The sequence below is a fragment of the Mus caroli genome, unplaced genomic scaffold (assembly GCF_978045245.1).
Source record: "Mus caroli unplaced genomic scaffold, Mus_caroli_1 scaffold_1, whole genome shotgun sequence".
In the NCBI taxonomy this organism is placed as follows: Eukaryota; Metazoa; Chordata; class Mammalia; order Rodentia; family Muridae; genus Mus; species Mus caroli.
The window spans coordinates 45538442-45610530 of record NW_028227256.1 but is presented as its reverse complement, the minus strand read 5'-3'; the positions used below and the strand labels follow the sequence as shown (position 1 = coordinate 45610530).

Genomic DNA, 72089 nt, shown 5'->3' with positions numbered 1-72089 from the left:
GAGAGAGATTGAGAGAGAGAGAGAGAGAGAGAGAGAGAGAGAGAGAGAGAGAGAGAGAGAGAAAGGAACCCTGAACAAGTCATGAGACGCAACCCAGTAAGCAGAATTCTTCCATTGCCTTTGCATCAGTTCGTGCTTCCTGGTCCGTGCCTGATTGAGTTCTTGTCCTGATTTTCTCAGTGATGAATGAAAACAAATGTGATATATTAATATAAACACATTCAACACATATGATTATGAATTAAGTTTTGCTACATCTCCTAAGAGAATTAAAAGTCCCAAAGCAAAGCAATTTTGGAAATTAATTTAAAATGTCTTAGTACTCAAAGGGAAGTGTTAATTACACTTACTGTGTTGGAAATTGGTGTGCTTTCTTCTGACATTGACTGTCAAAGATACCCATAAGGCAAACAGCAGTTAATAACTCTCTTATATTGTAGAGCAATTTTCAAGATTAAATTGTTTTCAACTATGAAATGATGCTCATTAAGAAGGCAGTCCAATATTGTAAAAGTATAGATACGCAAATATGTGGACATATCTAAGAGATGACTGAAAGTAATTCCATCCTAGGCAGGATAATTATTTTAGTAAGTTCAAAAATTTGTTTGGGGGAGGGGTTGCAAATCTTGTGCTGTTCCTCTGAGTTAAATTTCCATTAGAGATCCTATTTTGAAATATTCTTGTAACTTTCACTTAAGGGATTCTCATAGATCATTTGGAGTTCTCTTGAGTAAGTAAGCAATGTGTGTGATGGCATTTAGGAACCTAGTGAATAAGCTCTGTTGCTTTAATTTTTCTTCAAATTAACACTAATAATCTTTTAATATTGGCTCCCATGATAAATTTTAGTTCCTGATTTGGCCACATCTAATTTGTCAGATTTTTGCTCTACAAGTCAGAGTTGAAGAGCAAAGCTTATAACAAATGCATTTACATATCTCTGTTCTCTCATTTGCACAGCATTTCATGCTTGATATTCAAAACACCCAGTATTATACCTTGTAATTACATCACTGAGTACAGCAAAGGTCTAGTCATGAGCTAAATGTCACAATACATGACTATGAGGGCAGCCCATTGTGACTATAGCTGTGCTGCAATTGTACTGTAGGAAACTTCACCTTTCTAATGTTCAACTGTGCTGATTACATATCAGCAGTCATGCATTTAGTGTTATTTTCACCCAGATCCATTTGTTATTCTCCTAATCACCTTGGTGCTGATCTGGATCATCTATAGTCATGACCCCAGTGCTCTCTGGAGTTTTCCCCCAGGTACAATATAATTATTTTTACAGCAGTTATAGTATCTGAGCAATTTTCATGACAGTATATAATTCAATAAACAAATACTGAAAATCATACAAATCTTACCACAGATATTTAAATAACAAAGGATTATAGTGACTTTTATTTTTTAAATTAAATTATTTAAACCAAATACTGCTCCCATTCCTGGTCTCCCTATTAAAGAAACCCTTCCCCATTCTCCCTCCCTCTGTCTTCTGAGAGGGTGTCCCGCCCCCCCGGGGTATCCACCCACTCTGGCACATCAAGTCTCTGCCAGATTAGGTGAATGCTCACCAACTTAAGACAGACAAAGCAGCCCTGTTGGAGAATGGATAGCATAGTCAGTCTGTATCTCTAGGGAGAGCCTCTGCTACAGTTGATGGGAGCCCACATGGAGACTGAACTGAGTGTCTGCTTCATATGTTCAGAAGACTTTCTTCAAGTCTGTGTGTGTTCTCTGTTTGGTGGCTCAGTCTATGAGAGCTTCCAGAGGTCCAGGTTAGTTGATTCTGTTGATTGTCCTGTGGGGTTGCAAGCCCCTTAAGAGCCTTCAATCATTTCCCCCAACTCTTGCAAAAGCATCTCTAACCTCCAGGTTTGGCTGTGGGTATCTGTGTTCATTTCAGACACCTGGGTAGAGCCTATCATAAAACAATTAGGCTAGGCTCCTCTCTGAAAGCATAACAGAGTATCAATAATAGTGTCAGAGATTGATGCCCATTGGATGGGTTTCAAATTGGGCTCGCTATTTACTGGCTATTCCTTTAGTGTCTTTTCCATTCTAACACTGCATTTCTTTTTAGACAGGACAAATTTGAGGTCAAAAGTTTTGTGGGTGCATTGGTGTCCTTATCCCTCCTCCAGGTGTCCTGTCTGAGTATAGAAGTTGATCTCTTCTGGTTCCATGTCCCACTGTTAGGCATCTAAGCTAAGGTCAGCCACATTGATTCCTGGGAGCCTCCCCCATCTCAGGTCTCTGGGGCTTCCTAGAGATTTCCCCTTCCCCCTATGTCCAGCAGTTACAGATTTCCATCCACTCTGCTGTCCCTCTCACCTTCTCTCCTATCTCTCTCCACACCTGATACTGACACAGCACCCTATTTCTCTCCACATCTTGCTCTTACCTAGCTTCCTCCTCTCTCTATGTCTCCTATGACTATTTTATCCCCCCTTCTAAGTGTGATTCATGCATCCTCTCTTGGGCCTTTATTCTAGTTTAAATTCTTTGTGTGTGGGGGATATTGCAAGGGTATTCTATATTTTATGGCTTTTATACCCTTATCAGTCAGTATTTAACATGCATGTCCTTTTGGGTCTGGGTTACCTCACTCAGGATGATATTTTCTAGTTCCATCCACTTACTGGCAAAATTTGTGATGTCCTTGTTTTAAATAACTGAATAGTAATCCATTGTGTGAATGGGCCACATTTCTATATCTGTTGTTTGGCTGAAGGACATCTCGATTGTGTCCAGTTTCTAGCTGTGACAAATAACTATGAACATGTCCTTGTGGTATAGTAGAGCATCCTTTGGGTATATGGCGAGGAGCAGGAGAATATTTGGATCTTCAGGTAGAGCTATTTCCAATTTTCTGAGAAACTACCAGAATGATTTTCAATGTAGCTATACAAATTTGCATTCCTACCAACGATGAAGGAGTGTCCTCTTTTCTCCACAGCCTCATCAGCATGTGCTGTTATTTGGGTTTTTTATCTTAGTCATTCTGATTGGTGTAAAGTGAAATCTTAGTGTGGTTTTGATTTGTTTTTCCCTCATGACTAAAGATGGTGAACATTCCTTCAAGTGCTTCTCGTCAATTCAAGATGCCTCTGTTGAGAATTTTGTTTCATGATGTACCCCATATTTTGATTGGGTTATTTGTTTGCTTATTTTTGAGTCTATCTTGAGTTCTCCATATATTTTGGATATTATCCCTCTGTTGTAGGGTTAGTGAAGATCTTTTCCCAATCTGTAGGCTGCTGTTTTGGTCACATGACAGTTTCCGTTGCCTTACAGAAGCTTTTCAGTTTCAAGTAGTCTCATTTATCAATTGTAGATCATAGACCCTGAGCCATGGTGTTCATTTCAGGAAACTTTCTCCTGTGCCAATGTGTTCAAGGTTATTTACCATTTCCTCACCCATTAGATTCAGTGTATTTGATTTTATGTTGAGATTCTTTGTCCATTTTGACATGAGCTTTGTACAGAGTGATAAATATGGATCAATTTGCATTCTTCCATAGGCAGACTGGCAGTTAGACCAGCATCTTTTTTGAAGATGCTTTCTTTTTCCATTGTATGGTTTGAGCTTCTAGGTCAAAAAGCAAGTGTCCATAGGTGTGTTGGTTTAATTCTTGGGTTTTGACCCTATTCTATTAATTCAAATGTCTGTTTCTATGCCAATACATTGTGGGTTTTATCACTATTGCTTTTCAGTACAGCTTGAAATCAATAGGTGTCCATAGGTGTGTGGGTTTATTTCTGTGTTTTTAACCCTGTTGTATTGATTCACTTGTCTGTTTCTATACCAATACCTTGTGGTTTTTTAACACTATTGCTTTTTAGTATCACTTGATGTCAGGGATCGTGGTTCCTTCATCCTGTCATTGTTCTGAATTGTTTTGTCCTGGGGTTTTTTCTTTGTTTTTTCCATATGAAGCTTAAATTTGTTCTTTTAAGGTCTGTAAAAATTATTTTGGACTTTTTTTGATGGGAACTGCATTGAGTCTGTAGATTCCTTTTGTTAAGATGGCCATTTTTACTCCCTTAATAATACAAGTCCATGAGCATAGTAGATCTTTCCATCATCTGAGATCTTCTTCAATTTCTTTTTTCAGTGACTTGATGTTCTTCTCAAACAGATCTTTCACTTGCTTGGTTAGAATTGCACCAAGATATACTGCTTGTGGCTGTTGTGAAGAATGCTTTTTTCCTTAATTTATTTCTCTGTATATAGGAAAAAATATTTATTTGAGTTAATTTTATATCCAGCTATTTTGCTGAAGTTGTTTACCAGCTATAGGAGTTCTCTAGTAGAATTTTGCAGATTGTTCATGTATACTATTATATCATCCTTGAATAGTGATACATTCACTTATTCTTTTCCAATTTGTATCTCTTTGATATAATTTTGCTGTCTTATTGTTCGACCTAGAACTTCAAGTAATATATTGCATAGATAGGGAGAGAGTGGGCAGCTTTGTCTTATCCATAATTTTCATAGGATTGCTGCAAGTTTCTCTCCATTTAATTTGATGGTGGCTATTGGCTTACTCAATATTGCTTTTATTGTGTTTAGGTATGGGTCTTGAATCCCTCATCTCTCCAAGACTTTTCAATATGATGGCTTGGTAGGTTTTATCAAAGGATTTTTCAGGAACTAATGAGAAAATAATGAGATTTTTTTGTTACAATTTCTTTACTTAATGGATTATGTTAATGGATATTTTGAAACATCTCTGGACCCCTGGAATGAGGTCTACTTGATCATGGTGAATGATGTTTTTGATGTGTTCTAGAATTCAGTTTGTAGGAATTTTAAGACTACTTTTGTGTTAATGTTCCTAAGTGAAATTGGTCTAAAGTTCTCTTTCTTTGTTGAGTCTTTGTGTGGCTTATGTAACAGCATGATTGTGTTCCTATAGAATGAATTAGGTTGTGTTCTTTCAGTTTCTATTTTGTGGACTAGTTGAGGAGTATGGGTATTAGCACTTTTAGAAAGTCTTGTAGAGTTCTGCATAAAGCCATCTTGCCTAGGGCTTTGATTGTTTTGGAGACTTTTAATGACTGCTTCTATTCCCTTAAGGTTCATAAGACTGTTTATAGATAATGTACCTGATCTTAAGTTAACTTTGGTATATGGTATTTGTAATTTGGTATGTGGTATGTGTCTAATTTATTATGTGAATTTTCTCAGTTTCTTCTGTTATGACTCCCTCTTCATTTTATTCTGGTTTTTTTTCTGTTTTTTTTTTTATTCTGGTTTGTTTTTTTGTTTGTTTGTTTTTTGTTTTTTGGTTGTTTTTTATTTTGTTTTTTTGTGGGGTTTTTTTTGCTTTTTTAAGTTTTGCTAAGGGTTTGTCTTTTTTGTGGATTTTCTAAAAACAAAACAAAACAAAACAGTTTATAAATTTGTTGATTCTTTGTATGGTTCTCTTTGGTTTATTTCAGCCCTTCAGCTCTGAGTTTGATTATTTCCTGTAGTCTGATCCTCTTGGGTGTGTTTTCTTCTTTTTGTTCTATATCTTTAAGGTATGCCAATAATTTACTAGTATAAAATCTGTCAGATGTCTGCATGTAGGCACTTAATAGTGTGAATTTTCCTCCTAATACTGCTTTCATTGTGTTCTATAAGTTCTATAAGTATGTTGTGCTTTCATTTTCATTGAATTATAGAAAGTCTTTAATTTCTTTTTTACTTCTTTCTGACCAAGTGATATTTCAGTAGAGAGCTGTACCATTTTCATGATTATGTTTGCATGGTTCAGTGTGTGATTTGAGATTTAGTGACATCTATTTTAAGAATGTTGTTGCCCTTCATTTGGAGTGTAGAAGTTTGGAATTGAGGCAGCATCTTCAAAGGATATATACATAAGATATAAGATGATGACTCATCAATCAACTCTGTAATGGAGGGAGGGGGGACACTACACAGTATCCAGTATCCAGATAGTTCTAAAATGATTGTGTGTGTTCTTATGGAGAGAGAGAGAGAAAGAGAGAGAGAGGAAGAAGAAGAAGAAGAAGAAGAAGAAGAAGAAGAAGAAGAAGAAGAAGAAGAAGAAGAAGAAGAAGAAGAAGAAGAAGAAGAAGAAGAAGAAGAAGAAGAAGAAGAAGGACGAGGACGAGGACGAGGATGAGGACGAGGACGAGGACGAGGAGGAGGGGAGGAGGGGAGGAGGGGAGAGAAGAGGAGAGGAGAGACAGACACACAGAGGGAGACATGGAGGGTTCTTAAGTGTAGAAAGGTCTTCACCATTCACTGTTTGTCCCTTGCATCTCCATCTGTTTCATCATAATCTTACTTTCTTCAAGGTATAATCCTCATGCATGCCTCTCACTCTAAGGCATTATGTTCTTCTTATCAATGAGATAACTAAAAGTGTTACTAGAAATGCTCATTGTTCACCCCCAAGATTTTATTACATTCTTGAAATGAACAGGAATATAATATTTTGTCTTTAACTTGGAGCATTGCATGTAGAAAATTTATCTATGGACTGGGTTCTCATTATGCTTTTCTTTTCTATTAACATATCACAGGAAAACTTGTGGATTAATAAATGAGAGTCAAATAAAGCTTTGGTGCAACAGGGCTAGATGCAAGAATTGCCTGTTAATATTATTTACTTATATATTCTGCACATGGCCTAGAGATGGTCTGGATAATCCATTGCCAGAATTTAATAGACTATTTCAGAACTTTTTATTTGGCTGATTTAAAACCATCAAGCTCATTATGGTTAACATCTGCTATATGAATAGCTGGTATCTTATAGCAAGCTCTTCCTGTTTATACAAAATAGCCTTCTAAGAAACATTTCTCAATGTCTCATGCTGTCTCTGGAACTTATCATTAGTTGTCAACTGGTGTCTTTGTTTAGAACCAAAGAGCTGGCATGGCTTGAATGACAAAATCAATTTATGGGAGAGTCCTGAGCTTCAGAAGCCTGGCCTCCTCTAGCATTGCTAAAAACTGTGATTTACCTATGGAACCAAAGAAATGTCTCAAAATTAATTTGTACTAAACACATTTTACATGTTACTTCTAAAATAGTAACATCAAATAGTTCTATCAGAATATCTGCCATTTCTTTACATTAGAAGGGGCAGACTGATGTTATAATTTATTTCAGAATTTTATGAAGTTAAGACCCCCTATATCTCTCTTAAATTTATGTAACAGTTTTTTTGCAACTCATTCCTTTTACAAGGACATCCAAACCTAAATGCATTTATCTTCACAATAGTTTGCCTTAGAACAATGTCATCAATTCACTGACTCAGAGTAATGTTTGCAAATGTTTGGAGAATGTCAAGTCAATCAAGGTCCCTTTGGACCACATGCTAATAGAGCAAAATTAACATAGCCCTAGAGTAAACTGAGGATGAACTGTCTCTTCCCCATATGAATGCAAACTGTTTTGGTCACCCTTCCTCATGAGGATTGACACAATATATTCCACATTTCCAGAGCCACGTACCAAGTTCCAAGGTTCGCAATCCATGGTTCAGAACACACAATACTTTTACAATTGCAAATATCATGTTCTTACATTTTCAGAACCCATCTGTCATTCTCCATTCTTTTGTTTGTTTGTTTTCTGTTTGTTTGTTTTGTTTTAGGAAACAGGATTTTAGATCAGGCTGGTCTTAAACTCACAGCAATACACCTGTCTCTACCTCTCAAGTGCTAGGTTAAATGTGTTGTCATCTACAACCCAGCTTCATTCTCCCTTATTTGCTTTGCTGTATTCCTACTAGTGAACTGAAGAAATTCTGGTTGAGGCCCACTGTTCTTATGAGTTATCATTATTATTGAAACCTCAGTCATATAACAGTGCCCAGTCCTATTTCTAATATAAACTGATTGATGATGAAAGGAAGAAGATAATTAAGAGGGGGTACTTTAAATACTGTATCTTTACCACACTACGAAAGTGGCTTTCTATCTATAGTAGAAATTTTGGTAAATGCCTGTAAGTACATCTGAATTTTTTGTTTAGTTTGAAATCAGTATGGACATAGCTGGTCCTTCTGTCTATAACTATCAGTGAATATTTGTTGAAGATTTCTATTTAATATAACATTTTAGTTTAAATGAACTTAAGTTTTTATATATGTGTTGCTTGTATGATTACTTTTTGTTTTGTTTTGTTTTAGATTCTCTACACAACAGTGCTGGAAGTCATGGGCATTCCTCTTTCTTGTGTTTTCAATGGCTATTCACATGTGTTATCTGTTTGAGAAATCAGTGAAAAACATTTATGTACTTTTCTACAGCATTTCATAATACTTTCTCAATAGAAGACCCTGTCTTTTTCACTCATTTAATCATGGGTCTTGAAAATAGCTCAGAACTGGGCAGTAGTGATGCACGCCTTTAATCTCAGCATTTGGAAGGCAGAGGCAAGTGGAATTCTGAGTTCGAGGCCAGCCTAGTCTATAGAGTGAGTTCCAGGATAGCCGGAGCTACACAGAGAAACCTTGTCTTGACCTCCTCTCCCTCAAAAAAAAATAGCTGAGGTATAAATATTGGGTAGGTGACTCCCTAATTCTTGATTAATATCTGCCCTATGTTCACCACTTTGTATTTTGTTTTGTCAGTGAAATTTGTCCCCACAGGTAAAGCACTGGATTTTCATGAGTATTCATTAAATACTTTTAAATATATTGAAATTTTTTATGTTATAGTCTAAGGTATCTAAGATTTACTAAATCAAAATGATTATTGTGAGGCAATAGCAACACAAACTGCAGGAACTTTCCTTTGTATATTCTGACCTGAGTTTGGTACTCTGATAGTGAAGCTTTCCAGAAGAATTTTCAAATGTGATAGGACAGGTCCCAAGAAAGTCAGATGGTCAAAAAAAGTGTACCAAAAATGAGACAAGATGTTCTTCCTTGGAGGACATGGGGATTTTGTTAAATGTCATCTATCTTTATTACTAATAATAGAACCTTTTTTTAGTTAAATAATATTAACATCAAAATTAAGTACAGAAATGAATTAAAAGCCTTCTACGTAAAATGATTTCAATTTCTCATAATAACTAGTGAATAATTTAACACCATGGGAAAATTTGGGAAGAATAATAGGGGTAAACAATAGCACTTATTACTGACTTAAAAGCAGTCAATATGATTCAGCATGATCAACAACAAATATCTCAAATCTTATTTAATGTTATATTTGTTCCTTTGAAGATGATAGAGTGTCCGTTTATCTAGTAATAAAATTGTGACAAATATGGTTACATAAAATAGATTTGGTTGTAAACATGCAAATATGGAGGTCTTCAGAAAATGTGCATAAAAGAACTGTAGTATTTCTCCTGAGATAAAGGGGTATAGATGGATAGTAATGTATTGTTAGCTTAATTTATGAACATGGAGAAAATGGAAATGTAGGTAATAAATGTAATATAGATAAATAAGGCAAAGGCAAAATTCAAACTTTTAATCAAAAATAAAGAAGACAGGAATTAAGAAAATAATGAAAATAAAGCTTTTAGTTTTTACAATTAGTATTGTGTAGGTTAACTTCCTATTCTCAGATTAGGGAGCTGTAACCTGCAAGAGCTCTTCCATAGTCAGCTATGAAAAATCACCCTAAATTCATTCTTTGAAACAGCTTGTATTCAGAGATTGCTTGTGTTTGTTGTTCATATAGATTCTATTTATGAATGTATCTGATAGGTAGTCTGAGCCTTGTTAACTGAGAGCATATAAGATATAGTTTTCCCTATAAACATTCAAAACCAGGAAGTTAAAGAATTCCATTCCTTTTTTTTCAATGGCAACCCAAAGTGTGGCTTGTAGACTCATAACCATGCCACACATCTTATTTCAATTTAAGAAAATTTTTAGTAGAAGTTTGAAATCTCTTCTCCTGGCTTTATCTGGATCCACACATGCAACAAAGTGACAAATGCAACTATATTCCTGTTAAAAGATACTTTTTATTCATTCTATTCATTCAAATAACTGTCCCTGAAATGCAGTTAGCAATATCCTATTAATTTAAAGATTTCTTATCTCTTTAATGACCTGTGGTAGTCTTTTCCAAAATGTAAATGATTTTAAAGAACAATCACTTCTAGTCTTCTGGATTGCAATCTGGCTATCTTAAACAAGCTCAGTTAGAGACAAATGGTAGAAGAAATGGCAACATAATTAAGTAGCTAATTGAGCAGTGATAAGGCCAAAATATTTTGTGATATTTTCTTTTACCCTAAACAATCAGATACATTATTGCTTGTGCAAATAACCCTAAAAAGATAGATAAGGAACATAATTCTGTGGTATTCCTATGTAACCCTGAGGTCACAGACATGGAGACATTCCTCTACAACATCCATAACAATCTGCCTTTTCATTTGGCAATAGTTTTCACTCAGAGTACATAATTTTCTCTTTTAAAAAACCTAATAATGTCTCTTACTTTTTGAGGTGATAATTTTATTAAATACGTAGAATTGAGTTAATTTAAAAGACTTTTGGATGTAAACGAAGAACTAGAGTTTAAATTAAACAGGTTTTGAGAATGGCTTAGACAACAAAATGAATTGAATACTAGACTGCTTTGTTGAACTTTATTTTGTTCATAAAGATACTATAGTTTGAACAGCTTCTTCAGTATTACTCTTGCTTGGCCACTTTCCATCTTGATGTGTTTCTTATAGATATTCTGAACAATGAATTGCACATTTAATTCCTTCTTTGCAATTTTATTTACGTTCTTTGACATTATCAAAACAAACTTCAAATTTTGCAAACCCAACCTGTATTAAATGATAGTGATTCATTGGGGTATTCATTCTCTTCTCAAGAGTATTGCTCCTTTTCCTGTAACCTTCTGACTTCCAGAAATGTTTGTGTTGATGGTTGCATCTGCTCCTCATTATGTATGAATTTAGTCATATATCAAGCATATCTGAACTGAGCCTTTTTAGGAGCTACTACAATTGCAGCTTTTGGTGTCTTTTCTTCTTTTTGATAAAACCTCCTTATTATATGTAGTATGTTATCACACACTGGACCCAGAATGAAAAAAATAATGGAGAAAAATAAAGGAAATTACATAGTTTTCACAGCCATACATTATGCTTAGGAGATCAAACATTTGTAGTGCAGAAGTTTGGATTTCCAGAAGTCACCTAAAAGTTTGGCAGCTTTGAGACCCCACTGTATTCAATAATGTCAGTGCTTAACAAGATACATGGTCGTAGCAACAAGAGTGAGGGCAAGCAGGCACAAAACCAAAAAACATTTTTTCATGTTCTTTTATAATAGACCATGCCACCAGAAATAATGGTCTAAATTTAGGGTGTTTCTTCCTATCTAAAATATAATTGAGAAAAATCTCTCCTACCAGTGCCCAGTTGCCTAAGGTTTAGTTGACTCTACTGTAGTAAAGATACTTATGTATTTTATTTAAAATTTAGGCATCATTTATGGGCATGATGTACAGTACTATGCCTATTGTTTTCCTCTATCTCCGTGTGTGATTTTAATTTGAATCTGAAGTGATATTTTTTTTAAAAGACAGAAAATGTAATTATAAATAGAGACTTGATATCATAGATCCATTGTTAATATATATTCTGTGGCATTTTTTGAATGACTACAAAGATACTGACCATATGTAAGTTTTTGGTGAATCTGGTAAAGAATAGTCTTCTAGGTGCTGGGAAGATGGCTAATTGTTTAAGAGTATTCACTGCTATTGCAAAGAATCAGAGTGTGATCATAGCACCTGTATCACATTTCTCATAAACACGTGTATATCTCTAGTGCCAGGGGATCTAACAGTTGCTGGATTCACAATGTGTGTGTGTGTGTGTGTGTGTGTGTGTGTGTGTGTGTGTGTGTGTGTACAATTTAAAATATCAAAATAAATCAATTTTTAAAGGGATGAAAAAAATGTTCCCTTATGATGTACACATGTACATATCTATTCAAGAGGAGAATATATCACCTTTAGTGTGATGTGTTCAGCATCAGAATTCTTGGTAAGAGTTAAAATCCAGCATCAATAAACACATAATCTTTTACAGAAAAGCAGGTTGTTTTCTAAATTATAAGGATATTAGACCTTTTAATTTCTTTGCTGCAGTAGCAATTATTTTAGAAAATTATTTTAGAAATCAGAATATGGACTCTGCATTCATATGATAAATGTTCTGAATTCTTTTGATCCTTGAGAATCCTTAACTTCATAATAGCTACACAGTACTTACAGTATTCCTGCTTCCCAAAATTAATGTTTATGAAATGCATGTAAACTAAATATGTTATTTTCATTTAATAACATTTACTGTTTTTTTCTTGAAATAAAACTTAATCAAAGTATTTGTATTACAGTTTCCTCTCACACAAATTCTTGAAAATCCTACCACTTCCTCACCCACCAAATACCATGCTTTTTATTACTATCTTTCTTTAGAAAGAAAGCAAACAAACAAAAAGCAAATTTTAAGAAGGAAAAATATAATGCAAGCACACACACAAATAAAATGAATACAAACACCAAATTGTAGACAAAAAATGAATGCCTACATAAAGCAAGAAGCAAGAAACAAGATTCTATATAATACCATTGAAACTGTTTTGTGGTATCCCTGTACTGCTGGGGGGGGGGGGCACCAAGTCTTAAGTTCAGTTAATATACCTAGTGAGACTCTGTTGGAAAAAAAACTCTATTTTTTTCTTTGCAGGTTGGAATAAAATGAAGGTGGATTTTTGGTTAGGGTTGGGAGTCAGTGTCCACTTCTCTCTCTTGGTGCTGGCATCTTACTATATCATTTGCTGACATAGATAATATTTTATTTAAAATGGTCAAAATTAATTAACTTTTATCATCTGAACTAAAAAAAAAAACGGTTTAGTGAAACAGAGCTCTTTAATATGATATGTACTAGAGAATAGATTTGACTATAAAACCAGATAACTCTAAAATGTTGTAATTACAGAACAGAGAGTTTTAAAATATAATTGTGAAAGTTTATTACTGGAAATATTTATGGCATAATTACATTCAATAATTTTGTAGATCCACATGTATGAAAAAAGTTTAGCGAAATGGTTTCTTACAGTTAGCAACCCCTATCTCAATCAGAAATCTTTCTCTTATAAGCAGCCTAACTTATAATTCAATCCTATTGGTAAGCCTCCTTTAAGCAGCATTTATGTGTATAAATACACATATATAAGCAAAAGTAAAATTTGGAAGGTTTTGTGTGTGTGGATGTGTGTGTGTCTTAATATATACATATTTTTATGCATATTTTCTTTATATATTTATTAGCATATATATGTATATATGTAGTGATATATGTGTGCACAGGTATATGTATGTGTGTGTGTGTGTGTGTGTGTGTGTGTGTGTGTGTGTATAAACAGTAATACACAATAAGGAACTGGAATTTAAACAGGTTTGGGTTAGGGTGGAAAGGAATAGAGGGCAGGAGTATAATGACAAAACTATTCTTTGATTAGTGAACAAAATAAATTTTAATGATTAATTTTGAAAAGGTGTACCTTATACACTGAGTTAAAATGTGACAATATAGGAATAAATGGGGAAATAAATTAATAAACATTAATAAACAGGGATCATGAAACAATTTTGTGGCTCACAGTGAATCTATTTTCAGACAGTAAAGGAGATTATCAATGTAAGAGACACAACAGATTAATAAATCCATTAAATTTGTGTGGGTGAAAACGTTAATAAAATTGTTAAATGATTGGAAAATAGCAAAGAAAGAAATATGTTGTTATTACAAATGTAATAGTATAAAGAAGAATGTTTTAAAAGTACTGAAAAACTATTAGTGATATTTGGTCAAGATATTAGGTATTGGTAGATATTGAATATCAAGGTACCAGTGAAGGTGGCACATGCCTTTGCTCCCAGTACTCATGAGGCAGAGGCATGCATATCCCTCTGAGTTTAAGGCCAGTATGGTATACAAAGTGAGTTTACAGAAAGTCACAGCGACACAGAAAAGTACTGTCTTGAAAAAAAAATTGGTCAAGGTAAAACAACATATTGAGAGTTTTTGTCATTTTCTCAAGTATTTTATTGATATTGTTCCTGCTAAATATTAAGTTAATATGGTTCTCCTCACATTAGTATTTAAGTAACTCAAGAAAGTATTGGCTATATCTCTGAAGAATTTTAATGTTTCTAAACTCTGTTGAATATATTTCCCAGTGGACTATACATTTTTAAACCTTGTGCTGGCTAATATTATGTCAACTAGAAACAATCCAAAGTTATCTGAAAGAAGGGATAATTGATTGATAGGAGAGGGCCCACCCATTTTGGGTTGTCCCACTCAGGGCTAATGGTCCTGGGTTTTATAGAAAAGAAGGTTGATCAATCCATTATGAGCAGGCCAGTCAGCAGCACCCTTCCATAGCCTCTGCATCATCTTCTACATCTGCAATTAAGTTTCTGCCCAGAATGAGTTACTGTCCTGTCTTCTTTCAATGGTGGACCAAAATGTGGAATCATAAACCAAGTAATCCTTTTTCTCCCTACTTGTTTCCACTCATGATATTTTATCACAACAATAGAAACACTAACTAGAGCAAGCTTTTTGTGAAATATTTATGAATATTTTTTTTCAAACATCAATTTATGTGTTTTGAGGGTTAAATCAAATATATACAATTTATTTTCTGTTTCTAAGATGATGTAAAATGCACTTATGCTTACATGTATTGTTTTTAGTTTTGTCATGTGAAGAGAATACAAAACATTGAATATTACATTATGTATAATTCACATCATCTTTATCAGAATGGCAAAATACGAGTGACAAATATTAAGGTAAGTTGAAGTTGAGGTTTTTCCACTTTGCATTATTGCTGTTGGTTATATATACACATACAGAAAAACATGGGTAAACACATAAATTTAATTGCAATTAGTAAAATTATTTATGAAATAAAATATATTATACCATATGCTGGCATATGCTATTCTCAAACATAATTTCTAGTATAAATTTCCAGTCAATTATTATTTATATTTTGTAATACTGAAACACTTAAATTCAAGCTTTTAAAATATCTACGTTTGAAAAAAATAAATCAAGAGGTAGTTTAAACATTTTAAGGTAACCTTAAAGTTTCAAGAAAATAAGACTATCCTCTTTCACACACGTTTCTATTGGACTTAACCTTTATACATTTATTAAATAAAATATCTGGGGAACCAAGAAATTACACCTTTATTTTGTATTTTTGTCCATAGAACATTCCTTTAAAAATTCAGAGGAAAACACTACCAACTCTATGTACATCTCCTGTGGGACCCCGAAAGGTAGCTTGGTTCCCGGTTGAGCTAAGGCTTGAAACCCTGGAGATCCTGACGGGACAATAGGGGTTTGTCTGTTCCCAGGGACCAGGCCCCTGTCACTAGCCTCAGCCCTCCATATATATTTGGTCATCAATCATGTAACAACAATGTTCCAAGCCCGTCTACTTGTAAAGGACATGACCTATGATCATGTAGGCACAAGACAGATCTCCACTTTAATGAGGTACCTAAAGGCCTGAAGGGCTTAGCCAATAAGCTTTCCTTCCCCAGATATTTCTCCCTGCAAAAGGTATTTAATCTCAGACCTAAACTAAGAAGTGGGGTATGGTTTTACACATCTACTTTCCACCATGACATAAATGCCTTAAAACCATGGACTGCCTCTTTTCATCGTAATCTGCTCTGGGAGCCATGGAGAAGGCCTTTGCTTATAAAGCTGCTGTCTGATCTCCCTTTGTGTGCTCCCAGCCATGGCTGCCAAGCCAAGCTCAAGCCCACCACCACCTTCAAGCCAAGGCTCTCCCTATAGGATCAGCCAGATCTCCCCGCTCCTGCCCACCCCTGGCCCTGGGCTAAGCATAGTCAAAATTCCTGTGTCCTTCCTCCCAGAGGCGACAAGCCCTGTGGTGAAGCAGATTCAGGACCCATAACCCTACAATCTCCAAACACTCCTGCCATGTCTATATCCAGTCCTACTTCTGTCTTGCTGTGTTCTAGACTGAAAGTATTTTCTCAGCACTATAGCATCATTATTATCACAAGCTTCTATTCAATAATATTCTCCTAATGATCTGTAATGGAGTATGTCTAAATTCAAGTACACATAAATACTACTTTTAAAAATTAGTGATGAGTTCAAATAGAAAAGTATACACACAACCTCTTTAATCTTTTACCAACCTTACAGAAAATTACTCAATAAATGCAGTTTAGTCTTCTAAATGAGTCGACTAAATCACTGCTTTATTGCAACCCTCACTAGTTAATTAAAACAGGTTACTCACTAAGTCCTTATTGCTACAGAATGAGTTATTTCTATGTGAATGAATATGAGCAAGTATAAATGGTTAATCGAGCCTAAGGGCTTGGAATTTGCTTGTTTCGGTTTAGGAAACCCTAAAACGTGAGCAGTACAGATTATTTATACATGTTAAACCTCAAGAAGCTTCATTTTTCATAATGGCTAAAATAATTTTTCCTCCAAGACTTTTGATATTTGATATAGTCAAAAGGTAAAATCGAGTAGCAGGGATCTTTAATTGGTTCCAATTCATAAAAATATGAAAATTATAAAATCCCATGCTAAATTATTAACACTATTAAACAAAAATATCTTTCAGTATCCTCTAAGGCTTTTATCCGAAGAGGAGATTACAGTGATTTCTATCCAAAGCGAATGAGACTACAGGAATATGTTAGTTCCTAAATAAAATCATCTTTAAAAATATATTGTGATTCTTATTCTTATCAGTTCGACACCTTGCAAGTTAATGTGCAGCTTTTCTGTCTTACAGGTGACACTCTGAGATGAATTCCATCATCATCTTTTCATCTCATTATTTTCAACATGGGACTTTGAAACAATTATGTATTATTAATAATCCACTGTTGGAACACTATCCATGGATGGAGTCATGTGAGAATATTTCTGTGTGCCCATGAGAAAACGCCAAGAAACTTAGACAAGAGAATCATGAACTCAGTTATAAAAAACATGGAATTGCTCTTGGAATTTCTTGGAATGTCCTTTTGCTGCCCTACTAGGGGTAGCTGGTAGGGTAAGTTTACTTCAGTTTATTCATTAACTGGTGATTACTGTTTGTTCATATGCCTATACTGTAAAACATGTTTTTGCCACATGCAACTCATCTGCCATGTGTGGCTTGGTCTTGTAATTGTAGTTTATACTTGTGATGCTCCTTAACTCTCAGATTGTCTGATTCTCTGAATAAAGTTGGTTATTGAATGAGAATATAGTCCACCTCATTTATGGTCTTCATTCCCCACATCCTCCTACCAATTAGAATGGTAAACAATACACCCTTTGAGGAGGAGTTGTTATAATATATGGTAGGTAGGTTCAATATAAGCTGAAAAAACTGTTGTTTACATTTACACTTTACTGTTAATAACTCAATTTCATATTCCATATTAGTTGTCCTTCCTTTTTTTTTTTTTTTTTTTTTTGATTTTTTGAGACAGGGTTTCTCTGTATAGCCCTGGCTGTCCTGGAACTCACTCTGTAGACCAGGCTGGCCTCGAACTCAGAAATCTGCCTGTCTCTGCCTCACAAGTGCTGGGATTAAAGGTGTGTGCCACCATGCCCAGCTAGTTGTCCTTTCTGTTATCTACAAAGGAGGCTGTAAGATGGAGTTGTGCACCAGGAAGAGTAAGAAATGGATTTGCTTGATAGATATTTACTATGCAACGAGAATGTGCTCTGTATTACTCTAAATCCTCACAAAATAAAATTAAAAATAAAAATAAGATTAATACTTGGTGAATTAAAGTAATACATTTTTAATAAATTAATATATTTTGTCTTCATTTGTTACTATCTGATTATAATTATTTTTAGTATTTAAATTTTGAGTTGAATTGTATTATCTACATCTCTATCTAAATATGATCTTATTTTATTTTAAATGAAAATGCCATTAGTTTGTGTGCATATGTGCATTCATGTATGTTTGTGTGTTTGTGTGGGAGTGTGACTATATGTGTACATGTGTGCATGTGTGTGTTAGTTTGGGATGTGCATGAGTGTATGATGCACATGTGTGTGAATGTGTAATGTGTAACTTTGTGTATCAGTGTGTATATTAGTGTATGATGTACACGTTTTGAGTGTATGTGTGTGTGTGAATGTAGTTAAAATGTTGTAACCTCGTGTTTTTCAATTCATCCAGATTGTTCTCAGAATAACTCCTCTGACACTTCTTTTATAAGTATAAGTGCTTAAGTCAATAGATTTGGCTTTTTTCTGATTAGAAAATATCTCAGTAAATCCATATATTTATCACATGGTTGGTTACCTCCTCATTTTTCTGAGCCTATCTCCTCCTCAATGGGGCAAATCTAGTCCTACCTGAGTCAATCCCAGAATCTTCTCTCTCTCTCTCTCTCTCTCTCTCTCTCTCTCTCTCTCTCTCTCTCTCTCTCTCTCTCTCTCTCTCTCTCTCTCTCTCTCAAGTTCTACCCTATTTTTCCTGCCTAAACTAATAGGACAACAGCATTTTATTGACAGGTGATATTTTCATACAGTACAAAAAATTGTGTGTGTGTGAGAGAGAGAGAGACAGACAGAAATTGAGAGAGAGAATCTTGTGCATATGTGTGTGGCTGAATATTTGTTTATGTGTATATATGTGAGAGAGTATGTGTTAGTGTGTGTGTGTGTGAATCATCTGTATATGTGTGTGAATGTGCTTGTGACATACATGTGTGTGATGTGCATGTGTGTTTGAGTTTGTGTGCATGTGTGTGTGTGTGATATGCATGTATTTGTGTGTGGTTGAGTGTGAATGTGAGTGTGTGCTATGTGCATATTGTGTAAATGTGTGTGTGATGTGCATGTGTGTATGAATTTGTGTGTATGAGTATGTGTGTGTGTTTATCTATGATATGCATATGTGTGTGAGTGTGTGTCTATGATATGCATATGTGTGTGAATATGTGTGTGTGTGTCTATGATGTGCATATCTCTGTGTGTGTGTGTGTGTGTGTGTGTGTGTGTGTGTGTGTGTATACAATGTGCATGTGACTATGCAGATACAGATGTTGAGGTCAGAAGAAAACATTTGTGGAATCAGTTCTTTCACCCTGACTTGGATGCTGAGGATTGGACTTCAGCAAGCATTTATTATGCTTGCCCAGCAAGCACTTTTACCCAATGACCCATTTTATCTGCTGACCTAGGATCAATTTCTATTATGTGAGAAAACATGAATGGATAAGCCCTTCCAGATTGGATGCTATGTTCTGAACATTCCTGTAAGTGCTTCACAGGGCTTAGATTTAACTTTTGTAACAATCTGATATTTAGAGTACAATTGCCCTTTAAATACAGATGGGGATAAAGCCAAGAGAAAGCTTAAACAACACTATCAAATGGAAAATATTAGATAATGAGTAAAGAATGTTTTTCTCCAGTCTCTAGTTTTAAACTTCTTCCTATAAATTCTAGAAATGAACATATATATTTTCTTTTGTTATTCTTCCCAAAGCTAAGAATTACTCATAAGATGTTAATAGCCATTGTGCCTGTTAAAATGGTAGATGTTGTAGAGAGTACATGCATTTTAACCACTAGTAATTGTTAAATACATCACTAGTGAATATGTTTAATTTGATTTCTAGCGTTTCTTATTTACTTAAGTAACTAAATGCAAACTTTATTGCAAGACAGTTCTATAACCTCATTCAGTTGCATTTTTTCATGTCTTTGTCTACAGTACATTATCACCATGGCTGAGTTATCCTGAGTGTGAGCATAAGAAATATTAAGAGGCTGTGTCAATAATTGCTGTACAATAAACATGTGGAAGCCTCCATCCCTGAGAGCCCATACTTAACTGTAATCAGGGCCCTGTTTCTTTTGCTAAGGTTTCCATATTATGTCTAGAAACATACTTATTCTTTTCTTTTCCTTTTTTCTTCTCTCTCTCTCTCTCTCTCTCTCTCTCTCTCTCTCTCTCTCTCTCTCTCTCTCTCTCTCTCGTTTCTCTTATCTCATCCTCCCACCTTTTTTAAAAAAATAATCATTCCATTTGTTTACCTCTCAAATGATATCCCACTTCCCAGTTACCCCTTCACAAGGCCCCATTCCCACATCCTCTCTCTCTTCCCTTCTCTTTGTCTCTATGAAGGTGCTATCCCAGCCACCCTTTCCTGCCCCACCCTTCCAGCATTCCAATACACTGGTGCATCAAACCTCCACAGGACCAAGGGTCTCCCCTCCCATTGATGTCAGATAAGGCCATTCTCTGCTACCTATATATATGGAGCCATTGATCCCTCTCTGTACACTCCTTGATTGGTGGTCTAGTCCCTGGGAGCACTGGGTGGTCCAGTCAACTGATGTTGTTCTTCCTATGGGGTTATAATCCCCCCAGATCATCCCATCTTTCTGCCAGCTCCCACTACCAGAGTTCCTGAGCTCAGTCTGTTGGTTGGCTCCAAACATCCACATCTGTATCAGTTAGCTTCTGACTGAACATCCCAAGAAGCAACCATACCAGGTTCTTGTCAGCAAGTGTCTCTTGGCAAAGGCAACAGTGTCTGTGTCAGGTTTGGTGTCTGCAGACAGGATGGATCTCCAGGTGGGGCAGTCCTTGGGTGCCCCTTCCTTTAGTCTCTGCTTCCTGTTCTTTCTTTGGACAGGGAAATTTCTGGGTTAAAAACCAGGAAACATACCTATCTACTGGAGGTGGTCTCTACAGGTTCTATTCCCCTCTTCTCTGCTTAAATCATTCCCATTGGGTCCTGGGAGCCTCTCATTTCCCTAGGAATATGGGACCAACCAGTGGTCCTCCCCAGCTCCTCATCCCCCACTACATATTTGTATTCTATTTGCTGACTCTCTGTACCTCTCTCTTATCCCCTATAGTACCTGATACTGCCCCTCTTATTGCCTGCCCCTCCTCTCTCCCTCCAAGGTTCCCCCTCCATGTCCTGTGATCATGCTGCTCCCCTCTCAATGCAAGACTGAAACATCCACACACCCTGGTCTTCCTTCCTCCTAATTTCCATATGATCTGTGGGTTGTATCATGGGCATTGTGTGTTTGGGGGCTAATATTCAATTATCAGTGAGTACATACTATGTGTGTTCTTTTACAGACAGATTACACAGTAGCCTGGGGACTGGTAATCACAGATTCACACAGTGGTAAGGGTTGGATTCTCAGGATCAGTATCTTAGATTTCCTCAAAGGCATTGCCTGCAGGTCAATATTAGCAATACCAAACATAGTTCTGATTTTAGACAAGGATATTTGTTTCTTTTCATACATTATGGCTTTAAGGAACGCCTCAGTTGATTAGTTCCGTCCTCATCAGGAATTCTTTGGAATTCTTTTATTGCTTGCATTTTTTAATTTTAAAATATTATATTGTATAGACTCAAGAGATAGAGTGCTTGCTTTTTTATTTGATAATCACCAATAGTTTAAAATTAATAATATTTAACAAACAATTCTAATAAAAGTTATAATGACAATCATGGTAATAATTTCTGACTGCTTAATTGAGGTCATTCAATGTGTTAAGATTTGTGTAGTTCCATTAAAGTTTTGAAGTGATGGGCATAGTTCTAAGAGACTGGACGAAAATAAATAAAATTTTCACATATAAGAAAACCTAGAAAGACATATTATAACACAGAAAATAAGGAATAAGTATCATAAAATATTCTTTAATCTTTTAACTAAGAACCATGTTAAAACATACCTATCATCTCAAAGTAAAAAAAAAAAAATCATTGTTGAATCAGAAACATCTACTGGAAAATACCTTTACAAAGATTTTTCCTTTAAAAATAAAATCAATGTAATTTCTATTGTACTCTTGTGAATGACATTCAATCTGGACATTATTTAATTGGTTTATTTTATTTATGTATATATGTTCCATCTCTGTGTGAGTGCATAGAATTGTTTGTGTCAGTAGATGTATGCACAGAGTTCACTAGAGGGTGTCAGATTCTTTAAAGTAAGAGTAAAATAATAAAGAGCAGTCACAGAAATTATATTGACATTTCGTCTTTTGCTATGTACTGTAATGCTAAATTCTTTACCCAAAAGGCTAGGCATAGGAATGATTCTCTAATGGTTAGCAACTTTTGTTGTGTAAACTTTGTTTTTTAATTTAAAACTATTAGACAAGTTAAAATGGCAGCAGCCAGCATTAAAGAAAAGGGAAGAATGAGGAGGAGAGAGGAGAAGGCACCATGAGAGGATATATGCCATGACCACGTGGCCAGAAGAAACAGTGTTTGAGGGACCCCATGGGGAGGTTGCCAGGTCAGCAGTTAGAGAAGTAGATTAGGGGTTACCCTTAGTAATTGTCAAAGACATTTAAAATAGCCGGAGTCTGAGTCTAATTTATTTGTAAACTAGTGGGGATAAACTTAAATAGGTTGTATCACACATTGACAACTTGAGGCAAGAACTTACTTGTGGGGCAGTGAGGCATGTACAGACAGGTCTGAAACCAGTTACCTGGTGGGTGATGACTTCCACACCTCCTGGGCCCCTGGCTCCTGTCACAGCTACAGCCTTCCATAGCCCCTTGCAGAGAGGTGTGTGGCCATCAGTCACTTAGGCAATGTCAAAAGCTCTTGGTATTCTGTCTGAACTCCACCCCCAGAGTTACCTGGCAGCCCACTATAAAAGGAGCTGCTTGGCCCCTCCTCTCTCTTACTCTTAACTCTTACCCTCTTGCTCTATTGCTCCTCATCTCTCTGCCTTCCCTTCACCCCTCTGTCCACATGGCCATGACCACCCTCTGCTTCTCTACTCTCTCCCTCTCTCTGCCTTTCTACAATAAATGCCTTAAATTATGGACTGCCTCTCCTCAGGATCTGCAGTGCTGGAGCAATGGAAGTAGTCTTCCCCTAATTAGCCACGTGTGTAACCTCCTGCAGGAGGCTTCCCTGCACTCCAGGCACTGCAGCCAGCCACAGTTCCAGTCAAATGAATCAGTCCACCTAGCTAACAGCCTGAGCTAGCCAGAGTCTCTCCTCCCGGGGGTAACCTTACAGAACTCTCCTCCTACCCTTTTAACTTCTGCCCCCAGGCCAGAGTCTGCCTGAGGGTCCCCACACATTCTCAGCTCTTCTGTGACATGCAGCTGCTGTATCTGGGATGTTCGAGAGTGAGAACCTGGCCTCCATCTGGCCCAGGGACCACAGAGCCAGCTCTTCCGCAGTGCCCAGCAGTGTCTGTGGTGCTTGAGAGTCAGAGCCTAACTCCAGCAGTTCCAGGGACACCCAAGTCTGTGCCCTTTCCTCACATCTGGAGTTTGATTCCAAGGCTTCTCGAAGTCCAATGCCTGCCCAGCAGTTCCTGTGACATGCTTAGCCCAGAAATGTTGTGGGACACCATTTTTGCCCCATAGGGATGTTGTGATGTGTGTGCATATTTGTCTATGTGTATAGCAGTGTGGAGAAAACTATCACCCAAATTTGAGCCCTCTGAGTCCTCAGCACCATGTTTAGAGAGTTGCCATGCCAATTTAGCATGACAGGCACATGGTACAGATTCTACTAGCAGATGCCTGTTGATAAGGCCTAAAGCTGTACATTATCAGGCAAGCTGGAGAGGCCTGGTCAGAGCTGGCAAAAGCTAAGCCAGGTGCCCTGAGCTAGTTGAACAGCTGTGGTGGGGATAACCACAACACAAGATTAAAAAAAAAAAAAAATCCCTAGTAAGATAAGTAGATAAGATTTTGAGTTTGAAGAACAACAATAAAAGAGAATGAAAACTAATTTTAAAAAAATCATAGGAAAATTTTCATTTAACATTTAAAAATTTAATTTAAACATTTAATTTAAAAATAATAATAATAAAAAAAAACTTAGGGAGAAATGGGTTTGAAATTAAAAAGGAAATACTTAAGATGGATGGCAACACAATGAGACTGCATCTGGTAAATAGGTAGAAGCCCTTAAAGAGGAAACACAAAAATCCCTTAAAGTATTAAAGACCTGAGGGTATTCAATGCCCCTGAGTAGGGGAATGCCAGGGCAGGAAGATGGGAGTGGGTAGGTGGGCAAGCACCCTAATAGAGCCGGGGGAGGTGATAGGGTGTTTCAAAAGGGGAGTACTGGAAATGGGAAAACATTTGAAATGTAAATAAAGAAAATATCCAATCAAAAGAAAAAAGAAAAAAAATTCAGGAAAACAAAGCAACACAACAATGGTGATAGAAAACCTAGGAATGAGATCAGGAGTCATAGATACAAACATCAACAACAGAAAACAAGAAATAGAAGAGAGAATATCAGATGTAGAAGATTCCAAATAAAACATTGACACAACAGTCAAAGAAAATACAAAATGCAAAAACCTCCAAACCTAAAACATCCAGGAAATCCAGAACACAATGAGAAGGCTAAAGCTAAGAATAATAGGTATAGAAGACAGCAAAGGTTCCCAACATAAATGGCCAGTAAATATCTTCAAAAAATTATAGAAGAAAACTTCCCTAACCTAAAGAAAGAGAGATGCCCATCAATATACAAGAAGCCTACAGAACTTCAAATAGATAGGACCAGAAAAGAAATTCCTCCCATCATATAATAGTTAAAACACAAAATTCACAAAACAAAGAAATGATATAAAAAGCAGTAAGGGAAAAATGTCAAGTAACATTTAAAATAACCTATCAGCATTAAAACAGACTTCTCATCAGAAACAATGAAAGCTAAAAAATCCTCAACAGATGTCATAGAGACTCTAAGAGAACACATATGCCAGCCCAGGCTACTATAAATAACAAAACTCTAAATTACTGTAGATGGAGAAACCAAGATATTCCATGACAATACCAAATGTATACAATATCATCTCACAAATCCAGCCCTAGAAAGGATAATAGATGGAAAACTACAACACAAGGAGGGAAATGACACCCTAGACAAGCAAGAAATTAATATTCTTTCAACAAACCCAAAAGAAGATCGCCACACAAACATAATTCCACATCTAACAATACAAATATTAGGAAGCAACGATAACTTGTCCTTAATATCTCTTAACATCAGCAGACTCAATTCCCTAATAAAAAGACATAGACTGAGATTCTGGGAATGTAAACAGGACCCAGCATTTTGCTGCATACAGGAAACACATCTTACTGACAAAGAGTAAAAAGCTGGAAAAAAATTCCAAACAAATGGTCCTAAGAAACAAGCTGGATTAGCTATTCTAATATCAAATATAATTGACTTTCAACCAAAAATTATCAAAAAAGATAAGAAAGGGCACTTCATACTCATCAAAGGAAAAAATCTACCAAGAAAAATTCTCAATTCTGAACATCTATGCTACAAATGCAAGACACACACATTCATAAAAGAAACTTTACTAAAGATCAGAGCACACATTGCTCTACACACAATTAGGGAAATGATACTCTTCATAACAGTCACAAACAATATAAAATATCTTGGTGTTACTCTAACCAAACAAGTGAAAGATCTGTATGACAAGGTCTTCTAGTCTCTGAAGAAAGAAATCAAAGATCTTAGAAGATGGAACAATCTCCCATTCTCATGGTTTGGCAGGAATAAATAGTAATACTGGCAATCTTGCTGAAAGCAGTCTACAGATTCAGTGCAATCCCCATCAAATTCCAACTCAATTCATCATAGAATTAGAAAGAACAATTTGTAAATTCATTTGGAATAACAAAAATCCCAGGATAGTGAAAAATATTCCCAACAAAAATAATTTCTGGAGTAATCACCATCTCTGACCACAAGGTATGCTACAGAGAAATAATGAAAAAAAAATACAAAAAACTGCATGTTATTGGTACAGTAACAGGCAGGTATATCAATGGAATAGAATTGAAGTCCCAAAAAACCCACACACCTATGGCTACTTAATCTTTGACCAAGGAGCTAAAACTATCTAGTGGAAAAAAGACAGCATTTTCAAGAAATGGTGCTGGTTCAATGGGTAGTCAAAATGTAGAATAATGCATATTGATCTATTCTTATCTCCCTGTACAAAGCTCAAGTCCAAATGGATCAAGGATCTCCACATAAAACCAAATACACTGAATCTAATAGAAGAGAAAGTGGGGAAAAGCCTTGAGCACGTGGACACAGAAAATTTCATGAACAGAATGCCAATAGCTTATGTGCTAAGATCAAGAATTGACAAATTGGACTTCATAAAATTGCAAAGATTTGTAAGGCACAGGACACTCTCAATAGGATAAAACAATAAACAGCAGTTTGGGGAAAGATCTTTTCCAATCCTACATCCAATAATACCCAATATATACAAAGAACTTAAGATGTTAGTCTCCAGAGAACCAAATAACCCTATTAAAGATTGGGTATGGAGCTAAACAGAGAAATCTCAACTGAGGAAACATGAATGGCCAAGAAGTGCCTAATGAAATGTTCAACATCCTCAGTGATTAGAGAAATGCAAATCAAAACAACCCTGAGATTACATCTCATACCAGTCAGAATAGCTAAGATCAAAAACTCAGGTGACAGCAGATGTTGGTGAGGATATGGAGAAAGAGGAACACTCCTGCACTGTTGGTGGGATTTCAAGCTGGTACAACCACTCCAGAAATTAGTCTGGTGGCTCCTCAGAAAACTGAGGACCCAGCTATATACTTCTGGGCACATATGCAGAAAATGTTCCAAATGTAATCAGAACACATGCTCCACTATGTTCATAACAGCCATATTTTTAATAGGCAGAAGCTGGAAAGAAGACAGATGTCCTTTGACAGAGGAATGGTTTCAGCAAATGTGGTACATTTACACAATGGAACACTATTCAGCTATTAAAAACAATGACTTCATGTAATTTGTAGGCAAATGGATGGATCTAGAAAATAGCATCCTGAGTGAGGTAACTCAGTCAAAAAAGACCACACATGGTATGTACTCACTAAGTGGATATTAGACAAAAAGCATGGAATATCCACAATAAAACTCATGGACAACATGAAGCTCAGAAAGACCAAAGAGTTGATGCTTCTGTCCTACTTCAAAGAAGAAACAAAGTAATTTATGGAAGGTCTTGGGAAGGAGAGAAGAGGGGGAGGGAAAAAAGAGGGGAAGAATCATGTATGGGAGAAAATGGAGGAGATGTACAGAGGGTCAGAAAATTGAACAGAGATGTATAGCAATCAGCAATGGAGAACTGAGGGTAGCAACCAGAAATTCCCAGATTCCAGGAAAGGAAGAACCTCTAGGACTCCAGAGTAATAAATGCTGGGGGTCAGCCCTTGTAGGGAGTTGCCCTTTCTTGTCAGTTCTTCTTGAGGCAGTGGAAGGGAAGACTTTGTATTATGATTAGGGAAGACTTTGTATATGATTTGGTCTTATGAGCTACTTAGGTTTGCTGTACAGTAATAAAAAGTTTACTTATCTAAGTCTAAGTTACCATGCTACTGACTGTAGCTGACATGCCTTCTGTGATCCTCTGAGACCAGAAACTCTGTAGTTTCTGGCATTTCGCACCTCTTTCTAAAAACAGCAAAGGATTAAGTAAATAGCCTTTGTAGTATCTTAGTCGGAACTGCGCAGCTCTAACTTCAGTATGCTAGTTGAAAGTCGCAGGAAGAAAAAGGGACACTTAGAAGAATGATTATATCATTTATTACTATGTTGTAAAACATTTCCTTATGAAAGCTATCTAAAGGCAAAAGCAGAAAGATCCTGAGTGGGGAAAGGGAAAATTTTTCTAACTAGGGAAAGGCAAAAAAATTCTTCCCTCTCCTCTTTGTCTTTAATACTTATACATCTTTCAGAATACATGATCACATATTACAAAGTTCATCACAAGTTCACACAAAAAATCAAATCATAAATTGAAAGAGAAGTTTACAACAGGGAATGTTTACATGCATACGATTAGGAGTAATTATCTGGCTAAACATCTATTACCTGTCTCAGTCCCTCAGGTTCACTGAAGGTTTAAAACCATTACTAAGTTATTAGTAAAGTTTTGTATAGGTAAACCCAGTCAAAAGTTTATCTTCTGTGATAAATCATCATTTCCCTTTTCATGACCATTGATTAATTGTTTTACAATCTCTTGGAATGTGCTCTGAGTAGGAAAAAGCCTGGTTACTCTCTAAGAGCAATTAACTGGTGACACTTAGGGGGCAGGCAGAGTTCTCATTGCAGGTTTGACTATCAGGAAAGCACCTAATACCAGCCCCACTATAAAAGAGCTTAATAATCACAGATATAATTTTAGGAATTCTTACAGGATCATCAAGACTTAAGAAGTCTTCTATTTGTCTATACAGCATTACTACAACAAGATAGTACATCTTGGTGGATCTGCAGAGATCTGCTCCAAAGTGGTGTGCTATTACTCAATGATTGTTATATATGTTTAATAATAACAGAAAAAGCATATTAATAGCAGAAATCTTTCTTAAAATGAATTCCTTACATTCTTGCTTACTAAGGGCTAACCTGCCACAGATTATATAATAATCTAAAGCAGACCATCTCAAGATGATCACCTGCTAGTTATTTGCTTGTCCCATTATGGCTCTTGACAGATAACATTAGCTGAGCTTCCCCACAAATGGGAGGGAGAACCTGTCAGGAACATATCCAGAGGTTAGGCATGGCCCCTCATTTGAGGGATGAGGTCACCCACCATCTTCAAAAGTTTAACTCTGAATTGCTCCTATCTAAAGGAAATACAGGGACAAAGAGTGGAGTAGAAACAGAAGGAAAGACCATCCAGAGACTGGCCCACCTGGGGATCCATCCCACATGCAAACACCAAACCCAGACACTATTGCAGATGCCAAGAAGTGCTTGCTGACAGGAGCCTGATACAGCTGTCTCCTGAGAGCCTTTGCTGGATCCTGACCAATATAGTTGTGGATGCTCTCAGTCAACCATAGGACTTAGCACAGAGACAACAGTGGAGGAGTTAGCGGAAAAACTGGAGGAGCTGAAGGGGCCTTATATGGAATCAGTGGGAGGGGAGGCCCTTGGTCCTGGCAAGGCTTGATGTCCCAGTATAGAGGAACCTTAGGGTGGTGAGACAGGAGTGGTTAGCTAGGTGGGTGAGCACCTTCATAGAAGCAAGATACGGGGTGATAGGATGGGGGCAGGGGCATTCAGACAGGAAATGGGGAAAAGGGATAACATTTGAAATGTAAGTAAATAAAATATCCAATTTAAAAAAGCATACACAAAGATTAATTTTGTTACAACTTATATATGTATGTTACAACACTTAGATACACATTGTACATTTACAACTCACTCAAAAATACAAGGTTTAGTGCCAAACTTTAATAGTTCCTGTTTCAAACTGATTAGGATAATTCATGCTATTAATATTCAATCAAACTCATGAATTGTCAGATACCAGTCTGAATTATCACAGAACTATACACCCTGCATTACACAGATAATATGTAGCTGGAAACAGACAATGCTTGTTCATTTATATATGCTCTTAATAGATAGATGGTCTTCTGATATTCCAGACTAGGTGACTATGCCATTTAAAGATGTATTTTATTGATTTAATGCTTTTTGACAATAAGTCATCACTTCTTGGATTCACAACATTAAGTTTGGAAGAAAATGATGAGCATCAGAGGATCTCTATTTGGAGATAGCCTAAACTGTGGCAAACTATCCACCATGCAAAGAAAAGACCCTATTTTCATCTGCTGTCCAGACAAGACAAACTTATGCAGGAAGTTGACTGTTAAGCTCTGCCAAGACAAAATAAGCAAGTCCTTCATAATTCCTGCTTCACAAAACAGTGCTTGGATTTATTCCTTCTCAGGCTTCTAAAGTGATTAAAGAGTAGATTGTCATAGTCTTACTATAAGCGTAAGTTCTTTAGGATTTAAGAATATGTTCAAAGTATAAGATGTTGATGATACAACTTAGGCTAGAAATTGATTTAGATACAGAACTAGGAACTCACAAGGATTGCATAAGTAATAGAATACTTTCTCCTGAGTTGCCAAATATGACTAGATTAGAGATTTTAAATGTAATTCTTGCCTAATAGTTTTCAAATTGTTCATAATTGCCTTTACTGTACATTGTTTATTACTATAAAAGAAAGAGCCGTTTATTTAAACAAAAAAAAATGGGAATTATTAAGGTTTATTCTGTTGCTATATATTGTAATGCTAAATTCTTTACCTAAAAGGCTAGGTGTAGGAAAAGGTTACCAAATTTTGTTGTACAAGTCTTGTTTCTTAATTTAAAATTATTAGTCAAATAAAAAATGGCAGCAGCCAATTTCTATAGTAATTAGAGATACTAGGGATTTATTTATTTATTTATTTATTTATTTATTTATTTGAGTACTTGTTTGAGCATTGTAGAACAGGGGAAAATGAAGAGGAGAGAGGACACAGCACCATGAGAGGAGATATGCCATGACCACATGGCAGCAAGTATTTTGGGGAACACCATTGGGGAGGTAGTCAGGTCAGCAGTTAGAGAAGTAGATTAGGGGTTATACTAGTTGTCAAAGACATTTTTAAAAACATATACTGAGTCTCATTTATTTATAAGCTAGTTGAGATAAACAAATTGGTATACTACATAAAACTACATTTTGAATGAGGTTTAATGGACAGTCCTAGCATATTTAAATTTGTCATAGATATTTCAGTTTTCTACATTTGTAGATATTTAACATGAATAAATAATATTTAGGGAAAAAAGATTCATGTTACATTTGTATTGTATCATTTGGCAATGTAATTTTTATTAATTAATATATATCTTGACCTACGATTTTCTTCCATTTCCTATTTAGCCATTCCTGCTACTTCCCCTCCTCACGTTCTCTCCTTTTTCCTTTGTCTTAAGAAGAGAAGAGATGTCCCATGGATATCAACCAGCTTTGGCATATAAACTTGGAGTGAAGCTAAGTGCATATTTTCCTATTGAGGCTAGATAAGGCAGTCCAGTAGGGGAAAGATGTTCTGAAGGTTGAAAACAGAGTCAGAAACATTGGCAATGCATTCTTATAATACTATTTATAAAAACTATTTGATCAGCAATAGAGGATAACTTTCAACCTCTGAGGAGCAACCAAACACAACATTCAGAGGCTGTACTATTTTAAGAGACAATTGGACTACTTTGGCAAACTATTTGAAAGGAGATTAGTCATATGGACTAGTGTTTTGGTTACACTATTGCTCTTGTGGTGCGCAATGCTTGTTTTAGTGGTATAATATGTTTTAAGATTGTGTGTGTATGTATGTGTATGTGTGTTCTGTGTTTGTATTGAATATACAAACAAATATACATATATACACACACTCATTGTAAATAGATATTAATTGTGTACAATTTCAAGTAAATGTATGGCAAAATTCCTTGAATCATTATCAATCACAGTTGTAGAAGTTTCTACCTCCACACTAGTTTCCTTTGGAATTGATTTTCTCCCTCCCTCCCCTGTTCAAGCTTTGTGCTACACTTCTACTTTTTTCTGTTTTATGTCACCTGTAACCTTCTATTCCCATCTTAGCTCAAAAACCCACAGTCCATTTATACTTTCTTTGGTTTTTGTGGTAACATCAAGGTTATACTTACATTTACAGATTTGGAGCTTGAAAATGAAGATAAGAAAAAATGAGTAATGTCTATATTTCTGGGGCTTGGTTACCTCACCCAACGTAATATTTGCTAGTGTACATTTTTCTACAAACTTCATAATTTCCCTTTTCTTTTCAGAAGACTAAGTATGCCTTTGTATATATGCACCATACTTTCAATATCCATTCATCTCTGAAAAACATTTAATTTTTTTGTTTCATTCCTTACCTACCGTGAATTAGACTGTAATGAACATTGCTGAGCAGGTAACTGTGGAATATCATGTTGAATAATTTAGCATATGCCAAAGAGTGAAACAGATGAATCATAACGGAGAGTTATTTGCGGGTTTTTGTAGTTTCCCCAAACCAATTTCCAGAGTGGTTTCACAAATATAAATGACTACCAATACTTAATGAATGTACTCTTTCCTCCACATCCACTCCATTATTGTTATCAGTTGTTTTGTTGATCTTTGACTATATTTTTTAGTTATTTTGATTTAGCATAATAAAATAATCACAGGGGCATATGGATATTTTCTGGCCTATAAGTAATTTTTAATTTTTTCTCTTTCCTACTTTCTGTTTCAATTCCAAGCCTCTTCTTCAACTGTGTTATTTGCTTTTTGTTTGTTCATTTTTTTTGTATTTTTGTTGTTGTTTTTGTGCGAGGGGTATTTGTTTTTGTCTGTTTTTAGACCCCTTGATTTTTTTATTCCTTTGCATATTCTGAATATAAATCATATATTCGGTATATTGCTGCTTTAAATCATTCCCATTTTATGGCCTTTCACTTCACTCAATTGGTTGTCTCATTAACTATATTTGAGTGTTTTAGGTTTATGAATTTCTACTTTTCAGATGTTGGTGAATTAAATTCTATTTTGGTATTCCTTACTTAAACCTAAATTTAGTAATGTATTGCCTATGTATTTTGCAGCAATTTAAATTTAAATTTTAAAATTCAGGTTTAAGATTGCGGTTATTGATGCACCTGTATCTAACTTTTGTACATGGAGATGGATGATAAATAGATGGCTATAGATAGATAGATGATAGGTGAATAAATGATAGATACATAATAGGTAGATGATAGATAGATATATCTTTTGTGTGTGTGTATATCCAGATTTTCTAACACTACAAAGTAGAAAACAGAATTCAGATTATATAAACTTAATGTAGCATGAAAGCATCTATCCTGTAATATCATTTGAATTACATTAGAAAACACATTGAAAGTTGCTAAAGTAGATAAAAAATAATACTACCAACTAGCTATTACATGTACAAACTAGAACAATACTAGCAGGCCAATATATCTGTAAAAATAGAGTAAGTAGTGCTCATACATCCATGGTAACTGTTACGTGCCATCTAGGAATGGCTAAAAGCTAACAGACAGGTGATCTTGCTGAGGTGGTTTTACCATGGACTGTGAGTTACAATGGATGAGCCCTCCCAGTCAAGGCTGAAGAAACAAAGTTGTCCCCCCACCCCCCGGCGTGGTGGCACATGCCTTTAATCCCAGCACTTGTGAGGCAGAGACAGGCGGATTTCTGAGTTTGAGGCCAGCCTGGTCTACAAAGTGAGTTCCAGGACAGCCAGGGTTATACAGAGAAACCCTGTCTCGAAAAACCAATAAATAAATAAATAAATAAATAAATAAATACCAAAAAAAAGGAAGAAACGAAACAAACTTTTTAAGATTTGATTCTTGCTATTGATATGCCTTCCCTGTCAGTGTCATTACTATATTAAATTAATATATAATGTCTAGATATTAGCCCACCCTATTGGTCAGATTTTCTGCAGATCAATGAAGATGTATTTTCTTGTAGTGATGCTATACAGACAATCAGATGATTTCTTAATTCTAATTATAGTAATAGTTGTTAAGCCCTTTGTTAATAGGAGTGCTATTAAAGAACTCTCTGATATGAAAACTGCAATTAGATCTCTGCCAGTCTTTATATGTCATGAGTTAATTGCTTCTGAGATATAAAACAGGCATTTGTAACTTATAATACAATCCTTAGAGCTGTAAAACAATTTATAAAAGGTCATAAAAGGGAACAAAGTATTTATTGTAGGTGCAAAGACAGAAGATAAAATATCTTTACAAAAGTTCAATGGTAACTTAACCCAAAAAATATATTAGAATTTCAATGAACCTGTGGAGCTACTGACAGATAATGAATGTCTAGCTAGAAAACTAGTTTTAACGAAAACACATTCAAACATCTCTGTTGTAAAATTCTTATTCAATTTATGATTTGAATTTGTTTGAACGTTTAGTGAACTTTTGTAAAATTTTTAAAAAAAGGTAAAAGAACTAGGAACAAGTACATTTAGCAGGAGAGAGCAAAATTAGGAGGAAGAAGGAGAAGGTAGCAGAGTAGAGTAACTTAGAAATTAAGAAAGTAGAGTAACATAAATTCTAAGAAAGCATGTATTCTGATAGGTCTCCTCGCACCTTTTCTTTTCTTACATTGAGAATCCTTCCAGTGAGCAGTTTTCCCTATAACTAGGAGTTAAATAATCTCTCAGCCTTAGGGCCTAGCACATGGAGGACTTTTGAAGAAAATAACAAAGGACCTCTTTAACTTTTACTTAATACCCCTACTGTTAAGCAATAAGAATCAATACATCAAGAGGTCTGCAGCTTCTGACCTCATGCTTAACTTACAGTCAAGATTGGTAAAGGTTATAATAGTAAGCAACCTTAATCTCTCAAAAGACCAAGAGTTGCCTCTCTCAATGCTCTTTTCTCTCAGATACCTTCAAGATAAAATCAGAGCTCCAGAGTTGGCCTCCATCTGACAACAAACAATTGTCTAATTATACTTAATTTTCCTTAAACAAGAGAGATACCAAATCTGGTATTAGAAATCTAGTCATCTTCCTAGGGCTAGTGAGGTCACATATCAGAAAAGAATATACCACCATCACTTTGCTAGACCAGCATAAATTTTACCATTCTTGATCTTATCCCTATAACATTTCTTAGTTAATTTTCAAATTCCTATTTTACAATATTATAACGAAACCAATTGATAAAGGAAAGTAATTAATTTGTGGCCCATAGTTCCAGATGGTTAGAGTCCATAACTTTCATGGAGGCAAGAATAACAGCAAGGAGTTAGGAATGACACTGAAACTGAAGTGGTAGGTGGGAATTTGTATTGTTATCCATAATCATGACATAAAAAGATTTAACCTTGAATACCATGAACTTTATAAACTCAAAGACTTTTTCTGCTGCACACTTCCTTCAACTCAATGAGGAACTTAGCCAAACAGACCCAGTCACAATGCTGGCACATGCACAGCTGATACTTCTTCCCTAAGCCAACCTAGAATCTGCTGGCATGGCTCGAGACTTCTAAATATCCATCAAGCAATGGAGTGAGCCAATAAGAGATAGACAGCACCACATCTGGCTACTTGTGAGACAATGAGATGCTGGAAAGTGGTTATATAAATTTGCACAGTTCCTGTAATAAGGAGTCTGCTTTGCCCACTCCTGGAGTCTGTGTTGTTGACTCTGAATTTTCTTACCCCTCTACCCAAGGGTCTTGGTTAGGGTTGCAAGCAACACTTCAAATTCTTAATCCTTCCCAAATAGTTCCATAAACTGCAGACCAAATATTCAAATATATGAGCATAGTGGGACCATTTTTATCCAAACTACCACTACCACATATCCACAATCATTATAGCTTTAGGTAAAAAATCTTCCCTTAATCGCAAATGGAGACCATAACAAAACATCACAGCTGGATGTGAGGAGCAGCCCTTGCAATCGCCATTACAAGATGGCACTGACATCTGGTGTTCTAACTGGTAAACAAGTAGTCTGCGCATGTGCTGGGGTATTTTTCCATTCCTTGTGCCCTGCCTGTCCCGTGGCGTCATCTGGGTTGATGGTGAGCAGCCAGTCAGGGCGAGACACGTCTCCAACCGCTCTTCGTGGTCTATTTAAGGACCAAGTTTCCTGTGTTCTGGGTCTCCTCCCTAGAAGCTGATCATCTGTCTCTCAAGATGCATTAAAGCTTTACTGCAGAAGGATCTGAGTGTCCTGTGTGTGTGTCCTCGCCGGCAAGACTCAGAGACACAGGGACAGCTGGACATAATGCAATTAACATGGATCTTAGGGATTCAAACACAATGGATACATCAATATCATACTTTCTGCATCTGTGGCTCAGGGGGTAACACATGAAAAGTAATGGAAGGACTCTAAGTACAAATAAGATAATAATAGCAATATCAATAGATATGCTAATACAGAAGGAGAGAAATCTCACAGGGTCATATCTGTGGACCTGAAGCTACAGGCAACTGACAACTGCTGAGAAAAGAATTAACCTTCCCAAAGATGAGGACCTTCATTGATTGTTTGTGATCCTCCCTGGCCCCATTGGGGGATGATCAGCTGATATCAGTCCAGCTAGGGGCTTGGAAGCCTTGAGTTCATATGATAATGATGACACTGGGACCAGCTACAGAGTTGGGGGAGAGAATATCCAGGACTTGCAAATGTCATTGGCTGAAGTCTTAAGGTATACAGATGCTTCATTAACATAGGGAGGCTTTCCAGGAATCTCCTGTGCTATGTGAATGGGTTTTTATCTGAAGGAAGGAAATTAAACCTGTAATCTTAACCAAGGCTATGTGATATTCCACAGGCAGAGAGAGGTCTATGGGAGTTTTGAGATCTCCTGACAAGGTCAGAAAAAGAGAGGCCCTGCTGGTAAAGGGAATCTGCCATTTTGCACCTAGCCCAGAAGGATAATGGTAGATTTCAAACTTAATTAGCAGGGTAACAATTGTTCAATGATAAGTGGTGAGCCCTGAAACCATATATTTAGAGAAAACAAAAGTAGACTCTGTGTATATATATATTTTGTTAACAATAATTATCATGAAAAAGATTCTTATCAGTTTGTGTGTATCTGTATCTGTATCATCAGTATCATCTGTATCATTTATAGCTATACCTACATCTACCTCTACATCTATACCTACATCTACATGTAAATCCACATCTAAATCTACATCTATATCTATGGGACTAGTTAAAAGTAACAAGACCTAGATTACATTTTACAAATATTCTCATGGATATTTCATGTATTCATATAAATAATTATGAGAAGATTGGTTCCAACATACTATTTTAGGAATTGGGTATATATTTGTTCATTCTTCTAATGAAGGAAAATAGAATCCATCGTCACTATGTTAAAAGAATATATACATATGAGTGTGTGTATCAAAAGATAGATAGATAGATAGATAGATAGATAGATAGATAGATAGATACATAGATATAGATAGATGATAGATAGATAGATAGATAGATAGATAGATAGATAGATAGATAGATAGATAGATAGATAGATAGATATTTAGATAGATAGATGATACATACATACATACATACATACATACATACATACATAGACACACAGATACATAGATGTCTCTGTGACTGTGCATATATTTCTTCAACAATAATAATCAGGGAAGAAGATTTGTATCAGTTTGCATATGGAGGTAATATGCAAGTAGTTGAAGGGGGTGTAGGAAGGAAAAGGAAATTACATAATTATATTTTAATTAAAGTACTGAACTCTAAATAATTTTATAAAAAGTAAAATAAATATTTCTAGTGTTTTAAGACAGCAAACAACTTAGAATAGAAATTTAAGTATTTTTAACTTTTTGTTAATTTGTCATAGTTACTTTGGTTCTATTTTTTGTCACCTGTATTACACAGCAGGACATTTTCAGACACAAACCATTAGCAAATTAAGTATAAGGTTAGATTTAGCATTCATATTTTATTGAATTTGTTATAACACAAGTAGAAAGATAAACATAGTTTACAAATTTGAAACAAAACATATATTATTTTAAATATTCAAAGTAGCATATTAAATATAATGCATTATAAAAATAATCTTGCATACATAACTGAACTAACAATCGACAGTAGATATCTGAGTGACTCCTAGTGTAAATTATCAAGTGAAATCATTCAGCTTTGGGCATGAAAAAGATATTAAAAGAGTTAGTAGAAAGGAAAATGCTACTTTCTTCATATTTTCAGAATTTCGTTATAATGAGACCATTTCTATAAATATGGGGCTTTCACTTTATCATTCCATACAACTGAGTCTTTAATAATAGTGTATTTGAGAGCAGAAGATAAATTTTAATATAGTTTCCAAAGAAGTTCCTTTGCTCTTTGGAAGGCCCCAAAGGCAGAGAAGCACATTTTATTGAATGTTCCCCAACAACATACATGTCTTTTTTTTTTTTTAAATCACACATGAGTATATTTAAAGATGAAATTCTATTTAAGCATTAAAAATACTAGACATTGTGACTCAACATGTTTCTATAATAGGTAACTCTGTTGTCAGGGCTTCTGAATTCAAACGGTTTGAACATAAGAATGATGATTATCAACTATAGACTTCAGATTAAAAAGTCAGGAAGGAATGCAGAGGAATTGTTATTTTCAATTTATCAATGAACAATTTATCAATTGTTATTTTCAATTTATCAATGTTATTTTCACAGTCTTTACTACAAATGTTTGAGAAAATAAGTTTAATCAGGCAAAATTAAATCTTAATTTGGTCTCATCATTTTTTCCTAGAAAACTAAGTGTTTTTTTTCTTTATTATTCTTAGGTAAAATAACATTTCACATAGGTATATTTATGTTAAGATGTACCACAGATTGAATAATAAAATAAATCCAAAGTACTTATGATATACTAAACCATCAATAAATAATTGTTGTTATTAGTATTTCAATAATATATGCAATATATGCAAATTCCAGTTTTCAAACTAGGAAAATATAATATAAAGAAAGAAATTATTTATCAAATTAGCATCTTTTAATGTATAATAAATTTTGACCGAAATAATTATTAAAATAATCCAAATCTCTTACAGATAAAAAAATTAATTATTTCAGGTTTTTTTCTTTTCTTTTCTCTTTTCTTTTCGTTTCCTTCCTTCCTTCCTTTCTTTTTTTTTTTTTTTTTTTTTGTTGTTGTTGTTGTTGTTGTTGTTTTGAGACAGGGTTTCTCTGTGTAGCTCTGGCTGTCCTGGAACTCACTCTGTAGATAGACTAGGCTGGCCTTCAACTCCGAAATGCACCTGCCTCTGCATCCCAAGTGCTGGGATTAAAGGCATGCAGTACCACTGTCAGCTTTTATTTCAGGTTTTATTTGCAGAAAAATTAATAGTAAATCCTGGAGGCAGTATTTTGACAGTCAGTATTTCAATTCACCATCTTAATTATTCATACTTTTTAGTCATGAATGATGCTTATAGTCTGATTCATAAGTCTTCTGATGGCTCTCTGGGAGACTTCTTGTATGGAATATACAGAGCTCTATTTGTCCTCAACATGACAGAATAATAAAGGAAATAAACAAGAATATATCTAACTGTAATAAGTATATTTCAATGTATATACACACACAAACACACATACACATATATGGATGGATATATCAATCACTTACCTATTTACCTATCTCTACACTCACAATTTAATATTTACAATAGCATTAAAAATTAGAGTTTATGACTCTATTTACTTGTTATAACTTAAATGTATTTTCATTAAAACAGTTACTCCTTCATGGCATTGAAGACTGTTTCTCCTACTCTCTGCAGTCACTGGTTGTTTAGTAATTACACTTGAGACACAGAAATATTCTCTTTTCATGTTAGTATGCCAACTGGTCTTCTGCTTCAAATCTTTGTTTCAGCAGTCATGCTGATGAGACTCTGTAGGGATAACTTCTCTGCAATTTCTAAGAATTCAAATCTTAGAGAAAAACATTCTGTTTTCTCTGGCTAGTACAATCATTTTGCACCTACTTTATGCTGATTCCTGAGGCTTAGGTGTCAGAGTTGTATTGTAGGTGTATTGCTTGTGATTGGTTATCATATATTTTTTGACCACCCTACCAACAAGGCAAAATGGGTCTTCTTTTGGCCTCTATGAGGGTTCTTGTTATATAGTCTTTAGCTGTTGTGGGGAATATTGTCAGGCAAGATAGAAAATTTTTAAATGAAACTATATGAGTGCATATTAACACCAAAAAGAGAATTACATGTAATTATATGTATATATATATATATATATATATATATATATATGTGTGTGTGTGTGTGTGTGTGTGTATGTAATAGTATGATTTTTAAAAAAAATTAGCTATCATTATTAATATTTTACCAACTATCCATCTTTTTCTATAATTATCCACCTCACAACTTCATAATGAAAGCACCCTGATTTTGCTTTCCCCTTCAAAAAATATACCCTCTCATCTCCTCCTTTATTGCTCCTTCCACAACTCCCAGTGATTTTTTTTTTTAATTTTATTTTCGTGATTTCTGAAGTTACTCCAACTTATAAACTTTCATCTGAAGATTTGGAGCTAGGAACCACTTATGAAGGAGAACATGTGATATTTGTATTTCTAGCTTTATTTTAACATACTCAATTTACATACTTTCTAGCTTTATACATTTAAATGCAACATTCATGTTTTCAAATTTCTTTTTATAAAATATTTTATTGAATATTTTATTTATTTGCATTGCAACTGTTATCCTTTTTCCCAGTTACCCCTTTAAAAACACCCTATCATATCCCCTTCCCCATGCTTCTATAAGGTGCTCTCTTACATACCCATGCACTCCAAACTCACCACCCTAGTATTCTCCTCCACTGGGGCATCAAGCCTTCCCAGGATCAAAGGCCTCTTCTCCCACTGATGTTAGATAAGGCCATCCTCTGCTACATATGCAGCCGGAGACATGGGTCCTCTTTGGTTAATAGTTTCGTCCCTGGGAGCTCTGGGGGAATCTGGTTGGTTGATATTGTTGTTCTTCCTATGGGATTGCAAACCCGTTCAGCTCCTCCGGTCATCGCCCCAATTCCTCTTTGAGGTCCCTGTGATAAGTCCAATGTTTGACTAAAAGCATCCGCATCTGTATTGTATTTGGCTTTGGCAGAGACTCTCAGGAGACAGCTATATCAGGCTCCTCTCAGTTAGAACTTCTTGGCATCAGCAATATAATCTGAATTAATTAGGATTAATCCCCAGGTGGAGCAGTCTCCCTGTGGCCTTTCCTTTAGCCTCTGCTAGACTCTTTGTCCCCATATTTTCTTTTTACAGGGGCAATTCTGAGTTACAATTTTGGAGATAGGTGGGTTGCGCCATCCCTCAAATGGGGGCATAGTCTAACTTCTCGATATGGTCTCTAGAGTTTCTACTTCTGTTTTGTTGGTATTTCAGCTAATGTCATTTCCATTGGGTCCTGATAGAATCTTCCTTTCCTGGCATCTGAGACTTTCTGGTGGCCACCCAAAATTCCCGATACCTCATTGCTACATACCTTTGTTCAATTTTCTGAACATCTGTATACCACATCATCTCTTCCCATACCTTATTCTGATCACCTTTTCCCTTCCCCTTCCTTTATTCCTCCCAAGTCTGTGCTACCCTCTTCATCACATGCGTATTTGATTCTTCTACAAAGAAGAACTGAAGCATCTACACTTTGGTTTTCTTGAGCTTCATATGGTCTGTGAGTTGTATCGTGGATAATCTGATCTTTTTGCCTAATTATCAACTTATCAGGGAGTACACATCATGTGTGTTCTTTTGTGAATGAGTTACCTCACCCAGGATGATACTTTCTACTCCCATCCATTTACCTAGAAATTTCAGGAAGTCATTGTTTTTAATTGCTGAGTAGTAATCCATTGTGTAAATGTACCACATTTTCTGTATCCATTCCTCTGTTGAGGGACATCTGGGTTGTTTCCACCTTCTGGCTATTATAAATAAGGGTGCTATGAACATAGTAGAGCATGTGTCCTTGTTATATGTTGGAGCATCTTTTGAATATATGCCCAGGAGTGGTAGACCTGAGTCCTCAGATAGTATATCCTGTTTTCTGACAAACTGCCAGACTGAAATCCAGAGTGGTTGTAACACCTTGAAATCCCACCATGATACAAAGGAAATTGAACAAAGGTATGTAGCAATGGTGTATGGGGAACTTTGAGTACCCACCAGAAAGTCTCAGATGCCAGGAATTAGAGGTGTCTTCCTCTTTCTCCACATCCTTGCCAGCATCTGCTGTCACCACAGCTTTTGAACTTAACCATTCTGACTGGTGTGAGGTCATTTTAATTTGCATATCCCTATTGACTAAGGATGATAAATATTTCTTTAGATCCTTCTCAGCCATTCTGTATCCCTCAATTGAGAATTCTTTGTTTAGATATGTACCCGATTTTTAATAGGGTTATGTGGTTCTCTGGAATCTAACTTCTTGAGTTAATTGTATACATTGGATATTAGCCCTCTATTGGATTTAGGATTGAAGAATATCTTTTCCCAATCTATGGGTTGCCATTTTTTTCCTGTTGACAGTGTCCTTTGCTTTACAGATTCTTTTCAATTGTATGTGGTCTCATTTGTCGATTGTTGAAGCATTTGTGCTCTAATCAGGAAAATTTCCCCTGTGCCCATGTGTTCAAGGCTCTTCCCCACTTTCTTATCTATTAGATTCAGTGTTTAATGTGGAGGTCCTTGATCCACTTTGACTTTTGTACAAGTTTTGTACAAGGAGATATGAATGGATTGATTTGTGTTCTTCTGCATGCTGATCAGCAGTTAAGCCAGTACCAGTTTTTTGATGATGTCTTTTTCCACTGGATGGTTTTAGCTTCTTTGTCAAAGGTCAAGTGACCATAGATGTGTGGGTTCATATCTGGGTCTTCTATTCTATTCCATTGACCTACCTGCCTACCACTGTACCAATACCATGCAGTTTTTATCATAATTACTCTGTAGTACAGCCTAAGTTTAGGGATGGTGATTTCCCAGAGATTCTTTTATTGTTGAGAAATAATTTCACTAGTTTGGTTGTTGTTGTTGTTGTTGGTTGTTTGTTTTGTTTTGTTTTGTTTCAGATGAATTTGAGAATTGCTCTTTCTACCTCTGTGAGGAACTGAGCTGGAATTTTGATGGGGATTGTATTGAATCTGTAGATTGCTTTTGGCAAGATGGCTGTTTTTATTGTATTCATCCTGCTAGTCTATGACCATGGGAGATCTTTCCATCTTCTGAGATATTCCTACATCTCTTTCTTCAGAGTCTTGAAGTTCTTGGCATACAAATGTTTCACTTGCTTGGTTAGTGTCACACTAAGATTTATTTTATTTTATTTGTGACTATTATAAAGGTCATTGTTTCCCTAATTTCTTTCTTAGCCCATTTATCCTTTGAGTAGAGGAAGGCTACTGATTTGTTTGAGTTAATTTTATATCCAGCTACTATGCTGAAGCTGTTTTTCAGCTGAAGGAGTTCTTCAGTGGAATTTTGGGTATCACTTACTCATACTATCATATCATCTGCAAGTAATGGTATTGTGTCTTCTTCCTTTCCAATTTGTATCCCTTTGAACTCCTTTTGTTGTCTAATTGCTCTTGCTAGAACTTTTTCCAGTTCTATGTTGAATAGATAAGCAGAGAGTGACCAGCTTTTCTATTCAATGATTTTGGTGGGATTGCTTCTAGTTTCTTTTCATTAGGTTTGATGTTGGCTACTGATTTGCTATATATTGCTTTAATTATGTTTAGTTATGGCTCTTTAATTCCTGTAATTTCCACGATTTTTAACAAGAAAAGGTGTTGAATTTTGTCAAATGATTTTTTCTGTACCTAATGAGATGAAATCATGTGGTTTATTTCTTGGAGTTTGTTTATTTAGTCCATTACATTGCTGGATTTCCTTATATTGAACCATCCCTGCATCCCTGGAATGAAGTCTACTTGATAGTAGTGAATGATCTTTTTTGATGTGTACTTGTTTTGCGAGAATTTTATTGAGTATTTTTGCCTTGATATTCATGAGAGACATTGGTCTGAAGTTCTCTTTCTATGATGGTTCTTTGTGTAGTTTAGTTATAAGCATAGTTGTGGCTTCATAGAATGAAATAGGTAATGTGCTTTGAATTTTAATAACATTTCTTTTATGAATTTAGGAGGTGCCCTTGCATTTGGAGCACAAATGTTCAGAAGTCAGAGTTCATCTTGATAGATATTTTTTCTTTGATGAGTATGAAGTGTCCTTCCTTATCTTTTTTGATAACTTTTGATTGAAATTCAATTTTATTCGATATTAGAATGCCTAATTCAACTTGTTTCTTGGGACCATTTTCTTTGAAAATTTTTTCCAGCTATTTACTATGAAAAAGTGTCTGTCTTTCTCACTAAGGTATGTTTACTGTATGCAGCAAAATTCTGGGGCATGTTTACATATCCAGTCTCTTTGTGTCTTTTTTTAGGGGAATTGAGTCCAATTGATGTTAAGAGATATTAAGGACCAGTGACTGTTGCTTCCTGTTATTTTTGTTGTTAGATGTGGAATTATCTTCTTTTGGGTTTTTTGAAAAATTACGTTGTTGCTTTTTCTAGGGTGTAGTTTCACTCCTTGTGTTGGTACTTTCCATCTATTATCCTTTGGAAGGCTGGATTTGTAGAAAGATATTGTTTAAATTTCGAATTGTCATAGAATATCTTGATTTCTCCATCTGTGGTAATTGAGGGGTTTTTTTGTTTTTTGTTTTTCTGAGTATAGTATCCTGGGCTGACATTTGTGTTCTGTCTTTCCAATATCTTCTGGGCTTTAGTAGCACTTGAGAAATCTGGTGTAATTCTGATAGGTCTGCAATTATATGTTACTGGACCATTTCCCCTTACTGCTTTTAATATTCTTTCTTTGTTCTATATATTTGGTGTTTCCATTATTTTGTGGTGGGAGAGATTACTTTTCTGGTTCAATCTATTTGGAGTTCTGTATGCTTACTGTATGTTTGTGGGCATCTCTGTCTTTAGGTTAGGGAAGTTTCTTCTATAGTTTTGTTGAAGATATTTAATGGCCCTTTGATTTGGAAATCTTTACTCTCTTCTATACCTATTATCCTTAAGTTTGGTGTTTATTTGTGACCTGGATTTCCTATGTTTTGGGTAGGAGCTTTTTGCATTTTACATTTTCTTTGACTGTTTTGTCAGTATTTTCTATGCTATCTTCTACATCTGATATTCTCTCTTCTATATCTTGTAAAATGTTGGTGATGCTTAGATCTATGACTCCTGATCCCTTTTCTAGGTTTTCTAACTCTATGATTATCTCCCTTTGTGATTTTCTCGTTGGTTTGATTTCTATTTTTATATATTGAAAGGTTTTCTTCAATTCCTTCACCAGTTTGTATGTTTTTTTCTTGTAATTCTTTAAGGGATTTTTGTGTTTCCTCTTGAAGGGTTTCTAGCTGTTTACCTGTGTTCTCCATTATTTCTTTAAGGGACTTATTTAGTCTTTCTTAAAGTCATCTATCATCATCATAAGGTATGATTTTTAAATTAGAATTTTGCATTCCCAGTGTGTTGGGATCTCCAGGTCTTGCTGCAGTGGGAGAGCTGGGTTTGGTGATGCCAAGTTGCCTTGGTTTCTGTTGCTTATGTACTTGTACTTGCCTTTTTCCATCTGATTATATCTGATGTTGTCTTGTCTTACTGTCTCTGACTGTAGTTTGTTCCTCCTGTTAGTCCATGAGCCTTTGTTTAATCTTAGGTGTATCACCACTCCTGGGTGACCAGCTCTTTCCTGCTAGAATTCCTGTGTGCAGACCTGTGGCACAGGGTAAGCTCTCTGTGCAGATAGAAACAGAAAGGATCCTATCCCTGGATGCTCCACGTTTCTTGTGTCCTGTGATCCTTCAATTTTCTTTCTTTCTTTCTTTCTTTCTTTCTTTCTTTCTTTCTTTCTTTCTTTCTTCCTTCCTTCCTTCCTTCCTTCCTTCCTCCCTCCCTCTCTCCCTCCCTCCCTCCTTCTCTCTCTCTCTCTTTCTTTCTTTCTTTAATTCTTTTTATTGGAAATTTTATTTATTTACATTTCAAATGTTATCTCCTTTAATGGTTTCCTCTGAAGAAACTCCTTATACCATCCCTCACCTCTGCTTTTATGAGGGTACGCCCCCTCACCTACTCTCAGCTCCCTACTCTGACATTCTAATACACTGGTGCCTCTAGCTTTCACAGGCCATGGGCCTCTCTTCCCATTGATGCCTGACAAGGCCAACCTCTGCTCTTGAGAATGCTCCGTTAAGGTTCTCTGCCCATTTTTAACAACATTTGTTATTATTTTAGACTCCTTTTTTCATTTGTTTCTTTCTTTGTTTGGTTTTGTTTCATTTCATGGTCAACTTAGATATGGTATTATTTTAGTTGATTGAGACTAGCAGAGTCATTTGCTGTGATAAATACTTGTTAACATTCAGCAAATTATTTAATTAAACATTGAGAGAAAACGTTTTCTGGGGTACCCAAACTACTTAAAGACCTTAGAAATACTACTTCACTTTATAGAAATTTTCAATTTTTAGAAGTTTATTCAGGACCATTGTCAATAAATTTTGAAAACAATTAACTAATGTCTTAACATAAATATCATTGAATTTAGTAGCATGCAGAAAGGAGCCAAATCTAATGGGCTAAGCATTTGTTCATATCTAAGAAGTCTCAGATTCATTATTTTAGGGAACACAGAGACCAGGTAGAAAAGGCTCCAGTTAAAAATGGCACACTGAGCCTGAGGAGTCTTAGGCAGAAAGCAGTTTCCTGGCAATTTTGGAGTGGGAAACCATAAAGAGGCCTAATGTAGCTCACATAAAATCCTTTCTGTACAACAAGACCAGCACCCAGCTGCCAGATTCTAGAATGGGGTCTGTGAACAGTTAGAGATGCATAGTACAGGAAATGAACAGTTAGTCTCTCAGGCAAGTCCAGGCACTTGTGGCAAATGGAGACCACTATTTCCTGGGCTAGTCACTGCTTTGGCAGCTTGCTGATACCAATAATAATCTGATGATATGTTTACAGCATGGCAGGATGCCCTTTCCTATCCAGTGAGCTATGAAGGAAGTTTGGATCTTTATGGCTTGGCCTATGTGGAAGAGAATGGCTGTAGACAATGTAATCCAGGCCCAGAATTGAAAGCCACAAATTTCTGAATTTGTAAGGTATAAAATTAAAAACAATTGAAGAAACAATAAACTGGGTATAAATAATAATAGAAAATGGTTTAAAATTGTTAGTATGAAGTCCTTAGATAGACAAAATTAATAAACTTAAAGAAATAATGCACATAACAATGAGAGCTGTAGATTACTTACAAATTCATAAAAATCTGATATAACAGTTGGAAACCCCTGAAGATCTTGGCTGCAAACATAAAAAAAATATTGTGAAGGCCAACAAAACAGTTAAATTATATCAGTGAAGTCCTACATAGCTCTGAGACTGGCTGAGACATGAAAATGTCTTCATCAAACAATTCAGCTATGTGTAATAAGCTAATCTTGGCTTCAGAATCCTCAAGGCTTATAATGCCATTCTTTCAAATAGCATAGATATAAATTCATATTACACGTTGGTTGTACAACCCAAACTAACCTTAAAAGAAAGACATGTGCCTTACTTGTGCAAACAGACTTCAGAGAATCATCTTATTTGAATTGTCCACACTGTACATTCCATACATATGCCATTGCAGAAAGGTGTATATTACCTGTGAGAGTTTATTAGTTTGCAGACACCAATGAAGTCAATGATGCCCTGACAAGATTCACCCTCAGGAATGCTGAGACATTGAGACATCCTGTTTAATCCTACCTTAGATTGCCTCAATGATTTGTCCTCAAAAATCTGCATCTGGGAGCATTTCAAAATGACTCACTATATTGTCTACCATCTCAAACTATGTGAGTAAAAATGTAATTTTACTCAGAACTTTCGGAGAATGCAGAAACTGTCAGCAAATGCTACAGCAACCTTTCTTAAGACTGTCAAAAATCTTAAATTTTAAGGGGCTCTCAAAAGAAAAAAGATACCCCAAATCATTAGGAAGCAATTTTAAGAGAGAGACACTCCCCCATTCTCAAGAGTTGTGGTGGATGGCTTTTGTTTATTCAATGAATGAATGAAGTTTGTCATCACTTATATGGGGCCTGGAAAAGTTGTTATGCCATTGATCTGGGAGGAAGCAAATGAAGGAATTTTACATCCAGTGATTTTTCATTTTCTTTTTCTTACTCTTTATCATACTTTCTCTAATTTTTAATACTTGGGCAGGGGAAGGCAAAGAAGAGATGGAAAGAAAATGGGATATAGGAATAGTATGATAAAAGGTTATATTGTTGAATTTACTTTTAGACCAAACATCAACAAGACAAATATTTTCACATTAGAATGCACATTGTATATTGATATAGACTTAGGATTGCATATTGTTAAAAGATACTCTATATATATGACTAAACTATTTTAAGTATTGGAAACTTTTTAAAAATTCATGCCTTTCAGACAGCTACTACAAACTGTAGGATAATTAAGTAACACAAATTAATAACCAGTCAACTTCATGGTTATGCTAGATTCTAGTTAGTTACAGAAATATGGTTCCAAAGTTTAACAAATAGTAAATGTCTAGAAACAAGCAGCATTCACTTCTTCTGATATTCTAGATAGGTAGATAGATGATAGATAGATAGATAGATAAATAGATAGATAGATAGATAGATAGATAGATAGATAGATAACAAAACCATCAGAGATCTACTAAGTATGTTGTTTAAAGATATTTTATTATTAAGTCTTTAAGGGCAGTGAGAGATATCAGCTCTCCTGGCATCAGCCATATTCTACTTCACAGAAGGTTATGAGCATTGATGAACCTCCAAATGAATTTTGCTTCAAATGTAAGGTTAGGCACTGGGCAAATAACTGCTCTTGCTTCAACAGCAGACAGAATACAGTACAAAATGTACAAATGGATTGCAGAGAAGTTAACTTCTGAACTTGACAAAACAAGGTTAGCAATACTTCATAATCCCTGCTTCACAAAAATTTATGTCTGTTACATAATCAGGGCAAGAAGGCCAAAGATAGATTCTCCAACATAGACAATTTGGGGGACTTCCCGGGCAGCCAACTACCCCTTTTCTATAGTTTTGGAAGCTGTTGACTTCATTTCCTAAATGCTCAAGTAATATTTCTTTCTTCTCAAGTCTCTGATGGTGGTGGAAGACTAGATAGTTATAGTCTCACCGCTAATCTTAAATTGTTTAGGATTTAGAAAAATATTTTATATTCTAAGAATGTAGTTTTTAGGGTTGGTAGTGAAAGTTATGATACAACTCGATTTAGGTACAGAACTCTAAACTCACCAAGATAGGACAGATAATAGAATACTTTCTCCAAGGTTACCAAAAACATACGGACTGGACATTGTGAATATAAATCTTACCTGATAATTTTCATAATTAAAATTATTGTATATAGTTTATTATTGTAAGAGAAAGATCTATTATTTGACTAAAGGTGGGAAATGTAGTGAGATTATTTATGTACTGGCTTGAAGCATCACCTGTCTGTAAAAACCCTTTGATTAATTGGAAAGATTAGAAGGTAAGACATATGCAGAGAGTGATAGCATTCTGGGAATGAATGAGGCAGGGAAATTAGCTCCAAACACTGGTAAAGACAGATGTATGAACCTGGGAGAGGTAGCTAACCCTGTGTCATGACCTGTGCTAGTTTAAACAAGACAATTGAGTTATGAGTTAGTGAAAGTGAGCCTAAGTATTTATTTAGATAAATAAGTCATAGAGTCATTATTTGGGGAAACAAAGAGTCCAGGTGAAAAGGCCTGTGCTTACAGTTTTTCAGTTTTCTGGATATTAATCATCTATCTGATGTATTGCTAATAAAGATACTCTCCTATTCTGCATGCTTCTCTATCACTCAACTCACTGTTTCCTTAGCTATACAAAACTTTCTAGATAGTTCTACTTGTGATTTGCTGGATTTATTTCATGGATGAATATATTCTTATACATAAAATTTCTTTCTATAACAATCTCATAGGTGGCATAGATTATGTGTTCTTTTAGCAGTTTCAGTGTCTTTGGCTTCTCATTTAGGCATTGAATCCATTTGGATTTAAGAGTTTTACAAGGTGGTAGATAGAAGAATACTTTCATTCTTCTTCATATGGATATCTGGTTCTTCTAGCACAATTTGTTGAAGATGTGGTATTTTTTCACTACAGATATATATTTTCCTTGTCAGATACTTGATTGCTGTAGCCATATGTTCCCATGTTTGGGTTTTTTACTTCATTCCATTAGCTTCCCTATCAGTTTTGACATAAATAAAATGTTGTTTTTATTACTGTGGTTAAGTAGTATATCCTGAGTAAAGTAATAATAGTTCTAGCAGTGTTTATTTTGCTTAGGAATTCTGGTAGTTTGAATATTCTTGACCCAGGGACTGGCAATATTAGTAAGTGTGGCCCTGTTTGAGTATGTGTAGTCTTATTGGAGTAGGTGTATCACTGTAGGGATGGGTTTTGAGACTCTCCTCCTAGCAGCCTCTTAAGTCAGTCTTCTCCTGTTTGCCTTCAAAATAAGATGTCGAACTCTCAGTTCTTCCAGAACCATGCCCGCCTAGATGATGCCATGCTCTTGTCTTTATAATACTGGACTGAAATCTGAACCTGTAGGCCAGTCCCAATTAAATGTTGTCATTATAAGAGTTGTCTTGGTCATGGTGTCTGTTCACAGCAGCAAAACCCTAAGAGAAAAATGTATGCTATCTGGGCATTTTGTGATTCCATATACATTTTAGCAATTTTGTTGATGTTGTTTGCTTTGTTCTATTTCGGTGAAAAGTAAGATGGAATATTGATTAGAATTGCATTGAATATGCAGAATGACTTTTGGTAGAATAGTCATTTTAGCAATATTAATCTCATCATCCATGAACTTATTTATCATGTTGAGTTATAATTTCCTAGTATCTTTCTCTTTCTTCAGAGATTTTAAATTTTCGTTGTAATGTTCTTTCATCTCCTTGGTTGTGTTTACTCTGAATTATGTTTTCTTTAAGACAATTGTAAATGGTTTGTGATTCCTTTTTCCATATGTTTCTTGGTGGTGTGCAGCAAAGGTATTGATTTTTGCACATGGACACTGTTTTCTGCTACATGGCAGAGATTGTTAACCATTTCTTCAAGTTTTCACATGTAATTTTTAGGATCTTTTATTTATAATGTCATGCTATCTGCATATCATGAATGTTTGATTCTTTTTATATTTTTCTTTAATTTTCTTCTCTTTTCTTATTTTTCCATCTTGTGCTTCAAGCACATCATGGAGTGCATCAAGCACAGTATTGATACAGGGAAGGAGTAGTGGAGAGCCTTCTTCATCCATGGTTTCAATGAGATTGCTTTAAATTTTTTTTTTAATTTAGAAGAATATTGGATACAGATTTCTCCTAAATAGTTTTTATTAGGTTGAGAGATGTTTCACCTAATACTATTGTCTCTAAGGTTTTTTTTTTGTTTGCTTTGTTTTGTTTTTTTATGAAGATGTGCTGGCTTTTGTCACTGTTATTTTGTGCATATTGAGATGGTGTGATTTTTTTCTTTATGCCTATTTGTATGCTTTATTATATTTATGGATGAACCCTCCCTACATCTCCATCTCCATGATGAATTCATTGAGGACATGGTAGAAAATCATTTTAATGTATGTCTGCATTTGGTTTGAAGAAAATTTTCTTTTCTTTTTAAACATTTTTTAATTTATTTTTTACACTCCATATTCCATTCCCTGCACCCCCCATATACCCTCTGAATGCTCCACAACCCTCACCTACTCCCCACCCCACCCCTGTCTCCAGGTGGATGCCCCAACTCTTTCACCACACTTGACTTTTAAGCTACCTGGGGTCGGTCTCCGTTCTTTTGAAGGTTTGGTGCATCATCTCTGAATGAACACAGACCTGGAAGTGTTCTACTATATGTGTATTAGAGGCCTCATATCAGCTGGTGTATGCTGTCTGTTTGGTGGTCCACTGCTTGAGAGATCTCGGGGGTCCAGATTAATTGAGAGTGCTATTCCTCCTAAAGGATTGCCATTCTCCTCTGCTTCTTTCCACCTTCCCTAATTCAACAACAGGGGTTAGCTGCTTCTGTCCATTGGTTGGGTACAAATGTCTGCATCTGACTCTTTCAGCTGTTTGTTGGGTCTTTCAAAGGGCAGTCATGATAGGTCCCTTTTTGTGAGCATTCCATAGCCTCAGTAATGGTGGCAGGCCTTGGGACCTCTGCTTGAACTGGATCCCACTTTGGGCCTGTTGCTGGACTTCTTTTCCCCAGGTTCCTCTCCATTTCCACCTCTGTAATTCTTTTAGACAGAAACAATTATGGGTTAGAGGTGTGACTATGGCATGGCAAATCCAACCCGCACTTGATGTCCTGTCTTCCTGCTGGCTCTATAAGTTCCCTCTCACTACTATTGGGCATTTCATCAAAGTCCCCTCCCTATGAGTCCTGGGAGAATTTCATCTCCCATATCTCTGGTGCATTCTGAGGGTTGGGGGAACACCTATTTCCTGAGGTTGCCTGTTTACATTCTTTCTGCTGGACCTCAGGGCTTCAGTCCCTTACCCTCACCCAATATGATATCAGGTTACCTTCTACCCCTCACTGCCCCCTCCCCCATCCTGTCCACTTTCTCTCCCAAGTCCCTCCCTCCCCCCCACCATCCCAACTGTGATTCATTTCTTTTCTATCAGGTAATATATCTGTATATATTGCAGTCACAGAGTTTGTAGCTGGGTGATATTGATGACTTCTATTCTCCCTGGTAGCATGCAGAGTTCTTCCTCAATAACATGAAAGCATTTCAATTGGATAAAGATTCAAGTAGCACACTACGTAGATTTCTCATAGTTTATGACATAAGTAGTGACACAATGTTATGGGAATAATCAACTCCTTTTGCATTGGATTTAAGGCTCATTTTATGATATAGAACCTATACCTAAAACTGCTATAGTGATTAATATTCTGAGACTAGGTGAATCATGTGCTTTGGCGAAAATATAACACTAATATTTTGTTGAAGGAATACAGCAGTAAGATTACTCCAAATTCGATATTTCTATACCTACTGAGTAGTGTCTCAATCAGTATTTATCAGAAAATTATCTTCTTAAAATGGATATAAATTAGTCCAGGGACTAACAACTTGACATTGTACAAAGTGACAAAGACTTTTTTGATATCACTCAGTCATAATTGTGGTATCCTCTTGAAAACCACCTCCACAGGGATCTATTCATGAGGTCATAGAAAGATTCTGTTAGCCAGATGTGGTATATAACTGTAAGGAAATAGTCTCCTTCAGAAACAACAGAACTGATAAACAGATGAATTCACAGACACTGTGACAGCAAAAACAAAATCTGTACAGGTTCACACCAAGCAAAATCCCACCCTTGAGAATAGGAAATGGACAGAGAGTTCCATCCATAAATACAAAGATATGAGCAATTGATATCTCCTGAGATACAAACGAAATTAGTTTTTCCAATAGAGTACAACTGAGTATATCAACTACTACTCTTATTTGCCAAGCACCATACCCAGAATTAGTCAAAACACAATAAGTTCCACAGGTTTTTGTTGTTGGTACTTATTTTGTTTCATTTTTTGTTTGTTGTTTTTTGTGTGGGGTTTAGCTTTTGTTTTTTTTTTTAATTTATTTTTTTATTAGGTATTTTCCTCGTTTACATTTTCAATGCTATCCCAAAAGTCCCCCATACCCACCCCACCCCCAATCCCCTACCCACCCACTCCCCCTTTTTGGCCCTGGGGTTCCCCTGTACTGGGGCATATAAAGTTTGCAAGTCCAATGGGCCTCACTTTGCAGTGATGGCCGACTAGGCCATCTTTTGATACATATGCAGCTAGAGACAAGAGCTCCGGGGTACTGGTTAGTTCATATTGTTGTTACACCTATAGGGTTGCAGTTCCCTTTAGATCCTTGGGTAATTTCTCTAGCTCCTCCATTGGGGACCGTGTGATCCATCCAATAGCTGACTGTGAACATCCACTTCTGTGTTTGCTAGGCCCAGGCATAGTCTCAAAAGAGACAGCTATATCTGGGTCCTTTCAGCAAAATCTTGCTAGTGTATGCAATGGTGTCAGCGTTTGGAAGCTGATTATGGGATGGATCCCTGCATATGGCAATCACTAGATGGTCCATCCTTTTGTCAGAGCTCCAAATTTTGTCTCTGTAACTCCTTCCATGGGTGATTTGTTCCCATTTCTAAGAAGGGGCAAAGTGTCCACACTTTGGTCTTCGTTCTTCTTGAATTTCATGCGTTTAGCAAATTGTATCTTATATCTTGGGTATCCTAAGTTTCTGGACTAATATCCACTTATCAGTGAGTACATATTGTGCGAGTTCCTTTGTGATCGTGTTACCTCACTCAGGATGATGCCCTCCAGGTCCATCCATTTGCCTAGGAATTTCATAAATTCATTTTTTTTAATAGCTGAGTAGTACTCCATTGTGTAAATGTACCACATTTTCTGTATCCATTCCTCTTTTGAGGGGCATCTGGGTTCTTTCCAGCTTCTGGCTATTATAAATAAGGCTGCTATGAACATAGTGGAGCATGTGTTCTTATTACCAGTTGGAACATCTTCTGGATATATGCCCAGGAGAGGTATTGCAGGATCCTCCAGTAGTACTATGTCCAATTTTCTGAGGAACTGCCAGACTGATTTCCAGAGTGGTTGTACAAGCTTGCAATCCCACCAACAATGGAGGAGTGTTCCTCTTTCTCCACATCCTCGCCAGCTTCTACTGTCACCTGAATTTTTGATCTTAGCCATTCTGACTGGAGTGAAGTGGAATCTCAGGGTTGTTTTGATTTGTATTTCCCTGATGATTAAGGATGTTGAACATTTTTGTTTTAACATTTTTTTATTGTTTTTTCTTTTAACTTTCATTAGTAGTTTGATTTTTTTCTTGTTTGTATGAGAGAGAAAAAGAGAGACAGACAGAGACAGAGAGACAGAGACACACAGAGAGAGATAGAGAAAGAAAGAGAGAGAGAAGTTGGATGTGTAGGGAGGAGTGAAGAATCTGGGAGAATTTGTGTAAAGACATGATCAAAATATATTAGATAAACATGTATTTAAATAAAAGTTTTTAAAAGAAATACATCTATACTTACAATATTATTTTCTCTTTCCAGAATCTTTAAGTAGTACTTCTGAGTATGTTTTAGCACATATAAAATTGTTTATTGTAATTTAAATGTAATTGTAAGTCTAAAGTTTTATTATGGATATTTAGATGAATACTCAACATACAGAATCACTTGAGGAATAAATTTTTCTCCATATTTTTAGCAGTTAGGAAAGTACATTTGAAAGTTAATGTCAATTCCTATTAGAGGTGAAGTGCTCATAAATTAGCCTCTAGAAGGCACATGACATTCCTGGGTGTTTAGATAAAGGCTTTGTAAATGTGGTGGTGTGCACTTTGTTCTTATGAATATCATTAAAAACTCTTAACGTTTAGATTCTTTGGCTAAATCGGCAATTTATACAAGCTTCCGTTTTAATGTTACATATTGGTGAGCAATTTTCTCTCTATGCTGGATACTAATTGATTATAATACTAACTAGAAATATAGCAGCCTGGCCAAGGAAGAGCAAAACTGACAGTTATTAAGAGTCCTATAATTCTAAGCATGTGTAAAGGTCAAACTCAAATTTGTTAATGCATAACATAGTTTAATGGATGTTAAGAATATACCAAATTAAGGTTGAGATCATTGTTTATAGAATATATCATAGAATTCAAAAGAATATGTTATCAAAACCAAAAATATGATATTTTCTTCCTCTAGGATGATATGGCTATGACTGTAATGTGAGCATTTCATCAAACTTCTATCTGAACATCAGGTTCCTCAGGTAAAATAGGAAAATAAGCCATCTACCAAATAAGAATGGAACATAATTTGTTTAGCATTTGTATAACAGTGTATTTTAAAAGATTTTCTATATTTTCGTCACAATAGAATATATAGTAATTATGCATATACCTTTAGGTCCTGATATTATTAACTCCGTATATTAATATCACACATTTACTAAAATTAACATGTTATTAACTTAAGTCCATACTTTACTTAGGTTTCCTTAATTTTTACCTAATTTCTTGGTATTATTTTTTTCTATTCCAGACTCCTATCCAGTAGACCACAGGAATATTGTCACCATATTGCCAAAATCTTTTCTAGATTTGATTAGATTTTTTCCTATTATTTGCTTTGTATATCCTCAGCAGTATTAAAAGGTTTTGCCCAAAAGCTTTGTGAAATGACTCATTCCTAGGTTCCTAATAAGCAGATAGTAATTAAGGCCTCAAATTAAGAAGGTTGTAATGAAAATTTGTCAATTTCATTATGTCTTCTGGAAATTTCATGGTTTTAGTGCTGACATATCACAGTGTGTGTTGATCTTAGTAACTGATAGAGAATTTATAGTTTTCTTTTTATTCACAAAGTTATTCTTTCTCAACTCTTAATTTCACAATATCCTGTTCTATGATTGTTACCTTTGCACAGCAAATATTTAAGAGCTTGAGAGATACATTACACATGTTGGACATGATTATAGGCCATTTTTACTATTCTTTTGTAATTTGGCAATGATCCATATTTTTCCAGATTGGATCTGAAGATTCTTTATTCATATATATTTACACATTATTTTTATACTTTATTTTATGTTATACAATGTATAATTATAAACATATGTTTATATAATTATATATTATTCATAGATAATATCTATTTTTTATATTCCATTATTCTATTTATTTGATATTTGTTATCAGCATGGACATGTGCATATTGGCTATAGTTAAATTAGGATGTTTTTCAGCATTTAAATTATTTCCTCTTGGTTATTGAAATTGTTCTTTTAATATTTGTCCTTTAAGTATAGGTGACATGATGATTTACATAAGAATATCTCCTATAGGCTCAGATGTTTGAATACTTCAATCCTAGTTCCTGTCATTTTGTAGGAAATTTTGACGGTATAACCTTGCTGTAGAAAGTTCATCAACTGAGGGCGAACTATAAGATTTCAGAATCACATCTGTTTTAGTTTATTCTCTTTGTTTCCTACTGAAAATTCAAGATGTGTGCTCTTAGCCTCCAGTTCCTTGACATGCCTTTACTGTGCCATCACAAACACTTATGTCTCTGGAACCAGAATCCAAACTAAATTATGTATTCAATAAACTCCTTTTGTAATTCTATGCAGAACATATGGAATACAGAGAACACTTTTCCACCATCAAACTCAAGTTGTATCCCTCTTGAATATGAGTACCTGTAACTACTGAGGCAACCTGCTGGATTTACATATAGTTTTTTGTTTCTATCTATGGTTTTTTTTCCTTCCTTATTCCTGTTATTTAGTTTTTTTAAATTACAATATCATTAAATAATTTTTCCACTTTTTTCTCCTCACACACCCTCCCATATTCTCCTCCTTGTTTTATCAAATTGATTTTTAATTGTTTTTATATGCGTATATGTGTATATATTTCCATATATATGAGTGTATATATGTATGTATATATACATTTATTAGTATAACTTGCTTAATCTATTTTCATACAATATATTTTGATCAATTTCATTCCTTTCCCTCAACTCTTTGCAGCTTCTTACCACCTCACCTATCTAAGGTATAATTCATAGACTTAAATATATAGGATTCATATATATATATAAACTGAATATTTGCGGCATCAATAAATTGTCATGACATCCTCTTATCAGTTGTAGAATGAATAAGTTATGGAAAACTGTTATACATTGAGTAATACATTTAAAATTAAAGGTTGTTTTTATAAATATAATAAAATATATTGGTTCTATTCTATTAAAACAAACACAATTACACAAAATTGTCTAGAGGATGGAGAAACAGTATTAAATTAGAACTCTTAAAATACACTGTATTATATCCTTTAGAAGAATTTACCATAATGCAGTCTTTTTGATTAGATATCTTTTAGACACGCTTTTCAAAGAATTAAATTTCATATTGTTTATGTTATCTCTCTTACCTCCCTTATGTAGGGAAAATGAGAAAAATATCTAGCACTTTCAATTGAGTATTATGTTCTCTAGTCCAAACTGGAGTGTTAGGGATGTATCTGGATGTTATAAATATTCACACTGGGATCCTTTGCTCTAGAATTACAAATGAAGACAATGTTTAACATTGTCTGAGGTAAAGTTCAGAAATATACTGGTAGTCCTTAGTGATACCTTACACTAAGTTGGTTAAATTTTATAGTACAAAGCTTCCAGAGTTAATGCATACTTGCATACTGAGAAACATAAACCATAATTAACAACATTGATGGGTAAGCAACACAGTTGTGCTTACTCATCACTAACAAATCCTTTCAAAAAATGCCATATTGGGATTATAATAGGGTTTAATTTAATTCTTTTATTACCACTTTACCATTTTATAGTTCTAATATCTTCATTTTTTAATAATGTAATATTATGTACTTTTTCTTCTATTCCTTTTGATTTCTAAAGCTAATAATGTACAGAATGATAAAAGGAGAATTAAGTCTTAGTATTACCAGTTTGTTTTTGGAGGTATTATACAATTAATCTGAAAGATGGGGTGGGCATGGGAATGAAATAAAAGTTAAACAGTAAGCTGGCTTTACTAAACTAATACTTTTTTTTTAAAGATGCTGCAAATAAAGCATATGACTCAAAACCATAAATGGAAACACATGATGTCATTTTTATTCGATCTGAGCACTCACAAGTAACTTTTGTCAAGTCAGCTCCCAGTATTTGCACAATTTTTACCAAAAAAAATTGTATCTTTTTATATGTGGAAAGTTGTTGAATCTAAGACACATACAGGATGCACACATTCCAGAGAGTAGTTATCTACAGAGGCAAATTTGACCACAGTAATCATACATAATTAAAACAAAAAATACTTGGAAGATTATCAAAGCAAATAGCAAAGTTTTAATTATTGTGGCAGTCACGTAAGAAGTTCATTCTTGTGTAACTACAGACGTATGAATGATGTAAGCTCTTTATTTTCCTACTGTTTTTTGTTAGAAATGATTTTAAAAATATCTTCTTGAGTTTTCCATTTTGTATTTAACATGAAAATTGCCTTTATGTATGTTTGAAATGAATAGAAAGAATTTTTATAATATGGTGATAGGTTCAGAAACCTAACTTTGAATATTCATGAATTCAAACTTAAAAACCTGCAAACCTCCTCAACATTATGTTTGAAAATTTTACTGAAACATTTTCTTTGACACACAAAGAAAGAATGCATAGAAAAAAATGAACTAAGAGTGGGAATCAAGGCTCAGTGATAAACCAGGTCAGGAAGAAATGAGAAAGAACAAGAGAAATGAGAAACTCCAAAACAGAACCTCAGAACCAGAACTCTATGTTTGGGCATTTCTATTGTAACAATTTGAAAATAGAGATAGTAGCATTCTTGAAATAAAGACAGAACAAAAGGAAATGGAGATACAAGCTTGAGATTTTCAACTATATTACTTTATAGAAAGGACTTTTCACAGGGTGAAGAAGTAGTGAGTATGATACTTGGACCAAACAGAAAGCAGCAGCCTTCCATTGACTGCTATAAACTAAAAAACAAAGCTTCTTTGGTGAGGTGTGGGAGCTATACTCATCTGTAGATGTAAGAATAAATATTTAGAATACACTTGGAAGTTTTGCTCATTTATGAAAAGAGCAATAGTATGTGTTTCTGTAGGGTAAGCAACATTTAAAAGGTAAACAAAATGAGCAGAATGTTACAGAGTAATTTGAAAAGCTCCTAAGATACTTATAATAGAACTTAATCAAAAATTAAGAGATCAGAAAAAGTACTTGAAGTGCTTAACAGCTTCTATAACATTTGTAAAAATTAAATTATATTTCATATAAAGTCAATATTTGTAAAGTCAATACTGGAAATAATAGACATTATTTTAATGCCCTTTCATTATATTACTACTCTCTCTCTCTCTCTCTCTCTCTCTCTCTCTCTCTCTCTCTCTCTCTCTCTCTCTCTCTCTCTCTCTTTTTCTCTCTCTGTGTGTGTGTGTGTGTGTGTGTGTGTGTGTGTGTGTATGTGAGTGGGGGGGATCACTAGAGATCTCAAGAATATCAATTCTTTATTTGCTCCTAACTTCAATGTGTGCAGATTTTCTCTCAAACCTTCACAGAGAGAACTTCTGCAAGAACTAATGTACATTCTATCATATGGGAGAGGATCAGAGAAAAGCACTGGATTCTTATTTTGTACTTTAAGAAAGAGTACCAGCCTCTGCATGTGTCATTCATATGCCCTTTGAGATCTGTTATTCACAGTCCTAGTGACCAACAAGTACCCTTTAGATATGCATGAATTTAAAGTCTGCACATCATTAAAGAACATTCAATTATTCACAAGCAAGGCAAACAAAGAATCTTCTGTCTAATAAAAATCTAGCTTAAATGACAAGACAGTTTGGCAGTAGATCTCATCTATGAAGGCATAATTCTTTTGGAAAAAAATCAACCCATCAAAATTGTAAAAGGAATGTTGGAGGCAAATGTCTAGCTCCCACTCATTGGCCATGCAAGTAATAGAGCAATTGATTGAATAATTTTTCAGAAGAAGCATCAAGAGCTAACATTTTAAGACTGTCATAGAGCTTCTACTATAAGTCAGTGAAATGTATAAATTAGGTTGGCATACATCATGTCAAGTGGAATCCATTATTAAATTGGAAATAGAATAATTCCATTTTATAAAGAATAATGATAAATTTTATTTTAAATACTGATTGAGGGAATAAAAATGCTTGACAGTATCAATTTTATAAGGTATTTTAAAATCATTTAGTGTAAGAAAAACCATATATGATAATACACTGTTACTATTAATCTAATATCAATAAGCTAACTTAACAGTTATAGAAAATATGCATTCAAGTAGCTTAAAACTATAAAAATATATTTTTAAAATGTTCTTTAGCAGACTGTGATTTAGTTGAGGGCAAGTTGTAATATTTTACATTTAAAGATCTTTTCAGAGTTTAATCTCGCAAAATCTCCTAGAGTTAGTATTTGCAAAATCTCTGGTAATAATTCATTAAAGGATTATGTGTTATTAAGAAAAAGAAAGCATACTATGCATGTCCTTTGAGGGTCTTGGTTACCTCACACAGGATAATATTTTCTAGTTCTATACATTTGTCTGCAAAATTCCTGATGTATTTTTTAATAGCTGAATAGTATTCCATTGTGGAAATGAACCACATTTTCTGTATCTATTGTTTGGTTGAGGGACAACTAGGCTGCTTCCAGTTCCTGGCTATTGCAAATATGGCTGTTATGAGCATAGTGGAGCATGTGTTCTGGTGATATGGTGGAACATCTTTTGGGTATATGTCCTGGAACAGTAGAGCTGCGTCTTCCAAATTTCTGAGGAACTGCCAGATTGATTTCCAGAGTGGTTGTATCAGTTTGCAATCACACCATCAATGCAGGAATTTTATTCCTTCTCCTCAACCTTGCTAGCATGTGCTATTGCTGGAGTTTTAATCTTAGCCATTCCAATTGGCATAACTTATCTCAGGGTCATTTGATGTGCATTACCCTGCTAAATAAAAGTGATGAACATTGCTTTAGGTGCTTCTCTGCCATTCGAGATTCCTCTACTAAGGATTCTCTGATTTCCTTTGTTTCCCATTTTTAATTTGGGTCATTTGGTTTTGAGGAATCTAACTTTTAAGTGGATATTAGTTAAAAAAAAAAAACCTACAGAATAACCATGATACGACACACGGGACCTAAGTAATTAAACAAGAATGAAGGCCCAAGTGAGCGTGTATAAATCATAGTCAGAACGAGGAACAAAATAGTCAAGGGAGGTAGAGGAAGGGAGGGACCTGGGTTAAAGTGGGGGGAATAGGAGAGCATGCTCAGGTTTATGGAGAGACAGGAGAGAGGCCTAGAGGGCCAGGAAAATGAATGGAAATATCCAGCTATCAGGGGTCAGATACAGGGGATTCTCTAAGAAATTCCAGAGACCTGGGATTAGCTAGGATCCCAGGACTTAATGTGGGTGACATTAGCTGAAATATTCAACAGTGAGGTTATTGAACCTGAAGAGACCACCTCCAGCACTCAAAGAGGACACCAGTGGAGTGATGGGGACACTAACCTCCCTACAAAATTGCACCCGTCCAAAACAAATGCAGGGGGAAAAAATGGAGCAGAGACTAAAGGAATGGCTGAAAAGTGGCAATCCCATCCCATGGAGGACACTTACTGATGCCATGTTGTGCTTGCACACTGAAGCCTAGAGAATGGTTGACCTCTGAGAGTCTCTATTAACAGATGACTGAAATAGATTCAGCTACACATTGCCTGGAGGTCCAGTCCGGGACACATATGAAAGAGTTAGGAGAAGGATTGAAGGAACTGAAGGAGATGGAGACTCCATAAAAAAACCAACAGTGTCAATAACCTGGACCTCTGGGAGCTCCCAGAGACTGATCATACACGGGTTGGTCTGAGCATCCTGGTACATATGTAACAGAGGGCTCCTTTGTCTGGCCTACTGTGGGAGAGGATATGCCTATCCCTGGAGAGACTTGATGCCTCAGGGCGGAGAAATACCAGAGAGGCACAATCTCAGAGGGACAAGGGAGAGGGTAATGGGGAAGAACTGTGCAAGTTGACTGGGAGTGGGCAGCACTTGGAATGTAAATAAATAAAAGAACTAATTTAGAAACATTTTTAAAAGAAATTAAAAGAAAGCAAAATCAATTTTAATTCCCAGAAATCTGACCTCAGACATAGGTTTATCAAGTAATTATTACATTGCTTATATTTGAAGCACAAAGAAAATATTCCATATAGCAATTACTAAGTATAACTGTCCTAGGAGCTCGTAAAATTATCCTAAATCATTTTATTTATTTTGTTTACCTTTTAAATGTTATTTACCCTACATCAACAGATAGTACTGCCCCTTCCAAAAATGAGCATAAATTTCTAAGTATGTTCTAAATACTTATTCTTACATCTACCAAGAAGTATATCTCCCACACCTCATCAAAGAAGCTTTGTTTTTAAGTATATATCCACCATTACAAAAATCTGCAGCTGGTCAATATGCAGAGAAAAATGACATGGAAGACCACCCCCATGTAACCTATTTATAGCATATCTCCTTACAGCTTGGGGAAGATTTTGGAAAAATGTTTTCCAAGAGCCAAGGGACCACAAGATCTGCAGGGATATACTGCCCTCTGTATATAACAGATAGTTGCATTCATCAAATCTCATCGGGAGATTTCCTTAAGCAATGCCAACATTAGGACAGCATCGCTTGGCATACCAATGTAGATGGGGAAACTATTAACTATTAAAGGCCCACTACCAAATGAAGAGCTATAAGCAATTAATGGCTGCTGAGATCAGTATTTAATGCACTTGGCCGTAATATTTATATACATGTGTAGAGAGACATATAGAATAATAAAGATGAGATTATGAAATTGAGAGAGAATGGGGGAATACAGGAAGAGTTAGAAGCAAAAGAATGTAAGGTAAATGAGGTAAGTGTAATTCTCATGTACAGGCTTATCAAATAAGAAAATGAATGGAAAGCTAAAATTAAAACAAACAAAAACAAATAAATTTACATCTGTACATGGTCTATTACTCTAAGTTCCAGATCATTTCTTCCCTTCAATACCTCATCTGCACTCAACTCTCTTTGTGAAACTTTCTCTGTAGCCACTGTTGTTTTCCCCTCTATAAGTGTGACCTTGGCATTTCTTTGTATATTATTTATATTTGAAAATGTGTTTAGTTTATGACTTAATTTTCAAACTGATAGAATTCTCTTATCTTGCCTGTTGGAACATTCATTTCATTGTATCTTTTCTGTATAAGTTTGGGGTTGGTTTTAATATATTATTTTTTTATCTTCTTTTGTGATAGCTGATTTTATTTATTTCCTCCCAGCCTCATTCTATTAACTCATGTCACATGTTATTTTGGCAGGTTTTGCACATTTATTTTTCAGAAGGGATTTATTGAGCTTTGTTCTAGAATGTTGGTCGATAATTAGAAAACTGTAACATCATTGCTTTTAAGATTCTCCGGCTAAAGTGAAGTGGAATTTGTCTAAGGTTTATTAATTTTAACTATAAGCCAAATCCCCTGTGCAGAGTTTGCTTAATATACTGTGAATAATGAGGCTATCTAGTTAGAATATCAGAATGAGAGTTTACTCCCTATTCAGTGAGTCTCCCACATATTGTTTCTGGAGCCTCAGTAGTTTTCTCAGCTCTATGCTCATTCTTGATCCAGTGATTATCCTGCGTAGCCAGTCCATCTGAAGATTCTAAGAGTCCTCTCTCCTTCCCTCTCTTTGGTACACTATCAGAGAACTTGGAATTGTGTTTACCCTTTCTGCAACATGCCTTGGAAATTCTCACACTAATTAAAAGAAACATTTATAGGGCTCATCTCAGGAATTTCTTCTAGTAATGACCAATCTTCATTGACTGGCAGCATGTCTTGAAAAGCATTGTTTAGATAGATTTCAACCAGATTAGTTGATCATGTTTTCTAAAGCTCACTTGCTTACAAAACACTTACCTATTTTTTAAGTTTCTAAAATGTATGTGTTAAAAACTAGCTTTGTGCATTAGTTTTTATTAAAAGGTTCAGTTTAATAACTGAAGGTAAAACCCCCTTCTTATTATCAGTTGCTGTGAAGATAAATTGTGATAAATATTCAAAGTAATTTCAAGACAACTGCAAACCCTTGGTATACTTTAAATCACATGTTTACAACATGAAAGTAAATGTGTTTTGTATGGTTTGTAATATAGAGAAACAACTTTAAAACACAAATTTAAGTTCAAAACAGAGCAGTATGTAAAAGGAGAACCATTTAGAAGCCCTTTAATTTCCTGTGGTGATAAAAATATGCCATTAATATTAGCTTTGCCTAAGTCAGAGTGAGCATGTTCTAATTCAAACTGGAGTAATACTGAAGTGATCATAAAATTGCATGTTATTTCAAAGATAACAGGGAACTAAAACATGCTATATTAAGAAAAAACCCTGACAGTTTAAAATAAGCCTAAAATCTAATGAAAAATAAGAGGATATAGACAGAACAATGAAAGCACTAGTGTGTATATTTTTATTCTACTTTTGACAGCAAAATATGTGTATTAACTTTTCTACTGATTAAAAAAAATTACCTAATTAAAAAAAAAACAAAAACAAAAAAAAGAGAGGAAAGTACTTCACATGAAATTTTTGTCACTTCAAATAAAGATAGAAAAAATATATATATAAAAAACATTAGCACTTTAAAACTATATTCAAGGTAGTGCAAAAGCATATTGTCTTAGTAATTATTTAAAACTTGATATCCAAATGGTCTAACATTTTGAAAAGTAGATATAACCTGAAAATATGAACAAAAAGGTATCATACATTCATAGCAAATTTTAATAATGTATTTTTATTTTGTTATGTGTGTGTAGGATGTGATGGAGCATAACTATGCCTTGGTACATGTATGTACATGAGCAGACAACTTTGTGAGTGCTGTTCTCCCCTCCCATCTGCATATATTTTACCAAGACTGAACATAGGCTCCAAGGCTTCTCTGGCTAACAATTTGACTTATTAAACGCTGACACCATTGCATACACTAGAAAGATTTTGCTGAAAGGACCCAAATATAGCTGTCTCTTGTGAGACGATGCTGGGGCCTAGCAAACACAGGAGTGGATGCTCACAGTCAGCTATTGGATGTATCACAGGGCTCCCAATGGAGAAGCTAGAGAAAGTACCCAAGGAGCTAAAGGGATCTGCAACCCTATAGTTGGAACAACATGATGAACTAACCAGTACCCCGGAGCTCTTGTCTCTAGCTGCATATGTATCGAAAGATGGCCTAGTCGGCCATCACTGGAAAGAGAGGCCCATTGGACTTGCAAACTTTATATGCCCCAATATAGGGGAATGCCAGGGCCAAAAGAATGGGAATGGGTGGGTAGGGAAGTGGGGGGCGCTATGGGGGACTTTTGGGATAGCATTGGAAATGTAACTGCGGAAAATATGTAATAAAAAATATTAAAAATAAAAAAAAAGTGAGACATTGGTCCAGTATAGTCACAACAATGCAAAAGAAAACATGCTTACCTAAATGATATCAAAGGGCATTTCAGTATGATCAAATTCACAAAACAGAATATAATCACAATATTTATCTACCTTTCCTCAAATGGATTTCAGCATAAGCAGCAGATATTGAAAAACAGCGATGTATTTGTTTTGTTTGTTTAACTGCAACAGGTTTTTTTTTTGAAATTTTAATTGGATACTTTATTTGTTTATGATCCCATGTTATCCCCCTTCCCTATTTTCCATCTGTAAGCCCCCTATTCCATCCTCTGTTGCCCTGCCTCTATGAGGGTTCTGCCCCCACCCATCCAACCAATCCCACCTCACTGCCTTAGCATTCCCCTATGGTGGGGCATTGAGCCTCCACAGGACCAAGGGCCTCCCCTCCCACTAATGCCAGATAAAGCAATCCTCTACTACTCCGCAGCTAGAGCCATGAATACATCCACGTGTACTCATTGGTTGGTGTTTTAGTCCCTGGGAAATCTGGGGTGTGGGGGAAGTGTACAGTTAGTTGTTATTGTTGTTCTTCTTATTTATGCAGCCTAAAATAGACTCCAGCTCCATTTACTATGGACTAGGAATTCAGCTGTATCTCACCATACTTAACACACTAAAAAGTTTTATAAGAACTAATGCACAAAGAATATTCTGAGATACTTTAACACACATTTCTCAGAAACTTAAAAATAGGAAGAGTTTTATAAACTAGTGAGCTATAGAAAGCATAATCAACAAATCTGATGAAATGTCAACAGAATGAACTTTTAGCAATTGGAGAATGTTGATTCTTACAAGCATGTTAGATGATTTTTTAAAATTGTACCATAACCATGTTTCAACATATTTCAACTATTGACATTCTGTTGTTTAGACAAAGTAGAAGTATAGGAAAAAGATAGATTGGATAGAAATTTAAATTTAACATTTAAAAAGTATTTTTAAATAATACGTGACTTAACAAAGTATAAAACATTTATTAGGTCTGCGTCTGTAATTGACCCTGTGCCCCAGATCTCCGTACCCAAATTCCTCCCAGAGAGAACTGGTCTCCCAGGAGAACTGACACACAGGCTTTCAGGATGGAAAAGCCACAATCAGAGACAGCAAGACCAGCTAACATCAGAGATAAAGGATGGCAAGAGGGAAGGGCAACATCATAAGCAACAGAAACCAAGGTTATATGGCATCAGTAGAACCCAGTTCTCCCAACATAGTGAGCCCTGGAGACCACATCACACCAGACAAGCAAGAATATGATTAAAAAAAAACACACACATCTGACAATGATAATAGAGGACATTAAGAAGAACATAAATAACTCCCTTAAGGAAATATAGGAGAACACAGGTGAACAGGTAGAAGTCTGTAAAGAGAAAACACAAAAAATTGTTAAAGAATTACAGGAAAATACAAATAAACAGGTGAAGGAATTGAACAAAACCACCCAGGATCTAAAACTTGAGATAGAAACAATAAAGAAATACCACAGGGAGAAAACTATGGGGATATAAAATTTAGGAAATAGGTCAGGACTCAGAGTTGGAAACATCACCAACAAAATACAAGAGATAGAAGAAAGAATCTCAGGTATGGAAGGTACCATAGAAAACATTGACACAATAGTCAAAGAAAATGCAAAATGCAAAATGCAAAAGGCTCCTAATCCAAAACATCCAGGAAATCCAGTACAAAATGAGAAGACTAAACCTAAGGAAAATAGGCATATAATAGAGCAATGATTCCCAAAGTAAAGGGCCAGTAAATATCTTCAACAGAATTATAGAAGAAAACTTTCCTAACCTAAAGAAAGAGATGCCCATAAAAATTTAAGAAGCCTACAGAACTCCAAATAGATTAGACCAGAAAAAAATTCCTCTAGTCACATAACAGTCAAAACAACAAATGCACAAAACAAAGAAAGGATATTAAAAGCAGTAAGGGAAAAAAAATCAAGTAACATATAAGAACCTATCAGAATTATACCAGAATTCTTATCAGAGACTATGAAAGATAGAAGATCTTGGGCAGAAGTCATAAAGACTCCATGAGAACACAAATGCCAGCCCAGGATACTGTACTCAGCAAAACTGTCAATTACCAAAGATGGAGAAACCAAGATATTACATGACAAAATCAAATTTACACAATATCTTCACAAATCCAGTCCTACAAAGGAAACAACAATGGAGAAAAAACACATAAGGAAGGAACTACACCCTAGAGAAAGAAAGAAATTAATCTTTCAACAAACCCAAAAGAAGATAACTATACAAATATAAAAATAATATCAAAACGCAGACCTCTGGGCACCATCCCGCCAGATGAGGGTTGGCCTCCAGGGAGAGTATTGAAACCAGAGACCAGGTGTGAATGCAATCTTTTATTCGGACATGAAGACCACAGAAGCAACAGAGCTTCTTATACAGGATCGCTTCAGGCCTTCATCTTTAGCCAGGAGGCAGAGCTGAGACTCAGACCTCTGGACAACTTCTCCTCCAGAGAAGGGTCAGCCTTCAGAGAGGACTCTTACTAATGAGACTCAAGAGAGAGTTGGACTCCCAGAAGTGCTGACAGAGGCTACCACAATCACAGGAGTAACGAGCTCCAGCCAGAGACAGCTAGAACTAGTTGTCTAACACCAGAAATTACCAGATGGTGAAAGGCAAACATAAGAAGCTTACTAACAGAAACCAAGACCACTCGGCATCATCAGACCAGGGTACTCACACTACAGTGAGTCCTGGATACCCCAACCAACCTGAAAAAGCAAGATTCAGATCTAAAATCATAGCTCATGATGCTGGTAGAGGATTTTAAGAAGGGCATTAATAACTCACTTAAAGATATACAGGAGAACACTGCTAAACAGGTAGAAGTACTTAAAGAGGAAGCACAAAAATCCTTTAAAGAATTACAGGAAAACACTGCTAAACAGGTAGAAATCCATAAAGAAGAAACAAAAAAATCCCTTAAAGAATTACAGGAAAACAAAATATAGAAAACAGGTGATAGAATTGAACAAAACCATCCAAGATCTAAAAATGGAAGTAGAAACAATAAAGAAAACCTAAAGTGAGACAACTCTGGAGATAGAAATCCTAGAAAATAAATCAGGAACCATAGATGGGAGTATCAGCAAAAGAATAAAAGAGATGAAAGACAGAATCTCAGGTTCAGACGATTCCATAGGAAACATGGACACAACAATCAAAGAAAATGCAAAATGCAAAAAGATCTTAGCTCAAAACATCCAGGAAATTCAGGACACAATGAGAAAACCAAAACTAAGGATAATAGGTATAAATTAGAATAAAAAGTTTCAACTTAAAAGACCAGTAAATATCTTCAACAAAATAGAAGAAAATTTCCCTAACCTAAAGAGATGACCATAAATATACAAGAAGCCTACAGGACTCCAAATATGTAGTAGGAGGCTGGCCAGAAACCTACATGAACCAGGTATTTCTGGAAGGGACACTGGGGCTGACTAGACTTCGAGAAAAGAATAATGAGTCAAGAAAAATTTTCTCTGATCAAGGCCCACAAGTTTACTAAGAGACTGTGCTTATAAGGGGGAAGGTCCATCCCTGCCAGTCCATCCTTGGTTCTTTGTCGCCATGGCAACATCCCTCCGTGCCTTCAGCACTTGGTAGCCAGGCTGTTGTTATTCAGGAATGTCTCAGGAAGACAGGTTCAGCCTCTCAGCAGGTAGCAGAATCTCAGAGCAGTTGGCACTTCAAAAGAAGCCAGCCAAGTCTGAAAGCTGCCCCACAGGCCCCACATCAGTGGCAACAAGGTCTGTACCAGCCCACTTCAGGCTGGGCGAGGCTACACAAATAGACTGAACCAGAATACAAATTCCTCCAACACATAATAATCAGAACAACAAATGCACTAAATAAAGATAGAATATTAAAAGTAGTCAGGGAAAAAGCTCAAGTAACATATAAAGGCAGACCTATTAGAATTACATAAGACTTAGCAACAGAGACTATGAAAGCCAGAAGATTCTGGACAGATGTTTAAAGACCTAAGAGAACACAAATGCCAGCCCATGCTACTATACCCAGCAATACATTCAATTACCATAGAGTGAGAAACCAAAGTATTCCATGACAAAACAAAATCACACAATATTTTTCAATGAATCCAGGCCTTCAAAGGATAATAAAGGGAAAAGACCAACACAAGGAGCGAATTTACTCCCTAGAGAAAGTAAGAAAGTTATTCTTCAACAAACCTAATAAAAGATAGCTGCATGATGAGAATTCCAACTCTAACAACAAAAATGACAGAAAGCAACATTACCTTTCTTTAATATCTTTTAATATCAAAGGACTCAATTCCCCAATAAAAAGACATAAATTAACAGACTAGCTACATAAACAGGACACAACATTTTGCTGCTTATAGGAAACTCATCTCTGAGACAAAGACAGACACTATCTCAGAGTAAAAGCCTGGAAAATAATTTTCCAAGCAAATGGTCCGAAGAAACAAGCTGGAGTAGCCATTCTAATATTGAATAAAATTGACTTCCAACCCAAAGTTATCAAAAAAGACAAGGAGGGGCACTTTATTTTCATCAAAGGTAAAATCTTCCAAGATGAACTTTCAATTCTGAATATCTATGCATCAAATGCAAGGGCATCAACATTCATTTAGGAAAATATAGTAAAGCTCAAAGCACACATTGCACCTCACACAATAATAGTGGGAGACTTCAACACTCCACTCTCATCAATGGACAGATCCTGGAAACAGAAACTATACAAAGACACAGAAGTTATGAAACAAATGGATTTACCAGATATCTACAGAATATTGGATCCTAATACAAAAGGATATAACTTCTTCTCAGCACTTCATGATACCTTCTCCAAAATTAACCATAGAATTGGTCACAAAACAGGCCTCAACAGATACAAAGATATTGATGCAAACCGTCTTGACGAAAACACACATGAAGGAGCTCTGAACTGACAAATATCTCACACAGGAGACAACAGATGTCGGCCTTGAGGCTTGAAAGGTAGGGGTTTTTATAGAAAAGGGTCTGGGGCTGGGGAAGGAATTGGCATAGTTTCACAGGATTGGACAATTTAAACTTTAACAGAATAGTTATACATCAGTAAAAGTGTATGTGTAGATCAGGGCATCAGGAAGTCTGAGGGCCAGGTGCTTATTTAGGTCAACAGAACATCTGGTTAAGCTTAAACCATATCAGCAGGTGACCCATTACTCATCTGAGCTTGTCTGGAGATTGTCCTTGCATGCCTTTCTTATCTCAATGGCTAGATGGTTCCTGGGATGACTTTACAGCCTTTGTTCTTTGCTCTAGGCCCAAAAAGCCTTCTTAACTAGCAAGCCACAGGAGTCATGGACCTTGAATAAACCTTCTGGTTAGGACTTTGAAGTCTTGAATTTAGTTTTCTTTCTTTTAGAACAAAAGGAAGCAAATTCATCCAAGAGTAGTAGAAGATAGGAAATAATTAAACTCAGGGCTGAAATCAACCAAGTGGAAACAAAAAGAACTATTCAAAGAGTCAACCAATCTTGAAGCTTTTTTTTTTTTTTTTTTTGAGAAAACCAACAAGATAGATAAACCCTTAGCCAGAATAAGTAGTGGGCCCAGAGACAGTGTGGGAACTAAAAAGGGGCCTTGGTGAAGAGGGGGAGGGAAGACTCACATCCCACCAGAGTTCTACCTATGCTCTGGGCAGACAGACATGGGAGGGCAGCTAGATGCTTTCTACTCAGCCCCTCGTGAGCATCCAAGCCTCTAACCCAATTGATGGGGGTAGACAAGGGGCAGCCCAACCTGGGGGCCCTGGAGCCCCACCCTGTAGTCCTGGGGTTAAGGGAGAGTGGGAAGAGGGAAGAGAGTTTCCCACACTGGTGAGAGTGAGTGTAGCAGATCTTGATGAGCAGAGACTGTCTATGGTTTTAGAGCTTTATTGTAGAAAGGCATACATGTAGAGAGAAGATAGAAAAACAGAGAGAAGAAAGGCTAGAGAGAAAGAGAGTAAGAGTAAGAGGGAGAGAGGAGAGGAAAGAGGAGAGTAGACAAAGAGAGAGCAGAGAGGAGTGAGAAAAGTGAGAAGAGAACAAAGTGATGAGAGGGACAAGGA

The 72089-nt window shown here is 35.6% G+C and overlaps 1 long non-coding RNA gene across 1 annotated transcript; it reads left to right on the top strand.

Moving 5' to 3' along the window:
• The first annotated feature begins 16874 nt into the window (after positions 1 to 16874).
• LOC110290639 (uncharacterized) lies at positions 16875 to 55974 on the top strand. Its single transcript, XR_002377485.2, has 3 exons — positions 16875 to 17124; positions 55558 to 55624; positions 55897 to 55974. It is a non-coding gene; the product is annotated as an uncharacterized LOC110290639 (long non-coding RNA).
• The last annotated feature ends 16115 nt before the right edge of the window (positions 55975 to 72089 follow it).